The 72,089-nt window shown below is 38.7% G+C and overlaps 4 protein-coding genes across 8 annotated transcripts; 3 read left to right on the forward strand and 1 right to left on the reverse strand.

Moving 5' to 3' along the window:
* The first annotated feature begins 793 nt into the window (after positions 1-793).
* tab3 (TGF-beta activated kinase 1 (MAP3K7) binding protein 3) lies at positions 794-13,581 on the forward strand. Its single transcript, XM_023270173.3, has 7 exons — positions 794-976; positions 1,564-1,733; positions 3,029-4,304; positions 8,718-8,878; positions 9,181-9,274; positions 12,319-12,402; positions 12,791-13,581. Exons 2-7 carry the CDS (start codon positions 1,632-1,634, stop codon positions 12,934-12,936), a joined length of 1,863 nt encoding a protein of 620 aa, XP_023125941.2. The 5' UTR covers positions 794-976; positions 1,564-1,631; the 3' UTR covers positions 12,937-13,581.
* Positions 13,582-14,874: 1,293 nt separating this feature from the next.
* On the reverse strand, positions 14,875-35,252 carry tmem47 (transmembrane protein 47). Its single transcript, XM_055016196.1, has 3 exons — positions 34,837-35,252; positions 18,087-18,230; positions 14,875-16,569 (listed from the first exon to the last, which is right to left on the reverse strand). Exons 1-3 carry the CDS (start codon positions 35,060-35,062, stop codon positions 16,391-16,393), a joined length of 549 nt encoding a protein of 182 aa, XP_054872171.1. The 5' UTR covers positions 35,063-35,252; the 3' UTR covers positions 14,875-16,390.
* On the forward strand, positions 23,981-33,848 carry LOC111569300 (uncharacterized). 5 transcript variants are annotated; one of them, XM_055016184.1, is made up of 8 exons: positions 23,981-24,619; positions 24,969-25,028; positions 25,126-25,191; positions 25,624-25,709; positions 25,816-25,869; positions 27,281-27,426; positions 27,515-27,607; positions 28,855-33,848. In XM_055016184.1, exon 8 carries the CDS (start codon positions 29,152-29,154, stop codon positions 31,132-31,134), a length of 1,983 nt encoding a protein of 660 aa, XP_054872159.1. In that variant the 5' UTR covers positions 23,981-24,619; positions 24,969-25,028; positions 25,126-25,191; positions 25,624-25,709; positions 25,816-25,869; positions 27,281-27,426; positions 27,515-27,607; positions 28,855-29,151; the 3' UTR covers positions 31,135-33,848. The 5 variants fall into 5 exon arrangements, with proteins under 5 accessions (XP_054872159.1, XP_054872156.1, XP_054872166.1 ...); XM_055016181.1 differs by having other exon boundaries at positions 25,639-25,709; XM_055016191.1 differs by having other exon boundaries at positions 25,816-27,426.
* A 14,437-nt stretch (positions 35,253-49,689) lies between the features above and the next one.
* On the forward strand, positions 49,690-63,895 carry LOC111569298 (meiotic recombination protein REC8 homolog). The gene is made up of 14 exons (XM_055005822.1): positions 49,690-49,745; positions 53,756-53,824; positions 53,908-54,050; positions 54,126-54,201; positions 55,539-55,659; positions 56,961-57,039; positions 58,688-58,760; positions 59,498-59,747; positions 60,465-60,633; positions 61,381-61,505; positions 61,588-61,630; positions 61,707-61,791; positions 62,225-62,334; positions 63,300-63,895. The coding sequence occupies exons 1-14, from the start codon at positions 49,690-49,692 to the stop codon at positions 63,386-63,388; spliced, it is 1,488 nt and encodes a 495-aa protein (XP_054861797.1). The 3' UTR covers positions 63,389-63,895.
* Positions 63,896-72,089: the final 8,194 nt, after the last annotated feature.

Genomic DNA, 72,089 nt, shown 5'->3' on the forward strand with positions numbered 1-72,089 from the left:
ATATATATATTAAAGGTTGTGCTTTAACAATTTTTGTCTGGACTAATGTGACATTTACTTAACTAAATAAGGACTAATCCTGACTAATAATTGTTATTTCTCTTTATCAAATAAATATTTTTTACTCCGTTGTTATCTTTCCTTGCTGAATGTGTAGTTTAACATTTTAATTTAGTCGAGGCACCGTTATTTATGCAGCACATTTAAAGAAACAGCAGTTTAGGCTAAATGCTTTTCATTACAAGTGTAAATACTGAGGTTAAGACCCTGCAGTGTTATTTACTGTTTGAATTTACCTGAACAATTTACACATTAGGGACTAAAACTTCCTCTGACTACATTAAATATTAACTCTGAGGCCCTGCAGTAATATTAATTTTGGAGATTAACACGGCATTAATAATTAAGGATTATTTTAGCACTTTGTAACATGGGGTTTGAAACGTGCCCTAGGAATAAAGCCTAATATGTAATGGATGTGCAGTATTTGTATATTTCGTTGCCCTAATCACATTGTTAGTGATATTAAAATTCTAACAGATAATAATGATAATAGTAATTTTTAAGGGGCTGGCATAGGCGGAAAAGTGTTCAAGCATCCTGTTTTTTGATTGACGTAGTATTTATAGAGTATAAGCTTTTTTGGAGAGATATTTGCGAATGTTGAGTTAAAAATGAATAAAATATGAATGAAGTTCTGCTACAGGAGCGCAGCCTGTACGCATGCGCATTACGGACAGTGTCCGTCCATCCCGTCAGTTTGAAGCACTTCCTGGTCCGGGAACATGTCATTATCGCGAGAGTTGCTCTGATGCGGTTCGGCAGCGGCGGCCTGAGGGTTCGGGTTACGCTGGAATGCCAAACTACGACTTACTTATCCGAAACAAGAAGTTGACCGACGTCGGCGCGCTGTTTCACAAACATCGCGGCTCTGTCCGGTACTCAGCTGCGGTCTGAGGGAGACTCCCGACGTGTGGTGAGTTCCGCGGAGGGAGCCGTTTAGCATAGTTAGCTTTAGTTAGCTCCTAATCCATCAACACCCAGCTAGGGTTAGCATTAGCTCAGCTAGCTGGCAGGCAGTAGAGTTAATTTCCTTTAAACACAAAAGGTGACTTGTTTGGGGGTTGCTGAACCGGTCACAGGTGATATCGGACCATCCCACCGGTATGGTGATGTTGTGTTTGTTTGATGTCCGGAGGCTAACTGATGCTAGCCTGCTAGTTAGCCGTGTCGTCGTTGCTCGGTGCAGCAGTAGAGCTAAGCAAACAACAACAGACTGACAGGCACCTGCTGGCCAGCGTTGGGGGTCTAATGTGACTGAATACGACTGACGTGTGTCCTCTGGGTTCCTGTGAGATATCTGGGCTGTTTCACCTTGATGGATAACCAGTTTTCTTCCTGAACTCTCAGACTGACAGTTTACTGACATGCTGAGATTACTGCTGACACATAGGGTGTGTGACAGACATCTGGCAGGCCAGCAGCCTTAATGGGATCAGTCCAAGAGTCCCCTGACGTTTTAGTTTGTCCTCTGTTTGTGTGTGTCATCTTGTGCATCTTCAGGGGATGAGACGAGGTCGATTATTTGGGCATTTGCAGCTTTGGGCTTGTTGACTCTCTGTTGGCTCAGGATGGCGCAGGGAGGCTCTCAGCTCGACTACCACATCCTGCAGGACCTCAAGCAGCGATTCCCAGAGATCCCAGAGGGGGTGGTGTCCCAGTGCCTTCTGCAGGTTAGACCAGCACACACACACTGCGCACATATGTTCGTGCATTTCCTTAGAAAAGCTGTCGGAAAAATCTGTGATATTAACTTGAGAAACGTTTCATTTTAAGATTTTATGATATGTTTGCACTAATTTAATGCCAATCTCCAGTGTTGTCTCCTGTTCTGGATTTTAAGTTGTTGAGATGCTCAGAAGACTTATTCATAAACTGATTTGTATCAGTGTAGATAGATAGATAGATAGATAGATAGATAGATAGATAGATAGATGCTTTATTAATCCCGAGGGAAATTCAAGTCGGTTTTATGTCCAAATGAGCACCATGGTCACTTAAGCAGAAAAGTGAGACCAAGTAACATTTCTGTATCACTTTCAACACCGAACATTTCTAAACTGCATGCAGTTACATTATCAGTACTTAAAGCTGTGTGAAGTAATTTAGGAAAGACTCTATTACACATTTCAACACCAGTATTGCTCCAAAAACATCACAAGGCACAAAATATCACTTTTCCTCATTCAGTTTGTTGTACAGTTTCACATCTGTTGGGTTACAAACTGAAATGTTCCAAAAATACAACTTTACTGTGATTAAAATAGATGCTAACAGCTTAGATTAATGATAATTGCCAACTGTAAATGTAATCAGTTATTCTTCCCACGTCTTTAACAGGAAGTTTAGTTTGTTGCTTTGTGCTCTTTGTAGGACTTTTTCTTGTATTGTATTAAAATCTCTGCAGCAGGATTCATATGAAAGTCTCCAAAGGAAGAGAGTTATGCACATTTATAATAATGGAACAACAGTGCCAGTAACTTCATGAAATACCTACAATGATTGATTATCCTGAGACAGAATGGATCAGGATCTAACTGCGGGCCACACTGGGAACTTTTCTTTACCTCACACAGGTGAGCTGTTACAGAGTTGTAGTTTATCAGCTGCAGTTAAAACCTTTGTTGCAGCTGTTTTTTAAAGCAGTAGTTTGAATATTATCTCAGTTGAACAGAAATTTTAGTGTTCAGGGAATCATAATTACACCAGGCAGTGAGGTATTTGGACAGTTTGTTAAGCTGCTGTTGGTTTAGATTTAGTCTTTAATGCGTTATTGTGTATTTATACACTTGGTTCCTAAGTGAATGACAAATATCACACGTGTACTGTGACTCTGTGTCACTGTGGTGTCTGAATGGAGCTGTGAGGAACATTAACAGAAAAGTGCCCTCTGTCAGAACGTCGTCATTTTAACAGACTGCTGAAGCAGTAATATGCTGTGTCTGATTGTTTTCTGTTGCTCTGGCAGAACAACAATAATCTGGATCTCTGCTGCCACCTGCTGGCTCAGGAGAGCAACCGATACCTGTATGGAGATTTCCATCACAGTCCAGAGGAGGGGCGACTGGGCCGAAACCACATGCTCCACATCAGCCTGGGATACCCGGGCTCAGAGGCCAACAAATCCAACGGCGGAGCGCCAGGAGTCGGTCGCTCCCTCGTGCACAGCACCAGTGACAGTCACATTGAACCCCAGCGGCCCAGTTACCCGGAGCCGCTGTCGGCACCCGCCACCATCGCCCCCTCTCCCGGATACAACCCCTTCTTTATGAACGATCAGAGCCGCTCGGCCAGCACCCCCACCCCCCCACCCACCATGCAGGGCATGTCTCCCACATACTCCCCCATCCAGCGCTACACTATGAACCCTATCACCGTCACTCTGTCGCAGAGCATACCCAGCGTCCCCCAGGCTCTGCAGATCCCCCCAGGGCACTATGTCAACAGCTCCAACACCACCCTGTACATCCGACCATCACCCTCCCAGAGCCCCCAGCCAGCGCCCTGGTCCTCCTCGGGGGCGCCGGTCTATCAGCATCAACAGTCCCCCTACAGCACTCCTACGTATGGCTCGCCTTACAGCTCCCCCCAGCATCAGCCCCAGCATCAGCCCCAGCATCAGCCCCAGCATCAGCCCCAGCATCAGCCCCAGCACCAGCAATACGTCTTCCTGCCCATCAGCTCCCCGACCCTTCCCAGCATGCCCTACCACCACCAGCAGCAACCGCAGCAGCAGCCGGCCGTCTACAGGCCCTACCACACAAAGAGCTCCCTTATGAACCAGATAGAAATCACCCTGGAGGGTCCGCGGCCTCGCAGCAACTCGCCTGTGCACACTGCCCACCCCCAGGGGCCGCTCTACATGGCCACCAGCCCGTCGCCCAGCTCCCCGTCCAGGGGCGTCACGATGACCGGACCTCAGGGGCCGGCAGCATTCCACCCGGGGATGTACCTGCAGCACCAGGGCCCCGCCAGGCCTCGACCCGCCTCCTCCCCGCAGCCCGGCCAGTCAGCCTACACCTTCAAAATCAAAGTGTCCCCAGGAGGCCAGGCTCAGAGGCCGCCCAGCTCGCCTCCCGTGGCTGAAGCGGAGTCTCTCCTCAACATAGTGGACCAAGGGGAGCGTCACTCGGCCCCTGCGCCCATCCTGCCCATCTCTGCTCTGCCAGGAAATGTCGCCAGTCAGTTCCAGCAAATGCCCCGGCGTTCCAGCTCAGGCTCTGATGACTATGCCTACACACAAGGTAAGATTTTTATATTTTCTGCATGTGCATGACTAGTAAAAGCTGACATTTAAAGCATGTTTCAGGCTGTGCTTTCTAAAATAAGGACAGAAAGACATTTGACTCCTTGCTCTTTTTCATGGAACAGCTGTTGAGATGCTCATTATCTTAGAATTTAATGATAATTGTGTGTCTTGCTGGTTCAGTGCTTTATAACCACAACATCCTGAGCTGGATTTCAGCTGCAACACCCCCCACTTTCTATTTGTTTACTGTGTGCACCTTCAGACTGATTATCAACCTTGCATTTCTCTCATTTTCTGTGATTTTTATTGACTGATTATTAGTGGTGGGACATGATTTAAAAATTAATCTAATTAATTACAGGCTTTGTAATTAATTAATTGCAATTAATTGCATTTTTGTCAAACGGCAATATTTGACACAATAGGTAATTATTTTCAATTAAAATAAATTTTGGTTGACAGTTGAATCAATGAACAGACATATACGTGTTCATAATTTAAAATTTATAAAATTAATACAATTTTAAAATGGGACATATAGAAAAAAGTGATGTTGATGATTTAAAGCCTGGATTTAGTTTGTTTTTGTCCACTGTATGACACATAACATCAGAATAAGTAGTTCAAGGAGCTTCAGAAAGTAGAAAATCCACAGATTCATTCTGTTTTTATAGTTTCTGGGTCTGATAAATGGCATTATTTTGATGGTTCTTTTTTTAGGGATATACATTTTTATTTATACACAAAAATATTTTTTCATAAACTAAAAGTTTAGAATTAAGTTATTAAAAGACAGACATTTTTGTTGTTTAACCTATTCCTCTGCTGAGGTTCTGCCTCTTTGGCAGTGTAAAAACTTAAACCACAAAAATGTCTGTTTCATTTCTAATTATCTGCATTTTTCATCTGTCTGCTACATTCACAGATTACTGCAAACTCAAAGTGCAGTAAGAGCGATTTTATTCAACATTAAGACTTTTTGTAAACTAAAGCACTGTCTTCTAAAGTGGTCTATTATGGGATGGCTACACCGTTAGCCGGACTGTCATAGCTAATGTTAGCTCTGGTGCTAACAGCGACATGTTTTACATTCAGGTGATGAGAAAACAACCAGGCTTTTATCCAAGCTGCCATCAGGAAGAAAACTTTACTCCCGACAAGCTCAATGAGTCTCATCTTCCTTTCCTGTTCACCAAACCTCCTGACGTCACTCCTGTGTATCTTCTTCACTGCAGACCATAGACTGTATGCTGCAGACAGGCTTTAGGTTCATTAATAATAATAATAATAATAATAATAATAATAATAATAATAAATTTTATTTATAAAGCGCTTTTCCAAAAACTCAAAGACGCTGTACATAAAATACAATAAGATAAAACAAAACTGTTAATTAAAATCAATAGATAGTAAAACAAGTTCAAGATAAAATACAGAATCACTTAAGGAAAGCAGATCTAAAAAGGTGAGTCTTTAAAAGGGATTTAAATGTGGTGAGGTTGGTGCAGTCACGGAGGGCATGGGGGAGTGAGTTCCAGAGTGTGGGGGCGGCAATGGCGAAGGCTCTGTCCCCCCAATGTCACCGGCTGGTCCTGTGCGGGATGGAAAGGAGGTTTGTGTGGGATGAACGGAGATTCCTGGGGGGGCTGTAGGGGAGAAGCAAATCGGTAAGGTAAGAGGGGGCAAGATTATGGATGGACTTGAAGGTGAGGAGAAGCAGTTTGTACTGGATGCGGTGTGAAATGGGGAGCCAATGGAGGTTCCGCAGGACGGGGGTGATATGGTCGTGAGAACAGGTTCGGGTGAGGAGTCGGGCAGCGGAGTTTTGAATGAGTTGAAGTTTATTAGCGCCACCTACTGGGCTGGAGTGTTCATCAGTGTTACTGGTGTGCCACAAATTAAGGAACTGAGAAAGGTGCGATTAAATGCGTTAATTTATTTAATCCGTTATTTCTTCCGTAATTAATTAATTTAAATTAACGCGTTAAAGTCCCAGCCGTACTGATTATCGATAAATGCGCAGCTTCAGGTGTGATCAGTCTCTTCTCTGTCTGTCATCACTCTGTGGTCTCAGACACGTCTCTCAATCAGCAGAAACTCAACAAGAAACACAAACCAGGAAATTAGCTTCTCTCAAACCAGCTAATGCCACGCTAACGGCTAGCGGCTAAGTTATAAGGCAGCCATAGATAAAACTGAAACAGAATCTGGAAAACAATCATTAATAACGCTCTAAGATCTGGACCTTAGACAACAGTAAAAGTGATAGAGCAGTGAAAGATTCATAAAATAGAGAAGAACAGCAGGACACAGACTGATCAGTCTCAGTGGATCCACCATAAACAGAGGAGATAATTTAATCTCTCCTATTTCTGTTTTACATAATCAGTTCTATTCACCTTTATTAATGAAGAAGCCTCGTTATGAATGACAGGTTCACTGCTATCACATGCTGTTAAAACATATTTAATATATATTGATGTCAGATATCGGTTATCAGGCTTTCTTGATTAGCATAATAATAAGTATTTGTCCAAAAAAAGAAAAAAAAACCCATATTGTTTGATTTATACTGCAGAGTTGCAAATAAAATGTCATAAAATAGACAAACTTGACATTATTGATGTTAGTGGGTTGGATTGAAACCATATTCTTGCATTTTACTTTTCAGACGTGTATATATCCTCAGCAAAAATACAAACAGCATGCAAATGGTGTTATTTTTTGGCTTTAGGTAAAAGCCTCCTTTCTGTTTTCAAGGTAAATAAAAGGCTACATTTCACCAAAGGCGCACCAGAACTTGTCGAGCGGTTAAACTGGTGACAGATTCTCACCGGCTGAGGAACTCCACATCCTGGCCAGGTGTATCTTTAAGGACAACAATCGGAGAGCGTGATCAGACACTCCTTTCACCAGTGACCATAAAACTTTGATAAGCAGCTTTATTCAAATAACACTGCAGCTTAGTTGGAGCTGCCAGACAAATTCACAGTTTCTCATGTCTCAGGAATCGATCCAGACAGAATATATATATATATATATATATATATATATATATATATATATATATATATATATATATATATATATATATATATATATATATATATATATATATATATATATATATGTTTGTAAGGTTACAAGCTGCATCGACAACCTCATTAACTCACTAACACAGACTTGGTGCTGACTTTGTTGTTTCATGTCGTCCATTATGTTGTAGAGACATTGTGTTATGGAGCAGCTAAACCTTACTCCCAGATGTAAATATTAATTTTAAATGTTAATATAAATATTAATATTAAATGTTAGATGTAAATATTAATATTAATATTAAATGTTAGATTTAAATATTAATATTAAACGTTAGATGTAAACATTAATGGAATAAACAGAACATGCTCAGGGCTCCAGACTACCTACCTACAATAACAATACAATACAATAATACTACTATATAATAACTACTAACTAACGACCATTTAGTCGCATTCTGGAGCCCTGATGCTCTGTGGACATTTTTGTTTTCAGATTTTAGAGGTTTTTGCATCCTGTTTGTTTTCTTTGTGCATTTAAATGCAAAGTGACATTGTCAAATACTAAACATCTCACATGATAGATTTTTAATATAATCCGTCTATATGCTGCATGCTTTAGGTGTTTAAAGCTGGCAGTCATCTTCAAATGCCAACTTTTTAGCTTTTAAAACTGACATTTGAAACTGTGACAGATACGTGAAAATCAGATGTTAAATAACCATAATTTTATGGTGTTTATCTTCTGACTCCTGTTTCACTACCAGTGCAGTATCCAAAGCATGTGCAATATTGTCATTTTAAATTGTTTTATAATTTGTCACCCTGATTTAGACAAATGTGTGTCTTTTTTTACACAATACTTCTTATACTTCTCTTTTTACATATAGCATTTTTATTTGGAGTTTCTCAGATTTAGATTTCTACATTTATTCTTTTATTGTCTTGTTCTTGTTGCTGAGTACAGGAACTCTTTTCACCACGTCAATTCCTTGTGTGTGAACTCACTTTGCAATCAAGGCTTTTCTGATTCTGATCTTTTTGCCATGTTTGTTCCTTTTTCCCTCGCCAGAATTCTGTCGTTTATCTGACATCTTTGTGCTTGTTTGTCCTCGTTAAGTATTCTCATTTCTAACCTATTTTAAAGCTGGTAATGTGTGCTTTATTTTTTGGAAGTAGTCCTTTTGAAAGGGTAGTTTGTCAGTTTTTCATGTGTTTGATCGTTTGTCCAGCTCCTGTACCTTTACGTTAGTTTTGGCCTTGTGTATTAGAATGCTGCAGCAGCAGAGCAGATAAAGTGAGAAACATCTTCATATTAAATTTAGTTTTTTATAAATCTTAAAAATCAAACTCTGGGTGTTTTCCTGCAGCTCTCTTGCTCCACCAGCGGGCGAGGATGGAGCGACTAATGAAGGAGCTGCTGATGGAGAAGCAGAAACTGGAGCAGCTGAAGGCCGATGTCAACAACATGGAATACGACGCTCTGCAGAGACGCTTTCGACGAGTCAACTCCACCAGTCTTATTCCCCGAGTAAGGACTGAACATGCTGAGACTCACATCTGAAACCTTCATGCCCTTTCCCACTCGCTGACAAAATGTTGATTAATATTTCAGACTTCACGTTGCAAATATTACTCTGAGATTGAATGAGGCTTTGGATTAAAACTAGTGAACTTAAAAGCAGAAATGCTGAACGTAGTTCAGTTAAAACTCAGCAGTGTGATGCAAACCAGACCGTTCACTCATTAAAAAGGAGTTTAATTTCACTGAGGGGAAGTTTCAGAGGCAGGTGTTTGTTTTGCTGTAATCTAACTGAGTTGTGTGTTTTTCAGCCTGAAGAGATGACCAGACTGCGGAGTCTGAACAGACAGCTGCAGATTGATATCGACTGTACGCTGAAGGAGACGGATCTGCTGCAGTCTCGAGGTGCGTGCACACATGAACGCATGTTCCCACACAAACCTTTGAAGTGCGCCTCTGATTTATTTGAAAGCACTGATCTCCGAAGAGCCGAGCCCCGAAGCGGACGGGTCCAGAATGATGGATGTGGATCCACCACTTCGCATACAGATGTTCTAAAATGACCCGCCGGTCCGATGGCTCGGCCCTCGCCGTGGTTTCGTGCGTGCTGTTTTTGCTGCTGGTTGATTGTGTAATCGATAAAAACATTAATCCTGAGCGCAGCGCATGGAAATTAGTCGCAATCCGTTATCTGTTTACCAGGAGTGGCCTATCTGGCAGCAGAGTGTGACCGATTTACTTAGAATCAGCCACTAAACATCGGCCTTCCTGGAAAATAAACCCGCTCTGAAGGCACAGTCAGAAAATCCCCACAGTTTCACGCTGCCACAACACACTGCATGGTACTTTTGGTTTGCCTTTGTTTCTTTATTTGTCACTTTTCTGTGCATCTGTGTCCACAAAGCAAACTGCATATCATCCCCCAGGCCGTGTCAGTGCCACAGAACACAGCAATCAACAGTAGGTTAAAAAAGTCATTAAACAGAACTGACATAGAAAAACATTCAAACACAAGACTGGAGCAGCAGCTGAAGCACAGCATGTTATAATGTGGATTTTACTGCTGTAATTAGTCTCTCTAAATACGTCAATATTTTTATTTATTTCACGTCATTATAACAAATGTGTTCTCTATTTTTACCTTCAAATTCTCAGAACTAAAAGGTGGTTTGCAAACTGTCTTTACAGAGTTTTAATGTCCGACCACAACAGCACAGAAAAATGCATTAACAGTTCAATAATGCAACAGAAAACATACAGGAAGCTCTTTACAGCTGCTTCTCTCCTGCTCTCTGTGCTCACATACTGTATTTTAATGAAGCTCTTCTCATTGACATGTTTTTCTGTTTCTGCTGTCAGACAACAGAACAAGTGAGAAACTGTGACTGAAATGCATTTAAACTACCAGGAATCACATCCAATCTGCTGCTTTGTGTTGCTAAAATCCTGATTTTATAACATTGGCAACAAATACAATAGACGTCGGCTGACTTTAGGTGTATTTTCATAGAATTCGAAGCTGTTAAAGTTAATAATAATTGCACAAAAACAAGAAAAGAAGTAGGCTTAGCTGCTCTATGCTTTTTCCACTTTGTTAAAGGAGTATAGTAGAGACTTGGATTTGTTCATAATGTTGGAGTTTTCAGTTTAAATCGACATTTTTACACTTTTAATCTCTAAACTTTTTGTTTTGTTCCACAAAATGGCCAAAAAGCTGAAGTTTAGTGTTGTTCTTCTCTGATTGGACAACAGTAGATGTGTTTTTTCTGAGATGTCGAACGCCATTTGTGCTCACCGCAGTTAGTTTTCGATGGCATCCGTCGAGAAGTAAATTTGTTTTTGCAGTTCGGGGCGTCATGATACCAGAAATTCAGTCTTCGGTACCAGTTCTAGGCAAAAATATCAATCCTGATGTTGTATTTCACCTTCAAAGTTACCTTCAAATATGCATAGATATATTTTGAAAGACAAAACATGATGACAGCAGCTTCTAAATGTTATGAGAAATCACGTTATGAGCTTTTTATTTTCATTTTCCAGATGCAAGATTCAAGATTTTTGTCATTTGTGCGCAGACAGTCTAAACAGCCAATCAAAATAAGAAGTATAAAAACTTTTAAAAACAAAACACTCTACTAGAGTAATAAAAGATGAAATACAAAAATATGATAACTAAATCTGAATGCTACATGGAATTAGAAATGTATTAATAACAATTCTCCAGGAATATGTAGAGGATACACCACATAATTTTAGTACAAGTTGTGTCATATTTTGACTACATTTTGTTAATATAAGAACTGGAAAGCTTTGTGATACTGTTTGCGCTGTTCCTAATCATCCTATTGGAGCATAAAATATGTCCTTGTCCAGAATCTCCAGAGCAGAAAGCGTCTATAAGATGAATAAAAACTACCATCATGTTTACAGAATTTTACCATTATCTTGGCGCCAAAGTATTATTTTTGTTAAATTGCCTCTTGCAACTAAAAAAGTGTAAAAGTTTAAAGCTACTTGCATTTTATTCTCTGTTAGTTTCAAAATATTCATGTTGACAGACTGTAAAATGCATTGGAAAATCAAATGGAAATAATATGTTAACTAGTATAACTATTTATTAACCCTCCGTCTTTTAACTTGATCTGCTTTATCATTTTTTTTTCTGAATCTGTTTTTCATGAATTGAAATGCTTGGATTCTGTACGAGGAAAACTGGTGTTAATTGTGGTCTTTGGTGACAAACAGCCCGTGTAATTGCATAATTTGCGTGAAAGGTTTTTGTGTGCCGCTTCTAGGGAACTTTACTTGGATGAAATTCCCTCCAGTTGTAAAAAAAATCTGTCAATGAAATAAACATCTGAGCAGCCAAATCCCGAAGCTGTTTGGAATATTTTTCCCTGTGAAAGTCCTCTGAGCAGACGGTCAAATCCCCGCGTTGACGCGTCATAAATCTGAACTGGAGGCAGCATCTCTGCGGCTGACTGCTTTGTGTTTACTTAGAAATGTGTTCCTGGTGTCCGTGTGGGGAAACGCCGGATTAACAAGGTGCTGAAAATCTGTGAATGTGTGGAAAAATAAAGCATTTAAAAAAACAAGAGGAGTTTGAACATGAAATACAACCCATGTTCAAAGATGTCAAAACACTGCAGGGCAAGGTGTGATTTTATGAGACGAGGTTTTACAGAAAATGAATCCAGCAGCAGTTTTTTAAAACTCCCTCCTGTTGGACTCACAAGCTGAAAGCTCTCGCGTGGTCAGCCAACGTTCATTAATTTTCTGCAGAAATTGAGCAGGATTCAACTTATTTGACAGCTGATGGTGTTTTCTTTTTGCCCGTGGACCCTGAAAGCAGCATCAGGAGCCCGGAGAGCGTCTGGAAGCAGGACTGAGCTGGTACTAATTAACAAAGTAATTAAAGTCGTGTGTCTGGTTCCTTCTCTCCTCCTCAGGGAAGTTCGACCCCAAAGCCATGAACAACTTCTACGACAACATCCAGCCTGGTCCGGTGGTGCCGCCCAAAACCGGGAGGAAAGGTGAGAGCCAATGCAGGTCGTGTAAATAGTAGAAGAATCTATTTTCCTCTGCAGGGCCGAATCTCACATTAATCCCGTTGCCAAGATACAGATTTGAGTTTCGGTGAAAGAACGTTCAGATCCTCCTCGCTCATATTTTTCTTATTTGGCTTCCAGCACACTGAAGATTTGGGACGTTTTGCTTTGAAAACCGAAAGCTTAAATGACTCCAGTGTGTGTTGGCATGGAAACAGGAGGCGATACCTTGCTATTTACTGAATGTCTATCAACATTTATGCTTGAATACTTGAAACCTGAATGCACGTCTGCCGACGGACAGCCGTGGTTAATTCCTGCCCTGAGCCCATGTGTGTGAATGAACAGTTCTTTTTGTTTGTGTTTCCGTCAGAAGGCGACCAGGTCTCCAAGCCGGCGCCGGCCCCCCAGAGGGACGAGGACTTCGAAGGAGCTCAATGGAACTGTGAAAGCTGCACCTTCCTCAACCACCCTGCACTCAACCGATGTGAACAGTGCGAGATGCCACGCTACACCTAAACTCAGCACTGCGCTGTATTGCCTTCCTGCCCCATAGGATACTATAAACCCCCCTCCCCAACCCTTTACAGAATCTGTCAATCAATATATAAGCCCCTCCTACCTGCTGAGGAAGAGCCACTACCCCTCTCTGCCAACCGCTCCCGTCCTCTACTCCTGAGCACTTTCTGTTTTTCTTTGGCGGATGATGAATCTTTCTTCGGGACAGTTGGATAAAAAGACGTTCGCGGCTTCGGGAAGGCCGAAGCGACGCGAGGATTGGAGGAGGAGCTACGGTTAACCTAGTGAACATTCCACGCAGAACAAGTGACTGCTCTGTTTACATTGTGCCCATTCCTGAACTCAATAAAAACGGAGGCACTTCCTCTTTAATCCAGGACCTGTAACTTCCCTCTCGAGACGGCGGAACAATGAAACAAATGGTAAAGGAGTTCTGACTAATGCGAAAACGTAGACTGTACACTGTATGTGGCTCTGTATTAGAGCTTGTTTCACTGAAAGAACACTAAAGACACTTGCATATGAGTATAGGCCTGGTACTTTTATGCACAGTATGCCACCCTGTATTATGTGGTCAGAAGATGTTGATTTCCTGTGCAAATGCCTCAACTTGCTGTACTTAATAAAGGAGCTGATTCTATGTGACTTGACCCTCACAAAGCTGCAACTTACAATTCATGGATGTTCCTTTGTTTCCCCTGCAAATCAAACAAACGCACAGGTTTTTTTCCCCCCAGTACATGTTTATTGTGTTGAAGAGCAGAAAACAGTAGCGGCATGCAAACACTCCTAAGAAGAGGAAGGTGGAGGCGGATTACCTACCGGGGTGAACTACAAAGCAAGTTTGACAAATCCAGTAGGGCTGGACCCGAATATCTGAATATTCAGTCGCTACGTGGGATCCGAATATTTATTTTGAGAATATCTGAATATTGGGACCCCCCACCTTGTCGGATGATGTCGCACGATCGGTATTCTACTCATCCCTTCGTTCGTTACGATCCGAATATTTGGATATTCGTCATTAACCGGGGCCGAATATCTGGAGCCCAGAAATCCAGACTTTATAGGAGGTCCTCGGTTTACAACGTCCTTCACCTACGTAGTTACGTCGTTAGGAACTGGTTACGTGGAACTAGTAGACGAGCGAAACGGATGAATATGTCGTCACGTGGCGCTATAAGATGGCTTTGTTCACATTTGCTGGTTGTACGCCACGTACGGTATTTATGACTTTTCTGAAGAATTGATCGATACCGTGATGCACATCATGTGAGTTCTGACTTATGGTGAAAATCGACATCGTGCCGTAGGAACGGAACTCCAACGTAAAGGCTGGATTATGCTTTCTGCACGAACGAGCTGTGTGGAAATGAGACATTTGGAAATCTGCTGGAGAGAACGTGTGTGACTTTATCCTCCATGCAGCATCTGCTCCCAACCTGCAGGGGGCAGTGTATCCAAACACGTCTACCTCAGTACTAAACTAGAGTAGAAGAAGTTTGCCATCATTTACGCTGCTTACAACACGGTGTTTTACCCAATAGCTGGATTTCTGAACTTCTGCTGCTGGTCTTCCGCCAGCTTTCCACGTGTCTCCGTCCACGTAGTTGGAAACATTTGGAGGTGCATGACGCGGAAATTTTCTGCTTGAGAAGGGCGGCGTGAGGGGGTGTGGCTAAAATGACGTAATTCAACCACACGGACCTCATGATGGATGCAGCAAACACAAAACAAGCTTTAGTCAGGGATCCCGTGTTTGTGTTAGCTGGATCAACAAAACCTAAAACCCTTAATCAGAAATAATGTTCATCATGACTGTGGTTATTCATTTCTTGATTTTTTTGCACATAAAAGGGATGTTTAACCTTTAATGTGACTCATCATTACATGTCGACCACCTACTTCAGTCAAAAACAGGTTGTTTTAATGGAGAGCTGTGAGGAAAATACACATTTATTATGGGAAAAAAAGCAATGTTACTGCAAATGATGTGAGAATTGCCTATAGAAAACTGTTTACTGTTATTTCCAACAGCTGCATGTCAGAGCTCTAAAACCTGAAAAATGATATTTTAGAAGTGATTTTTAGTCCAATAATGAAGAAGACATTGAAAGTACTTTCATTTTTGGCCAAATTAAAGTTAAATTATCGTATTATTTATTGATAAATACCAATAAACTCATTCATTTTTTAATCTTTGTTCTGTTAGCTGCAGCAAAACAGATTTGGCAGCAAATCACAGCCAAATATCACAACATATGTATGCATTTCCTGGATGATTAACTGTAGATTCTTGTTGCAATACGATACAGAAAGTTGGTGCTACTGTAGCTGCACGGCTTATTTCAGCAGAATTCAGAATGGGAAGCTTGCAGATAAAACCTCAGCTGACAATCTGTGTCATGAGGAAAAGAATGAGCACTTTTTATGGCTAATTTAAATCCCAAATTCTAACCAGAAACTCCTCCAAAGCGAGCTAGCTGTATAGCATCAGGATAAAAGAAACTTCATGACACTGAAAACTCTGATTTTCGTCTCGACATACCTAATTTTTCCTGCTTCGTAGGTCGTCCCTCTGGTTTTCTATCCCACGGTCCTTGTCACGCAACTCTTGATACTCTCACTATTGACCTCAGATGTGAACAAAAAGCTGCATTTTTTTCAACTACAGTCTATTCTACCAAGAGGACGACGAGGAGGCATCACATGCGGCCTGAGCACGTGATCTGTGCGGCCGACATGGTCATTTGCCACCTTTCTTCCCATTAATCTGCCTTAAAATGACTTCATACCGCACATAATTACATATAATACAGCCATTTTATCAAAAAGGGAAGCAGGTGAGGATGACTTGAAGGTCGTCCTGATGATTAACCGGCTCCTCTCACCAACGTGATTCATTTAGAAGGTGTCTGTGGAATGTTTTTACCGCCTCAGATTGGTTATTGAGAGAATAAAGTCGAGTTTCCAGCCGTCTATCGGAGGAAAAAGGCTCTAGATGTATGTCGAGCATCTCTGGGGAAATGTGGCATGCTGCATTCCTTAGGTGTGCCCCGTCATCCTCAGGATATCACTTCAGTGGGATGTTTTCCTCTCAGTCCTCTTCCTTCTCTGCTCTGATTGGTTAATTAGCCCGGCAATCCGTCTGGGTATGGGGTCGGCGAATCCATCTGTTCCCTCCAGATTCTCTGCCCAAATCTAAGACCTACTGGAGTTACACTTAAAGGGAACGCAGCATTATCTGTCTCCCGGATGAAAAACTGCCCCGGAGGTTTTGGGCTTCTTTTCTTCTGCCAAATCTCCGAAGAGAGCTCAGGGCTTCGGTCCAATGAGGCGAGAAGTTCACAGTCCTCAAACTATCAATCAGCGTTTGTTTTTCCTGTTCAGCACCAGACAGAGTTCCTATTTCTACGTGGACAGAAACGAGAGTCCTGGTTCCCTCCTCTGGTTTTTAGTAGTCGTCTTCGTAGTTCTTGGGGTTGAGGCAGTAGAGGATGGCACCTCCGAAAGAGAAGATGGTGGATCCCCAGGCGAGTCCGTAGCCCCAGTTGAACTCATGGTAGACCCTCAGGCTGACAGATTCTATGAACTTGATGGGAAACAGAACCAAGCTGCAAATTTGGAGCACCACTGAAAGACAAATGAGAAAATCAGTCACAGATTTCCATAGAACTCCTTAAAATCAGCTGATTATTTATCTATAGTCACCTCAGTATCTTCTTTTTTTTCCTTCAGTGAAGCCATGCAAAGTTTTACCTTCATGCTAAGAATATTTTCAGTTACAGACAATTGAAGTACATAGAGGTGGGTTGAAATGTGTCTCAAACCTTCATCAGTGCAGCAGATAAACATACTAACTGTTCAGGCTGAAAAACTGTTAAAAACTGCAACCAGATCAGTTTTACATCCGTCCAAGTGTCACAATCTGAAGTCAAAATCTGTAAATTGTAAAAACTTTTGATAACCAACTTTGCGCATCCATGTTATGGGAGGTATCATGGTTTCATGCCATGTCACGAAGAGACAAAACTGTCACAAAGACACATACAACGATCAAAAGGTCACAAAAAAATGACAAAAACGAGACACAAAGTTGCACAAGACAAGAAAAAAATTTAATTTTACATCCACTCCAGGTCTCACAATCTAAAGCCAAATCTAATCTTCATTAAACACTATTTTCTCTATAACCAACTGTGTGAATTATCAGAAACACATCCAGGGAACCAATGATTGTTTCTGGGACTCTGTCATTAAACTGCTGCAGTTTTACTGTTCAACCTACGATACATCCCATAATACTGATGCTAGAAAAAACAAACAAACAAAATACAGATTTAGTCTTTTGATTGTGACAGTTGGATCTGGATTAATGTAAAACTGATCTGGTTGCAGTTTTTAACACAACACTAATTAAAATTACGCTTTTTTTCACTATACAAATCAACAATAAATATGATTGTTTTAAAGATAATTGCTATTTTCATTGTGTTTTTTGTTTTTTTATACAGTTTTTTGAACATTACAGCATTGTTTTGTCACCTATATTTGCTGCCAGGTTTTCACGGTTTGTTTTTTTTTTTGTTTTGGTTTTTTTTTGTTTATTTTTTGTTTACATTTTTTTTCTTGTTTGCATGATTTTATATCATACTATAAAATTCATCCCATGATACTGATTCTCAAAGTTGGTTACAGAAAAAAATCATGCTTTAAAAAAAATTAAATTTAGTCTTTAGACTATGACACCTGGAGGGATGTAAAACTGATCTGGTGTCAGTTTTTAACAGAACTTAAATGTGTTTCTCAGCCCTGAAAGTTTCATGTTTCTATCTGCTGTACTGGTGAAGGTATGAGGCTCAGAAATGATTTTAAAAGTAAATTAAAAGGCCTGTAACTGAAAATATTCATAGTATGAAGGTCAAACTTTGAAGATACTGAAGTTATTGTACAACAGCAATCAGCTGATTCTCAGGAGGTCAGGGGAACTTTTTTAAGAAATGTGGGAATAAAAAGTGAAAATAAATCAGGTGAACACTGATAGAAATACAGATTTAATAATAACCAAGCACTGAAATCTTGCATTAAAGCTTGATATCGCAAAAAGACACATTTTTTGGACATTATTTAGCATTTTTCAGTGTGTTCACCTGCAGAGAAGAGCATGATGGCCACCAGTTTGTAGCAGTGACTCCAGGAGCTGAAGCAGCATAAGACCACCAGAGCCATGAGGAAGGCCAGCAGGGTGAGGCCAGCTCCTCCCAGCAGCAGGGCCAGCGTGGCCATCTGCCAGTCTGGGAAACAAACACACGGAGGACAGGCATGAAATCACAGCGAGACACTAAAAAAGAGAAGCTGCTGCTGCTGACAGGAATCAGGTTGAAAGCAGCAGGACATAAAAACCTTCCCTCCCACCGCAGCGTAAACACAAACTGTCTGCATGTACTGAGAAGCTGGCGGTGTGTTTTGATGCAAAGAAGAATTCGAAGCATGCAGCAGCACTTTCTGGCTGACGAGACGCAAACACACATTTCCACACTTCGATAGCAGATCCCAGAGCAGCAGAAAATGAATGTGAGGTGACTCAGATAAAGAGCATCCCTCCTTCTCCTTGACCAGCTCAGCAGCATTCTTAGCATTTCATTCAGATTTACTCCAAAAACACTGCTGCTCAATCTTCCCCCTTTTTTTTCTCTCCGGATGCCTGAGTGTTTGTCAGAAAAAGGGAAAACAGGAACAGTCTGGGCACAAAAAGACAGCATGTTTGAGAAAACAGCTTTAATCAGCCACCGGACCCCAACCGAGGACTATTGAGAGACAATAAATGTTATTGTTTAGAGATTAAGGATCTCTTCTACTGAGGAAACAGGAGGTCTAGATGTAAACAGGCAGAGGACATTATGATGAGGCATTAGATTACACAGCAGGAAATCATTTTAAGTGCACTGGGTGGGGAAAAAAAGAACAATTAAAGCTGCAAACAGCGTTGGTCGGGTCCTCGCATCCTTGCTGGTCAGCAAATCCAAGAATATCCACCAGGTGGCGCTGCGACTGAGATTGTATTTCAGCCTATGGGCTTTTTGATGGTGACCTATCAAAATTGTCCACCAGGTAGGGCTATCACTGTGACTGTATATCAGCCTAGGTATGTTATAGAGCCGGACTCTGATCATACATGTAAAGTTTCAGGCAGATTGGAACATGATCAGTTAGACATCACTTCCTGTTTCATGGTGGATTGTCGAAATCCCGCCAGCCGCCATTTCCACGCCCTCAGACTTTTGTGGAGCATTTTGATAACTTTTGATCACCCATGACTGACTCTGTCAGGGTTAGCCTGTTTGAGTTTACAGCTTTTGAAAATGTGCAAAAATTTGTCCAAAGTCGTCCAAAATGTGACACATAATTCAAAATGGCCGACTTCCTGTTGTGTTTTAGGTTTGGGTGTTAATTACATGTTTGTGTGTCTAGACGAGTTACATATGTGTCCCAAAGTTCATAGCTGTAGGTGACACATCCTGGTCGTTGAACTTGTTTGAAATTTTCCAGGTTGTGCTATCAAGCCATTTTAGCTCACACCAATGCAAGTTCCATAAAATATCACATTTTTCGCTGGTCCTGGTGTGTCTGCCAATATTCACTCATTTTCCAGCACCTTTAGGCCTTCAAATTTGCAATTCAAAAAGCGAGAGAAAAAAGAAAAAGAAGCCATTGGTGCTCGGACCGTAAATATTAGAGTGAGTGGAAAAGTTCACTGACAGACTTCAGCTTTGACATATTTTGTCTTTTTTTTAGCAAGTAATCAAGTTTTGTCACAGAATGAAGCATTGCCAAGAATCCTGCTTCTCCCCCGAGAAAAAATGAATCATTAAAACCTTCACCAGCGGGGAGAAAGTGACTGAACATAAGCTGCTTGAAATAGTTCCCACTTTCGTTGGAGGGAAACTTTATTCCAGAGGCCAGCAGCTCAAATCTAAACAAACAGCAGCTACTTCTGACCAAATATGGTTCAGGATTTGGAGTTTAAATTGGGTCCTGTCACCACAGGATGTTGGAAGGAGCCCACAGAAAGCAGAAACCCTCCAGAGCAGCAGACCCCTTCGAAGAGCAGAGCAGCAGATCTGTTCTCTGGTTTATCAGCAACAGGACGCCGGAGAAAAAGTCCTCTCGTCTCAGATCTGGAACAGACTCTGAGCTAGCAGCCAGAGTCGCTTTAAGGCTTCGGCAGTCGAGAGGCGCCAGAGTATTAATCTAAGCCCTGCACGATGACAGATGGAAGAGGAGATACAGTGACGAGATCCAATCTGAGAATTAATTATGCTCCCGGTGTGCATGTCGGGGTGCTAATCAAAAAAATCCTGCAGCTTCTTTGTCTGAGAGAATAGTGAAGATCTGTGTCAGAGGACAGCCTGGAGGTTCAGAGTCGCTGTCAAACTCTCAGAGGAAGCAGGAAGATGTGTAAAGACATTTAACTTTGTGGAATATGATCAGCAGCTTCAGCACAACAGAGTTTGGTTTGTCTGTTGATGCACTGAGATAGCCTTTATGTATTTTTTATGTGTAGGTTTTCTACATTTACAAGGCAGGGGGACAACTTAACCTTTAGTTTGTATGATGTGGTCCTACAATTCTACATTTTCATTCATCAGACCAAAGTTTATCCAAAGTGACGTACATCTGAGAGCAGATACAAGCGTTACTGCATTACCTAAAGCATTTGGAGTTGCAAAAAAAGTGACAGAAATGAATTTGATTTGTATTTCTTCCTACAGAGGTCTCTAGACAGTAAAAATTAGAGGTAATGACTGGTCAACATCAGTCAACTATCGAGTTGACGTGAGTGCAGCATGTCTACAGTTCCACAGTTTTATTTTGGTTATGTCAGTTCAGGTGGTCAGGATTAATACGCAGATGTGGAAATGGATGTAAAATTAAAATAATCTTGAGATCTTGGTGTGTTGTTTTGATCATAAAGTTAAAAACTATGGTTCAGGTCCAGATGTACTATGATCTGTAATGTGTAAATTATAAATAATGTTGAAATTCCATTTGTTTTTCATCGTGTTTTGTAAAAAGATAGTTCACTAAATGTGAACACTTTCAGAATGTAACAACAGAGGGATAAATGAGTAATTTTTAGGCTATTATGGTGTGATTTTACAACATTAAACCTCAGTGACCTCCTTCAACAGAAGACAGGAACCCAAACACCGGATGGATGAGGAGCTGCATTATTAATAGTTTCCCATCAGTGACTGAGCTGCTCACACTCCAACTCCACATCGCACCATCCTGACATCTCAGCTGTATCATCACTGCTCCACATTCCTGAAGCTTCACCTTCTACTCCTGACTGCTCTCTGAATTAAAGGGACCAGTTGAACAACTCTAACGCACTGATTGAGATCAAACTTTAAGGACACAAACATAAATCTGGCAGGTTGACTTGACATAATACAATCTAGACATAATGTTGCATCAGTTTAAAATTCTGTATACTTCACATTTAAATGTCTGTGTTTAACTGCAGAACACTGGAGCAACTTAAGTCTTTATATTTTGAAAGCTAAATAAATGGTCATTAAAAAGCTAATTCCTCTGATTCAATATGGTTTGTTGGTTGAATATAAATTCATCAGAAGTTGTCAAAACTTTAAAAGATTTTTCTGTTGAGCTCAAACATTCTTTTTTTAGAGTGTTTGAGAAAAAATAGAAAGAAAAAGAAGAATGTCATCTGTATAATTGCAAAAGAAGAATCTAATTTACTGATTTAGATAAACTATTTAATTTGCAAACCATTTTTACAGGTGGAGTGGATATAATAACGTTGCATTAGCTTAATATCCTGTGTAATTTAAACTCAAAATTCTGCATTAGTTGATTTAAAACTAAATTTAAGTTGATGTAACTTAATGAAATTAGCTTGAAAACTACAATTCTCAGGGTTTCTACTCTTATACTTAATGAACACGAGAGCAACTTAATTTTTTTAATTTGGCAACTTAAAAACTTGTATTCATGATTATAATACTTAAGCGCAATGCACTAAAAAATCATTTCAAGTAATATGGAAATACTTGTTGGAGAAACTTAATTTGTACAAATTATCAGCTTCAAAACTTATTTTCTATGTATGTGTGCGAGACCGGTATTTGAGCACACTGAAAGAATTACTTTTCAAATAATGTCGAAATACTAGTTGGAATAACTTTTTTTTAATGAGAATCAATTTAAAAACCAATTATTGAATAAGTTGTAATTACAAATGCATTTATAGGAGAGGAAAATTTAATTCCTTTAACTCAGTTTGGCTTGTTGCTTGAACATAATTTCATCAGAAGTTGTCAGAACTCAAAAAGATTGATGCAAAGTGTTCAGTTTAGGGTTTTGGTGGAGTACAAACCTTATTTTTTTGAGTCTAAGTGTGTGAGAGCGGCAAAGCTATATTTCTGAAACCCTGAACAGCCAGTCCTTCGTGTCGGTTTCGGAACTCTCACTGTGTTTTTTTTTGAGGTTTCCAGGACAAGCTCAGGCCTGCAGAACAACCTGAAAACATGTGAGCGGCCAGCTGCTGTTTCAAACTAACAGGATTTATTTAATGCCCAGAGCACGACACCGAGGAAATATTGGGCGGCCAAGGGTAGAGAGAGCAGGAAGGGAGGAGGGCACAAACTGATTACTGGGATTCAAATCAATAAGCCGAGCCAAGCGGCAGCCCGAGGAAACGGGAAGTCCGTTGTGTGCATTTACTGTGGTGCTGCTGCTGCTGCTGGATCCTCACGTCTTGATGTGGAACCACAGACAGAGCAGCAACGAGGCCACGGCGACCCTCCTTACTCATCTCAGACAGAAAGGAAACAGTTTGTCAGACTAACAAAAACACAATTCACCTCTCGGCTTGCAGGAGGAGGCCTGAGGCTGCAAAATATGAAGCATTCAGGAGCTCACATGGACAGAGAATCTAAGAAAATCACCACTGGGACAAAAATATAAGAGCCTTACCATCATTTCCATCTGCAAAATCTGCTTTTAGACTTCTAATAATGATAATTAAACATCATATTAACTAAAGATTTCAGCATATTTACCAAAAAAACCTTAGAATAAGACTATACACTGTATAAAAAATCAAAAAAAGGAAATTATATGGTAAAATTCTGGCAGCTATGGTCACCAGAACGCTATTAGTAGAACATTTTCTTCACTTGTGGTAAAGAAATGTATCGATACTGTTGATTTTACAGTTTTCATTCCATATTTTAATGTAAAACAATGCCGTTTCACTTGAAAATTTACATGAAAATACCATATAAAGTAAAGTTTGTGTGACTTATTTTAAATATTACAGGATTGTTCCATTATCAGCACAACATTTAGTGTATTTAACATTTAATATGTGTAATAGAAATTGAATTATTGCAATAAAAAGTCATATTATACAAACATGTAGCATTGCTAGGTTAGATTTTATGCAACCTAGCTTTTAAAAATAGGATTATTATCATGCTATTTTATTTTTATTTATTCATTTAGTGATCAGGGACCATGCAGTTACCACATAACACATCTGATGTCTTACATATAGAGTGCATGCACTGAAAAAAATTACTTTTGGGTGTACTAAGTTTTATTGTACAAAACCACATAATTCCTACTCTGTAAAATTAGGTCTCAATGTTTACTAACGTTTGTCATTTAAAATTGTGTGCTAATATGTAATTTAATTATGTAAAATAATGAACTGCTTAACAACTGTAACAATTACTGTAAATATAGCATTAATCTGTTTGTTCCTTCTTGTAACCACAAGTAAAATTTACTTCAAAAAATCAAGTATCAAATTTGAACTGGCACATGCGCAGTGGGACCAATTCAACCCGTGATCCAAGCTAATAGACCGTTAAGGCTTTTGACCAGACAAAAGCCAATTCAGCCGAAGCGGCTGTGGCTGTGTCAAGGTGCAATTTGAAAACCAAGGCAAGTAACTACTTTTCATTTATGTTTATCATATGACAGTAGTGAGTTGTATATTATTGCAGACTTGAATTTGGTCAGCGGGACTGTACACAAGTGACGCTAGGCCTAACGCTAGCTATTGCAAAAGGTTCTATGTAATATGTATGTTTTTCTTCTATTATTCTTCTTTTGTGGAGATCTGCGAACATACGTGAACCACAAATATGCACTCTTTGACGAATTACACGGCTAGTGAAGTGCACGCCTTGAATATTGTGTGGTATTGTTTAAAATTATCCACATTGGCCTGTTTTGTATGTTACGTGTTTGCTAGCGTTAGCTAAACTGCTAAACCTAACGCTAATGCCATATTCACAAGCCTCTCTAGCAAAGCACAAAACACTCAGGTGCTTTAACTTTGTAACGTTACTCTCTTTTGTGCTATTAGCAACAGGCCAGAACCGAATGCCAACAATTGACAACAATTAACGCGAAGTCCAAATCCATACACTTTTAGCAAGTGTCGCAACTGTTGCGGTAAATACTACAGTTCCCATCATGCTTTGCCGTGTCACGTGTCCTTAACCATAACAACGATGGCGGGTGTGTTGAGACTGCACGAGAATGACTTTATTTTGGTCTGTAACGAGCTTGCTCTCTTTTCTAAAACTTATCTTTGGGCGGTGAACAGAAGACCGCGCGCTCCCGTTAAGCCCTTCGTGCCCCGGTTTGTTTGACTTTCTGCATTAACACAACGCTCGTTTTTTATGCCTTTCAATACGACTGTCTCACTTTCTCGTAACTATTCTAAACAAAAAAAGCTCTTCCGTAATTGCAACTGATGCATATGACTATTGTTTAATAACAATAACACATTAATGCTACGTCTGTCTTATGTTTTTTGTAAACTCTAAATTTGGCTTTTTGAAGCAGTGAATCCTGTCTCTGTTCATCAGCACTAATAAATTCCAAAACCTTTATGTCGACTCATATTAATTATTGTTTATCAGTTATTTCGTACAATCACAATAATGTAATTTCAGTAATTTTGAAATGGTCTAAAACCTGTCTTTCAGGAAAGGGGAGAGCAGAAAAGTCGTGGGACTGACATCACTAAAATACTTCTGATACTTTCAGTCAGTCAAGCATTTAATTATAAGCATTATTTATTGTTTGCCAACTAAATACATTGCTAAATTTTGTTTTTTTTTTCTGTAATTTTTTTTTGTACAGGGGAAGCCATACTTGAAGTCTGAATGAGACGTCACAAAAGAGAAACAGCAGGCAGTATAAACCCAGGTACATAATCATGAAGGTGTTGAAATAGGGCGGATCGATGTTTGCAAACAAAGCCGCACCATTTCCGCACATGCGCACTGCATGTGGTGGGCAAAAGTCTGTATTCGTCCCATTCACGCGTGCTTGTTTCCACCATAACATTGTATGAAAACGTCTAATGAAGGGTCTAAACCACTTCATTGTATCAACAAAGTGTCACACGCTAAGGTGAGCATACGCTCGCTTACTCTCCAGTGCAGAGTTTCAGTTTATTTTATGATGCAAGTACACACTTACTGGACACAAGCTGCTTGTGACAGGTTTGTGATAGTAACACAAAACCAAACTGTTGTTGTTTAATGAGAATTAAACTTGCGTTATCAAGAAATTAATAATTATGTTGTTGCAATCACAACAACGATACTGTCATTAGTTATTTTGAAATTGTCTAAGGCTTGTGTCTTTCAGAAATGGGGAGAGCAAAAAAAAATCCTGACTGACCGAGACTACTAAAAGACTAAGTGCACTTTTTAAGTCAGGTAAGCATTAAACTGTATTAAACTGTAAACATTTTTTTTTTGTTTGCTTACTAAATTGATTGATTAATTCCATTTTTTTTTCTTCTTTTTGTAATTTTGTCTTTAGGGGGAGCCATACATTGATGTCTAGTGAGAACATAGATGTCACAAAGGAGAAACAGTAGGCTTTTAAGATGACATGGATATGCAAACTTTGCAATTTCAGAGTAGCAACACGTTTAGCACTCCTAAAACATTACAGACTGACACATATATTCTCTGGCCATGGTCGGTCTTTACCCTGCTTGTATTCAGACTGCCCCAGTGCATTCAAAAGTTTAAATTCGCTGCATGCCCATTTGTCAAGAGATCATTTCCAAACTAAAAAGCCAGGGGAAAATGTTTCATTCCTATGCCTTATTTGTAATATATCTGCTTTTCACACAGAGAGGCAATATTTTAAACACATTGGAGCTCACCTGAAGAGGCACGAAACTCTTCATTGTGTTTTTAAAAATTGTGACTACAGTACCAACATCTATTCAACTTTTGCATCTCATAAAAGTAGAAAACATAGTCCTCACTGTCTTCAAGATTTTGAAAGTACATTATTGCAGACAGTTTTAACTAACACAGAGCAAGCTGATGAAGCAGAAGTAACTGTCAGATGAAGATGAAGTGGTTTGTTCTGAAACTGTTGTGGAAGTGGAAGATTCGGTTAAAACCATTATTGATCATCTTAGTGCCTTGTTTTTGAAACTTGACTGCATCCATAATATCCCTAGTAGGTGCATAGATGATATTGTTGAGGAGCTTCAGTTCATTAGTTCATCAGCTTCACTACCTGTAATCAAAAATATTATCTTGGACACATTCAAAAATCACAACTGCAGTCCAGATTCAAAGTTGGTTACAGATTTGATGAACATTATCTGACAACTAAATCCTGTAAGTGTAGCTTTCTGTAATGGTGGTCCGCTTGCTTCAGCATACCACAGAAAAGAGTACATAAAGAAGCATTTCTCAGTTGTTGAGTCGGTTGAATATATACTTGATTCAAAAGATGGAAAAACCTATCAGTATGTACCAGTGTTGCAGTCATTGTCACATATTTTATAAAATAATGACATAGTTCAGAATATCTTAAAGAATGCAATATGTTCCACCTTGGGACAATATTGTACATTTTCTGATGGTTCCCACTTTAAGGAAAATGCATTTTTTGCTGAAAAGGAGTTAAGACTTTCACTTCTGCTGTACTGTGATGATTTTGAAATATGCAATCCTCTAGGGACCTCCAGAAAGAAACATAAAGTAACTGCTATATACTGGGTGCTGGCTGACATTCCTCCCGTCTTAAGATCTACGTACTTTGTCTTCTATTTATTTGGCAGCGTTATGCAAAGCAAATGATGTAAAGAAATATGGCTACTCTCAAGTTCTTGAGCCGTTGTTGAACGATCTGAAAAAGTTTGAAGAAACTGAAGTCTTTGTCCCCAGTTTAGGGAAAACAGTTAATTACAATTGTTAAAATAATTTTAACATTTGTGTATAATATTTAATTTCTTGTTCTGCTGTTTTTGTCTTGACAGATAAAAGAAGAGTTTCGGAGAATAACCACCATTCCCCTTGAGCAGACCTTCATGTTCATTCTGGACAGTTACTCTCCAAAACTGCTTTCTGTACTTGAGAAGAAGGGTGGGTAAAACTGAGACCTACTTTGGACAAGCAGAGACAGGTTTGTTTACTTGGTCACAACTGAACATGTTTTAAATTTACATTAAGTATTTTTTCTTCATTATTTAATAATCCCAGTCTATTTACAGGACCAAACAGCTGAGATGAAACGTGGAGAAGTGATTCGTGGATTAATGCTCTACCTTGGTGAAAAAGAGGAAGAACTCTTTCTAGATTGCCAGGTAAAATACTTGAAATTTCAACGACTGTCTTTATGGTTATTAAAAAGACATTGTGTCACAGACAAATTTACTTATGTTTGTTATTTTTAATTTATTGTATTATAGGGAGAGAATATAATGTCTTACTTTGAGCTTGTAAACTGATGAGTAGAGGTGCTGGTCATATAACATTGTGGAAAAGGTGCATTTTCTCTCAAAATGAGAATTCCAAACTTGAAACAATAGTAAATGTAAAAAAGACACACAGTAGTAAAACATCCCAAGCAATGTTTTGGTCATAAAACATTAAACATGTTTTGGTCACAATAATAAATAATAGTTTAGGTACAAGCCTAGGTCTATTTTGAGTACTTTTTCAGTAATGAGGGAAAAGTGAATATTGTGAGCTGTATGTGCTCAGCCGAATTCTAAATGGAGAAAACATTTGATTTCTCTGGTGTTTGTCGTTCCTTTGTGGTTTGGACAAAGTCATTCCGTTTAAACAAATGAAAGTGCTCATATGGACTTTTACACAATTTCTCCTCTTCTGAGTTTCAGCTCTACAGCGCCACCACAGGGCAGCAACATAAATACAGGAGAAACTCCAAAAATTTAATTCAATTCAATTCAATTTTATTTATATAGTGCCAATTACAGTCAAATTGTCTCAAGACGCTTTACAGAACCCATATGCCTGAACCCCCAGAGCAGCCCTAAGGAGACAGTGGCAGGAAAACACCCTTTTAAATAGCTCTAATGTGGGGGGACCCATCTGCTGCTGGCCGGGCGGGTTGAGAGGGACAGAAGAGGTAGAAAGGTGGAGATAGAGGGGTAGAGGTAGAGGGGTAGAGGGATAGAGGTAGAGGGATAAAGATAGAGGGGTAGAGGGATAGAGGTAGAGGGGTAGAGGTAGAGGGATAGAGGTAGGATAGTAGGATATTGTGTCCATTTGAGCACTTTCAACTGTTCAAACTGAATTACCTTGTCCTAACCACAAAGAAACAACAAACATTGGAGAAATCAAATGTTTTCTTTATTTAGAGTTGCCTTGAACACAAACAGCTCTCAATATTTACTTTTTTCTTATTATTGGAAAAATGCTCAAAATGGACCTTGGCTTGTACCTAAACTATTGTCGTCATTATGACAAACTCAGTTTTGGAATTCAAAATTTTTACAGAATATGCACTTTTTCACGATAGTCTAATTTTATGACCAGTACTTGGTATGTGTGAAAGTAATTCTTCCTCTCTATTGTTTTTTTCTAGGTGGACAACTTTGAGGACATTTGGCAGCACAATATGAAGCTTGCTGTTGTTCGTGCTTCCTACGCTGAAGATCCTGTAGATGTCTCTCTTATTCTTGACGGCAAGGAGGTTGTGACTGGATGTGGAAATACTGCAAAGGCATGTACACTGCTAATGGGTCTGATATATTCCCTCAATCTTGCTTATGGCGCCATGACAGCGGCAGCTAGTTACAGCAGCTCCGGTTAACTTTAGGTCTGTTTAGTTATTTTTGTAGTTTTCTTCTATTTTTTAAGTTTTTTTCACCAAGTAGGTGTGATGCCTTTGTACGGGACAAACATGGATGTGCAAATGGCGCTTCCCCTACTTTGTTTACTACTGCTTTCGGAACTTTTTAAATCCGCATCTGGTGACCCGTTCAGCCATGGCTCCATTGTTTACAGTCGGGAACAGCTGTTGGCGCTGAGCCAGGCCAGGCCGCCGTCGTGGGAGAGACCAGACATCCCAGCTGAGCTCCGCAGAAGGAGGAGAGGATGCCGGGCAGGACTGAAGCGTCGGGAGAAGAGGAGACGCTACAAGCCGTCCGTTCCATCTGTGATTATGGGGAATGTGAGGTCTCTCCCGAATAAGATGGAAGAACTGACGGCGCTGACCAGGCTGCAGTGGGAGTATCGGGAGAGCAGCCTCATGATGTTCATGGAGTCATGGCTGAACGAACTCACTCCGGACTCACTTTTAACTCTGGACGGATTCCATCTGGTCAGAGCGGACCGGAACGCGAGGGAGAGTGGTAAGAGAAAGGGTGGGGGCCTCGCAATGTATGTGAATGAGAGATGGTGTAATGCTGGACACATTAGCGTTAAAGAGCAGCTCTGCACTAAGGATGTAGAATTACTGGTGGTCAGTCTGCGTCCGTTCTATCTGCCCCGGGAGTATTCACATGTAATAGCCATTACTGTGTACATCCCTCCCTCGGCTGATGCGGCTGCAGCCTGTGAACTCATCCACAGTGTAGTGTCCCAGCTGCAAACATCTCACCCTCAGTCTCTTATCATCATCTCAGGAGACTTTAATCATGCATCGCTCTCTGCCACTCTCCCCACGTTCACCCAGTACGTGACCTGCCATACCAGAGACAATAAAACCCTGGACCTGCTGTATGCAAACATCAAGGATGCATACAGCTCCTCACCCCTCCCCCCACTGGGCCACTCAGATCACAACCTGGTGAGACTGCAGCCCATTTACATACCTATGGTGAAGAAACAACCCCCCACCACCAGGTATGTGAAGAAGTGGTCTGACGAGGCCACTGAGGCGCTGCAGGACTGCTTTGAGACCACAGACTGGGATGTGCTGTGTGGTCCACACGAGGAGGACATTGATTCACTGACGGACACTATCACGGACTACATTAACTTCTGTGCAGAGAACATCGTACCGACCAGGAAAGTACGGTGTTTCTCTAACAACAAACCCTGGGTGTCCCTGGAACTGAAGGCCCTGCTGAAGGAGAAGAGGAGGGTTTTTGGATCTGGGGACAAAGAGGAGCTGAGGAGGGTGCAGAAGGAGATAAAGAAGAAGATCAAGGTGGACAAGGCCAGCTACAGGACCAAGATGGAATCTTACCTGCAGGAAAATAACACAAGGGAGGTCTGGAGAGACCTGAGAGCCATCTCTGTTGACTGGTGTGAGCGAAACCATCTGCAGCTCAACGCCAGTAAGACGAAGGAGATGATCGTGGACTTCAGCAGCAGGAGGACACCCCAGACTGCACCGGTGAACATCCAGGGTTTGGACATTGACATGGTGGACACATACAAATACCTGGGTGTTCACCTCAACAATAAAATGGACTGGACACATAACACAGAGATCCTCTACAAGAAGGACCAAAGTGGTCTCCACCTGCTGAGGAGACTGAGGTCCTTTGGGGTGTGCAGGACTCTGCTCAGGACATTCTACGACTCTGTGGTAGCGTCTGCTATCTTCTATGCAGTGGTCTGCTGGGGAGCAGGGAGCACTGAAAGGGACAGAAAGAGACTAAACAGACTGGTCAGGAGGGCTGGTTCTGTCCTGGACTGTTCCCTGGACTCCATAGAGGAGGTGGGTGAGAGGAGGATGTTGGCAAAGCTCACATCCATCATGGACAATCCCTCTCACCCACTGCATGACACTGTGGGGTCTTTAAGCAGCTCCTTCAGCAGCAGACTGAGACATCCACCCTGCAAGAAGGAACGCTATCGCAGGTCCTTCATCCCATCTGCTATAAGACTTTACAACATCAGCATCACTGGCTGATGTTAACATAAACTGGACTATATCATTACCACCCCAAACCATAAAATTTGCACAGCAATTCTTGCACTGCACATCTTTGCACTTTTTAACTTTATTTTTTTCTTTTAAGCCACTTTATCCTCATCTCTCACCCTTGTATATATTGTAAATATTATTACTACTGTTCTATTACTATTTTATTCATATCACTATGTCTACTGTTGCACAAGCTGCTGTAACAATGTAAATTTCCCCTGGCGTGGGGAGAAATAAAGGACTTATCTTATCTTATCTTATCTTCCAACACTGCGTTACACTTTTGAAGTGTTCCAGAAGCTTTTCTTAGATTTAGACACAATAAAGCTATCCCCCAAAGTACAAACTCTGAAAATGAAGTTGCTGTCCAAAACTTAAAAAATGACATTTTATTCAGCTTTGTTCAGCTTGGTATGCCATTGCCATTATAGCAGTTTATGCTATAAAGTTGTATTGTTATTGTGTAACTCTTGCACATGCTTCAAAGTCGTTAATTGTTCATGAATGGTAATACAGTTGCAAAACCTATGCATCCATTTCTCACAGCTGTGCCTTCAGAAAGGACTTTAAGTTTATAATAGTATGACAGCAAGAATTGCTGATTTGTTGTTTTTTTTTTCCAAGTGTAAAACTTGGACAAAAAAGGCTGTCAATAAAACAAAGTTGTTAAATATTGTCATTTTTATATTATTGATTTTTCATATTTTCTGTATACACTTTAACAAAAGTAGTAGTTATTACTCAAATGTAGTGCTTAAAAATTATTTTGTAATAAGAATAAATATAGTGATACAACAAATAAGATATAAATAACATTTACTAAATTAATTCATTATTGTAAGTGATCAGCACATAAAATTTACTTAGTATTTCTATGACACATACATAGAAATACTAAAAAAAAATCACATAAACCTTACTTCATTATTTCATATAACCAAATATATAAAAATCCATTATGCTGAGTAAGATTTACTTACAAATCGCTTTTAGATTTTACTTGATAAAGGCAAGAGAGTTGTACTTGATTTAGAGTAGTAAAATTTAATAAGAATCTGTTCGTGCAAAAACTTACGAGGATTTTTCTAAGTAAATGTTATTAGTTATTTTTTTCAGTGTAGCATTGAGCTAATTTTCAACTCCCATCCCTGGTTGGCTTTTCAGTAAAAAGAACCAACACATTTTGTACATTTGAAGCTGTTTGCATGACATATTATGTAAATTTGCATGTTCTCATGTGAAATATTTGCACATTACTGCACATATTTTACTGAGAAACAAAAGTTTTAACTTAAAAAAATGCAGTTTTACTGGAAATTTTACATGAAAATACCCCTAAAATAAAGTTTGTGTGACCCAATAATCAATATTACAGTATTATCAGCACAACAGTTAGTATATATATCATTAATATGTGTATTTTTTACATAAATATTAATCATGAATATGAAAGCATATATCTGCTATTAACACATCAGTTTGACCAGTACAAACTGAATTTTTACATGAAATAAATACAAAAACCTCCTTGTTACTTGTTCTAAATATTACAGCATGTTTCTGTTATCAGTATGTACATTTAAGTGGGAAAACTGGTATTGTTTTTGAGAAATTAATGCAAAACTGACAGTATTACAATGTTTTTCCATTAAAAAACTGCAAGAGAAAGGAAATGTTTTGGGGTTTTTTTTGTTTTTTTTCTCTTGAACAAAATACATTTCCCTATTCTTGCACTTTTTTTAATGGAAAAAACATAAATAAGTGTTTTACTTTTTGTCCTGATTAACTTATTTACAGTGATTCAGTGTTATATAAACCGGATCAAACTGTTCTACAGTTTATATATTTTTACTGTCATCGTTTGGTAGCTTTTCACTGTAAAATTTAACTTTTTTTTTTACAGTGTATCTTGCGTTTTGACTGTATAAAGATTCTGGTATTTCATGCATTTTACCATCCTGAGCAACCAAATACAGAAATGAACACTGTATTATTGCAATAAAAATTCTAATTATACAAGCATGTTGCATTTTTATGTTAGATTTTATGCAACGCAGCTTTTTAAAATAGGATTATTTTTATGCTTTTGCGCATTTTAAGCTGTTTGCATGACATATTGTGTAAATTTGCACATTTTAGAGTGAATAATTTGCACTTTTGACACATTGGATTGACACAGTTGCTGTTTATTTGACATTTTAACCATTATTGCACTGTTGTATCTCCATTATGAACAGAAAAATACATCAATTTGACCGCTAACAAACTGTATTTTTAACATGAAATGAAGGCTTTTTTACTCTCCATGTTACTTGTTCTAAATATTACAGCATGTTTCTTTTATCAGCACGTACATTGAACTGGGGAAATTTGTATTCTTTTTGAAAAATGAATGCAAAAATTACAATAATTAATATTTTTCCATTAAAAAATGGTGCAAGAGAAAGGAAATGTATTTCTTCAAGAGGAAAAAACAAAACAAACACAGATTTTTCCAAAGGTTTTTCTCTTAGAAAAATACATTTCCCTACTCTTGCACAGTTTTTAATGGAAAAACATTTTTTTGGATTAATTTATTATATAAACTGGATCAAACTTATTTTTTACATTTTGACTGTATAAAGATTGTTATTTCATGCATTTTACCATCCTGTGCAACCAAATACAGAAATAAACACTGCAGTGCAGTAAAAATTCTATGTCGCATTTTTACGTTAGATTTTATGCAACCGAGCTTTTTAAAAATAGAATTATGTTTTTGCACATTTCAAGCTGTTTGCATGACATATTGTGTAAATTTGCACGTTTTCAAGTGAATAATTAGCATATTACTGCACATTTAAGCCTTTCTGTTACTTTTACTGCCTTGATAACACTTTAGATTTGCTACACCTGCTGTTTAATAGATTTTTTTTATTTTTTTTTTTCACCATTATTGCACCTGAAAGTGTTCACTCTTGTGCACCAAAACATCAATTCCTCTTATGTGAAACCAACTGATTCTGATTCTGGTCAACAAATTGTTTCTGTGCTTTTCTGCAACAGATTATCTTACAGTTCAACCAGCTGCTTTTGTTTTAATGAGTGAGTTTAAATATGAAATGCTTCCAGAAGAAAAAGTTCAATGAGGAGACTCCAGACTGAAGTTTCCTTAATGGAGAAAATCAGCATTTGGAGTGCTTCTCCTGTTTCCCTGGTTACTAATCTGCAGGCATCTGGATCTCTGGGGAGTTCTCTGCTTCTTGGCCGCTGAAGGAACTCACACAAAGGCTCATATTGTCGCCAACAAAAGGCCAAATGAAACTCCAGCTGGACCGCTCACAGATTCCCACATCACTCTGCTGCGCATTGGGCCAAAGTTTCAGGAGAAAGTTAACCAGAAGAATAAAGATTACTCATCAGAAATAAACTTTTTACATTGTTCCCTTCATCTATATATATCGAGAGAGAGAGTTTCGCAGTTTAAATTAAACAGGCAATCAAAGTAATTAACATTTCGCTCTGTCCCGGGTGGGTTTTATAATTCCTCAGCCACAGAACTGATCAGAGGGATCCCTGAGCGTCTCACTTTCATCAGAATATGGCTGTGGATGCTTTTTCTGTTTGTCTGCTCACAGAAATCCACAGAAGTACAACTGGATATTAACTTTCCAATAACATTTACGCGCGTCTCAGCGTCTTTCTCACCGGCGGCCAACGTGCTGCTGCAGGACCAATCCACGGAGCTGACGGGCTTCCAGCAGGACACCCACAGGGACAGGTAGTACTGGTCGTCCGCCGTGACCCACGCGGGGCTCAGCACGGCCCCCACGTCCAGGCACAGCGCCAGGAACACGCACACCAGACCCACCAGCTTGAGGGGCGTCAGCGCGGACACCCGGTTCTCCTCTGCGCCGCCGACCGATGAGGCCATGTTAAAGTGTGTGAGGCATGAAAACACGAGCAGCTGGAGAGGAGAAGAGCACGACGAGAGGCTGAGAGGCTCCCGGAGTCCTCACAGTTGGTTAAAGTCCGTGTCCGAGCCGGAGGATGGGGGATGCGGAGCGCCGCTCGGTGCGCGTTCTGCTGCCGCCGCGGATTACCGGAGATCTGCCGGAGGCTCCCGGTCCCCCTGAAATACCAGCAGCTGCACCGGCTGGGTCCTAGTGCCTGTGTGAGGCAAAACGGAATGCAGATATATTGTCACTGCTTTTTGTTTTACTTGTGACCTTAATTACAACGAATCCAGTTGTTTTTGCAGAAATAACTTAAAAAGATTTGCACTTTAGAAATGCACCTTATCTATCTATCTATCTATCTATCTATCTATCTATCTATCTATCTATCTATCTATCTATCTATCTATCTATCTATCTATCTATCTATCTACCTACCTACCTACCTACCTACCTACCTACCTACCTACCTACCTACCTACCTACCTACCTACCTACCTACCTATCTATCTATCTATCTATCTATCTATCTATCTATCTATCTATCTATCTATCTATCTATATTGCCAAAAGTATTGGTTCACCCATCCAAATAATCAGAATCAGGTGTTCCAATCACTTCCATGGCCACAGGTGTATAAAATCCAGCACCTAGGCTGCAGACTGCTTTTACAAACATTTGTGAAAGAATGGCTTGCTCTCAGGAGCTCAGTGAATTCCAGCGTGGAACTGTGATAGGATGCCACCTGTGCAACAAATCCAGTCGTGACATTTCCTGGCTCCTAAATATTCCACAGTCAACTGTCAGCTGTATTATAAGAAAGTGGAAGTGTGTGGGAACGAAAGCAACTCAGCCACCAAGTGGTAGGACACGTAAACTGACGGAGCGGGATCAGCGGATGCTGAGGAGCATAGTGCCAAGAGGTGGCCAACTTTCTGCAGTCAATCACTACAGACCTTCAAACTTCATGTGGCCTTCAGATTAGCTCCAGAACAGTGCTTCAGCAGAGAGCTTCATGGAATGGGTTTCCATGGCCGAGCAGCTGCATCCAAGCCATACATCACCAAGTGCAATGCAAAGCGTGGGATGCAGTGGTGTAAAGCAGCCACCACTGGACTCTAGAGCAATGGAGACGCCTTCTCTGGAGTGACCAATCACGCTTCTCCATCTGGCAATCTGATGGACCAGTCTGGGTTTGGTGGTTGTCAGGAGAACGATACTTGTGGGACTACATTGTGCCAAGTGTAAAGTTTGGTGGAGGGGGGATTATGGTGTGGGCTTGTTTTTCAGGAGCTGGGCTTGGACCCTTAGTTCCAGTGAAAGGAACTCTGAATGCTTCAGCATACCAAGACATTTTGGACAATTCCATGCTCCAACTTTGTGGGAACAGTTTGGAGCTGGTCCCTTCCTCTTCCAACATGACTGTGCACCAGTGCACAAAGCAAGGTCCATAAAGACATGGATGACAGAGTCTGGTGTGGATGAACTTGACTGGCCTGCACAGAGTCCTGACCTCAACCCCATAGAACACCTTTGGGATGAATTAGAGCAGAGACTGAGAGCCAGACCTTCTGGTCCAACATCAGTGTGTGACCTCACAAATGTGCTTCTGGAAGAATGGTCAGAAATTCCCATAAACACACTCCTAAACCTTGTGGACAGCCTTCCCAGAAGAGTTGAAGCTGTTCTAGCTGCAAAGGGTGGACCCACGTCATATTGAACCCTATGGATTAGGAATGGGATGTCACTTATGTTCATATGCGGGTCAAGGCAGGTGAGTGAATACTTTTGGCAACATAGTTGTTGGGTTTAAACCTGAAAATACCCACGCTCAGCACAGGAAGGAAAGACAGTACTCACGAGCTCAGATCTTTTACTTGCAGCAAGGGGAGATAGAGACTTCACGCACCACTGCTGCAGCCTTCCTTCTCCGAAGAGTGTATCTCCTCTGCGTCTTTTATTTAGTTTCAATCAGTCATGTAACATGGGGCGGCATCATACGTCAGCATAAGATATGTTTAACAGAGAAAGTGTCAGAGAAAGTGTCACTTGCATTATCTTATCATATGGAACACGTTAACCCTGTTCTCATGTTTCTACTGTGAGTACATACAGATTACAGTTAAAATGTACATGTACTTCTTCAACAAGAAGTGCTTACATATGCATAGAGATACCTTTACAGTCATTCAGTGATAACCACAATGAACCTAAGTATAATTCTTCTAACATTTCCCTCCTGTTTATCATTGATGAATGTCAACTTCTCATAATCACATCATTACCACTTTTTCTTTTTACTTTTTTTTCTGTAACATGTTCATGTTTATAACAACTTCATCAACTTACACTCAGAGGCTGTTTTCAAATCAACAATTATTTACACTTTATCGTCTTCTTCAAAAGGATTTTCTGCCATGAATGCTCTGAATTCATCACTCAACATTACCTCGGACACAGTCCCGCCTATCACTTTATTCATGAGTGTTTTAAAGCATGGGCTGATGCAACAAATAAACATGAAAAATAATAGCATTGTTATGAGAATCGGTGTGGAAATCTTGAGTAGAATGTTAGACCAACTACCAGACACTGATGTCATTCATCCCATTTCCTAAATATGCTGTTCCTGTACATGGGAAAAAGTGTCATAAAGATACCTCTTACATTTGATACTAGTGGTGGAGATCTAGTGGTGGAGGGGACAGAACATCTCCTTCCTCTTAGTGTTGTATTAAAAATGGCGGTAACATTTGACTTGGGAATCACAAGAGCTGCAGTTCGTAATTTCACTAAATTGCACACCCCACACCATCCCTGGGGGAGGTACAGATAGACCTTATGACCGCAAACCCAAACGAGGTCAGTCGGGCAGGAGAATCCCCCCCGCGTGTGGAACCATTGTATTCATAACAGGTTCAGATACCCATCCCTTCACATTGCTATGGATTCCAACTGTGGTAAAGTTAATCGGTCTTACCCAATTATCCTTACACCGGGAAGCGCTGCACAGGGGATGGCTCAAAGTACCTTCCACAGGAAAGTAACTCATGCAGTTTGCCACGCCTAGGTCCACATCTCCCCCAGCACAGTCTCTCCTAAAACATAGTGATGGTGTGTTTGGATAGCGTGCCATTTTGATTCCCTGTAGATTAGTCTTGTTAGTCTTTATACAAAAATTATGAGGTGTTCTCCAGTGTATTAAGTTATAATCAGTGACAGTGGTGCAGTTTGGCAAATACTGAGTCAATTGCGTAAAGTTAGTGACTGGGGTTGTAGTCAGTGCTGTGTACATGGCTAAAACACACATGGCATCATCTAATGAAGTAGTCTATCTATCTATCTATCTATCTATCTATCTATCTATCTATCTATCTATCTATCTATCTATCTATCTATCTATCTATCTATCTATCTATCTATCTATCTATCTATCTATCTATCTATCTATCTATCTATCTGTCTATCTATCTATCTATCTATCTATGTAGTGTATATGTGTCTAGATAGAGAGCAAAGACAGAAAAAGAGTACAAAAAAGTAACACACAAAAGTGCACAGATATAACTAGATGCTTTCTCCTTTAAGAGAAGACATACAAATGTTTACACTATAATATAGATGAAAAAATAAGAATATGGTCATGTTATTGCACTCTATGGAGGTATTGTCTGTGATATTTACTCTACTGTTCAAAAGTTTTGGGTCACTTACAAATGTCCTTATTTTAGTAAGAAAAGCTTTTTTTTTCCAATGCAGATCACATTAAATGTATGATAAATCCAGTGTAGACATTGTTAATGTGGTAAATGACTATTGTAGCTGGAAACGGCTGATTTTTAATGGAATATCTCCATAGAGGTACAGAGGAACATTTCCAGCAACCATCACTCCTGTGTTCTAATGCTACATTGTGTTAGCTAATGGTGTTGAAAGGCTCAGTGATGATTAGAAAACCCTTGTGCAGTTATGTTAGCACATGGAGAAAAGTTGGAGTTTTCAAGGAAAACATGGAATTATCTGGGTGATCCCAGACTGTTGAACTGTAGTGTAAATATATATCCATATACAAAACCCAAAACCAGTGAAGTTGGCACGTTGTGTAAATTGTAAATAAAAACAAAATACAATGATTTGCAAATCCCTTTCAACCTATAATCAGCGAGGGTCACCACTTTGTAAACAAATGCGTGAGCAAATTGTCGAACAGTTTAAGAACAACATTTCTCAATGAGCTATTGCAAGGAATTTAGGGATTTCATCATCTACGGTCCGTAATATCATCAAAAGGTTCAGAGAATCAGGAGAAATCACTGCACGTAAGCGGGAAGGCCGAAAACTAACATTGAATGCCCGTGACCTTCGATCCCTCAGGCGGTACTGCATCAAAAACCGACATCAGTGTATAAAGGATATCACCACATGGGCTCAGGAACACTTCAAAAAACCACTGTCAGTAACTACAGTTCGTCGCTACATCTGTAAGTGCAAGTTAAAACTCTACTATGCCAAGAAAAAGCCATTTATCAACACCCAGAAACGCCGCCGGGTTCGCTGGGCCCGAGCTCATCTAAGATGGACTGATGCAAAGTGGAAAAGTGTTTTGTGGTCTGACGAGTCCACATTTCAAATTGTTTTTGGAAACTGTGGACGTCGTGTCCTCCGGACCAAAGAGGAAAAGAACCACCCGAACTGTTATAGGCGCAAAGTTCAAAAGCCAGCATCTGTCATGGTATGGGGGTGTATTAGTGCCCAAGGCATGGGTAACTTACACATCTGTGAAGGCACCATTGATGCTGAAAGGTACATACAGGTTTTGGAGCAACATATGCTGCCATCCAAGCAACATCTTTTTCATGGACGCCCCTGCTTATTTCAGCAAGACAATGCCAAGCCACATTCTGCACGTTACAACAGTGTGGCTTCGTAGTAAAAGAGTGCGGGTACTAGACTGGCCTGCCTGTAGTCCAGACCTGTCTCCCATTGAAAACGTGTGGCGCATTATGAAGCATAAAATACGACAACGGAGACCCCGGACTGTTGACCAACTTAAGCTGTACATCAAGCAAGAATGGGAAAGAATTCCACCTGAAAAGCTTCAAAAATTGGTCTCCTCAGTTCTCAAACGTTTACTGAGTGTTATTAAAAGGAAAGGTGATGTAACACAGTGGTAATAATGCCCCTGTGCCAACTTTTTTGCCATGTGTTGCTGCCATTAAATTCTAAGTTAATGATTATTTGCAAAAAAAAAAAAGTTTCTCAGTTTGAACATTAAATATCTTGTCTTTGCAGTGTATTCAGTTGAATATAAATTGAAAAGGATTTGCAAATCATTGTATTCTGTTTTTATTTACGATTTACACAACGTGCCAACTTCACTGGTTTTGGGTTTTGTATATCCTATATTGTGATTGCCAGTTACACTACAACTCATGCTACTACAGTAATCGGGGGCAGTGGTGGTGCAACAGTTAAGTCTCTGGCCTACTGATTAGAAGCTCAGAGGTTCAAACCCTTATGTGGCCACTGTTGGGCCCCTGAGCGAGGCCCTTAACCCTTCCTGCTCTGTACTGCAGCTGACCCTGCGTTCTGACTCCCCCAATTGGGAAGATATGCGAAAATCAGAATTTCCCCTCGTGGGATTAATAAGAGATTGCCAACTACATTTTGCTGTATTTTAATGTACATTAATAATGGAAGCATCTTATCTTATAAGAACCTATTCAACTCAAATAAAGCAGTTTTACATTTTCCAACTTGTGAGTTGAGCCCCAACATTGTGACTGAAATGATTGATTTCATTCCTGAGGTTACGTTTCAAAGACTAGAAAAGCACTCAGCGAGTGCAGTCCTCCTCCAAGGCTGCTCAGTTGACATATCATTTCCAACTAATGAAGTCTTTAATAAAAAATGACCTTGTGCTGAGCACAGGCATGTGTTATGCATGTGCATGTTATGTATGGATACCGAATTGCGTGTAAATTACTCTTAAAAAGGTCTGTTGATCAGTTCAACACTTTTGGCAAGCCTTTGCTTTGCTAGTGTTAAAATAACCCTTCCCTCTTTTTAATGGTACTGGAAAATCCACTACAGCATTGCTGGAAATGCATCTTAAATGTAAGGCGTGATTAGACTATAAACTGAGAAAAGAAGTTGCACAAAAGACACACTTTTGCTTTGCTAAAATTATGCGTATTTCAACATTTTGACTGCTTGATTCAGATAAAAGTAGCTGTATACTTACCTAAAACTTCACAAAACTGCTTTAATATGAAGCAAATCAGTTTTTGGCACAGTTTTACAGGTCCTTGAAGTACATGCTTGTTAATTTATTTATTCCATCATTTCTGAGCCTCATAACTTTCTGATAATTACAGGAGAAAACTTTAATAAATGCATTCTGGGTAAACTTTACAGCTGGTTTCATGTTTATTCTGACCAGTAGCACCACAGTGAATGCATCGTCCTGACACTGAAGCACAGATGTGGGGAAGTGTCACAATCTAAAGTCAAAATGCTGTTTTTCTTCAACAGACTTTGAGCATCAGTATATTGGGATGTATCATAGAACAGTAGAACTGCATCAGTTTAATATCTGTACCAATAACGAGCATTACAATGTAAAAGAAAAAAAAAACAAGGGCTACCATCTGTATGGATGCAAGACAAAAAATATTGATTTAAATGAACTTTTTCAGATGTTAACATTATTATTGATGAGTTATGTTGACATAAATGTTGCATCAATTTAATATTATGTGAAATATGAACTCAAGTTCTCAATTAGGTGATATAAAACTAAATTCAATTTGAGCTAACTTAAAGACTGGCTTGAAAGTTTGCACTGCACAAAAAAAAAAAAAAAATCTGGAAAAACACTGAAAGTTTGTCAGCAAAAATAGGTAAATAAAACAATAGAATGCTGCGATGTTCAGAAAATATAAAACAAGGAAAATAACAGCAAATATCTGTAAAATATTGATATTTTTAAGTTGATTTAAATACACTAAAAATCGGGTTAATGTAATAATCACATATAGTTCGAGAACTAATCAGAGGTGGGTAGAGTATCCAAAAATTATACTCAAGTAAGAGTAACGTTACTTCAAAATAGTATCTCTCAAGTAGAAGTAAAAAGTAGTCATCCAAAAAATTACTCAAGTAAGAGTAAAAAAGTATTTGGTGAAAAAAACTATTCAAGTACTGAGTAACTGTTTGATTGTAATGTCTGATTTATTTTTTTTTAGAAATGATGTGATCAGACAGGCAAAAATGTAGAGTAATGTGCAAATTCTGGTATTTCCAAATAATATAATAAAAAATGGGAAAAATAAACTTTACAAAATGACAAGTTAAGGCACAAGAAACACAGATTTCCAAATCTCAGTTTTTCACAACATAAAGCTTTTGAAACAAATACCTGTAGTAAGGTAACGTTTGTATGTTTGAACAGTGCAAACTACTTCCAGTGACTGGATCTACTGCATGCTGTATTAAACCCCGCCCCCACCGCTGTATCACGCTGGGCTACCAGCCTGACGTCACGCTTCACTTCGCCCATGTAAACAGAAGACAAAAGACGGAGATATTCGTGCTAATGCTATGCTAATGCTATGCTAATGTTGTCAGACTCCGAAGCAACATCAAACTTCTCGAAAATACCCCCGTTTTTTTCATTTCCTGTCTGCTACGTGTGTAGAGTTTGTGCCGCCACAGTTCGTATGAGGTCATGTGACCACAGGGCGACATCTGGTGAAACGGAGTCACGTGATTTTTTGTTGCTTCGTCTGATTGGTGAAACACAGTCATGTGGTAGATCCACTGGGGGCATCTGATAAATAAAGCATAACTAATGTGGTAAATAAAAAAGTAATGAGTCGAGTGTAGACCAGTGTAACGGAGTAAGGGCAGCGTTTCTTTTTCACAGATCTACTCAAGTAAAAGTATGGCAGAGTAAAACTACTGTCAGAAGTACTTTTTTTTTTTTCGAAAAGTTACTCGAGTAAATGTAACAGAGTAAATGTAACTCGTTACTATCCACCTCTGGAACTAATCAAGATTTGTAAGAAAAAAAGTACAGATTTTCGTGAATATTATGCAGTTTTAAGAGTTATAGCCTCGTTTTGTTTGTTTTTTACAGTTCAGTTTTTACAGTTAAAGTGTAAAAAAAAAACACTATATAACCCTAACATATGTAAGCTGACAAAATGGAAAAATCTACAAAATTACATTTTTTTAAAAAAGAAAAGAAAAAATCTAGCATTTTTTATCCAAATTATGCACATTTTTCTTTCAAATAACAACAAATATCTGTAAAATAATTAGATGTTTTTCTGATTTAAATACACTAAAAAGTAGTGTGATTTTATGGTCACACAGAGAAATAATTATTATTTGTAAAAAAAAAAAAAAAGTATGGATTTTAATGTGGATGTGATATAGTTTTAACAGTTCTGGCCTTGTTTATTTAGTTTGTTTTTTTAGAGTAAACATGTTAAAAAATTACCCCTTTCCCTCAATGATTTTACTGGATATTATATGTAATTTAACAAAATGAAAAAATCTGTCAGAATGACTGTTAATAATAATATAATAATTATTAAAAATAATATTTTTTTCTGATTTAAAAACAGTGAAAAGTAGTCTAATTTTATGGTCACACATAGTTAAAGAGATAATTAGTATTTGTATAAAAAAGTACAGATTTTAATGTGGATACTTTGTAGTTTTAACAGTTTTAGCTTTTTTTACAGCTAACATGTAAAAATAATACATTTTTGCAATGATATTACTGGATATTATGTGTAATTTAACAAATTGGACAAATCTTCAAAATGACAGATTTTTTTTAAAAAGAAGAAAATATTTAGCTTTTTAAAAAATCCATATTAAAAAAATTTTCTTTAAAAAGACAAAAATTATCTGTAAAATAATTTATAATAATGATAAGTCTAAATAATAATTTAAATACAGTACAAAAGTAGTGTTCTTTTACAGTAAAATGTTGTAATAATGATAATAATAACAATTACCATTAATAGTAGATAATAGATATTTTTTATTTTATTTTATTTTACAGTTTTGGCCTATTCCTTTCCTTTATTTATCTTGTAAATGTATGCTTTTCTGTTTTAAACATTACATAGAAAAACAGAAATAAAAAAACAATTAACAAAAGTGTTTTAAAAAATATATTTAATAGATGTTTACAGATTAATACCCTGGATGTGTTGTGAGACACATCTACTGTACTTTTATAAGAAATAAAAAGCATCTAGCAGCAGATTCCTCAACTCTTAACAGAACTCTATGAATAGTGTAAATTATATACAATTATTATGCTTAGAATATGATGCGGAAGATGCAAATTTTGAGATATGGGAAGCTTTTTAGTATAATATAGTATATTTGACTTCATGTGGTCACATTCTTTAACTCATAGTTATAAAAAGGTCAGACTAGGTTTACCAAGAAAGTGCTGATGTCTCTATCTATAATTTTCATTCTACACACTATTAGTAAAATAATTTGCATGTATGAAAAGGTATGTTTTCCTTTAAATATTCTGTTACCTGCAGTCTCGTGTTGCTGAAATGGAGAATTGAGCATGTTTATTGACTTTTTCCTACATTACCTTAAAGCTTTAATGTGAAACAAGAGTCTCTGTCGGGACATGGCGGACTGAGGACGGTGTTAATGGAAGTGTCTTTAAAATAGAAGCTGAAAAACATGATGTGGAAAAGCTGCTGGAGGGAAAAGTCCAATACATGCAGAATATCAATAAACATGCAGTAAACACACCCAGAAATCCATTTTCAGACAAGAAATCTATCAGTTTTTTTCTGTTTTCTGCTTTTTTCTGTTACCTCTTCCTTTCTGTGTTTTCCTGCTGCACTTTTCTTTTTCCCCCTCAAACACTCTGAATGAAGCTGCTCATTTCTCCCCCTAATTGAACTCGGCTAATTCTCCGTCCTCAGGGAAGAATCTCAGGATTAATCTGTATTGATTAACGCACACACACCCAACATGTTTTAAGCAAATTAGCTTCACCGCTGCATTTAATAAGAAACGCAGCATCAGAGGGAGAATCCTGGGAGGAGGAGGACGATGCAGTGAAGTGCAGTGTGTCTATGTGTGTATCTATATATGTGTATCTGTGTGTGTATCTGTGTGTGTGTGTGTGTGTCTATGTGTGTGTGTATCTGTGTGTGTATCTGTGTGTGTGTGTCTATGTGTGTGTGTGTATCTATGTGTGTATCTGTGTGTGTGTGTGTGTGTGTGTGTGTGTGTGTGTGTGTGTGTGTGTGTGTGTGTGTGTGTGTGTGTGTGTGTGTGTGTGTGTGTGTGTGTGAGACACTAAACCACAGAAACATAACCTGTAGTTACTGTGCGTAGAACACAGCTGTGTTTACTCGCACTAAGCTCCACTCTCCTTACTGAGCATTTAAAGGTTTGGAAGATCCTCCATGATGGCGGAGGGGACTGATTTCCAGGTCACAGTAGCAAAGAGCACTCAAGGAGTAAGTATAAGTTGGATGTTTAGAAGCGCTATTGTTAAATATAGCAACTTTTATTATTTTCGAGCAGCTGTTTGCCACATGCAGCCCTAAACTATAACAGCTCTCCAATAGAAACACTTCTTGGTGAACAGTTTTATGACCAGGAAAACAATCTGGACTACAATGTACTCTTCATATATGTTTATATTCATGGAAACAAAACCATTGCTCACTTGTTGAACATTGAATGCAGTGGACACACACCATCAGAGTCAAATGGTTTGGACAAAAAGGAAGTCTCTTACTACTAAATCAAGACATTTCAGGGGAGCACTTGGTTCAAGGCCAGAGTAGGAGTTCTACAAGTAGCAGTTTTAATAAGTCTTTATGAACTTAATAGCTCAGCATCCTCTGAAGTGGACAGACAGCTGTGTGTGTCTTGTCTGTGTTTTCTGATGCGTGGCTGTCCCGGCGGCTCTCCTCCCTGTGGATTCTGAAACATGTCCATGAAGATGGGCTCAAACTTGCGGAAGATCACGGTGGAGTTTCGCTCCAGCCATCCGTTTGTAGCCTGAAGTCCTGCGAGAGGTTGGACATGTCGGCCCACTTCCTCATCTTAGAGAAGAACTGGATCAGACTGAGACAAGGACATGTTAGGATTTATTTTTTTAAGGCACTGCTAGCTGAACACTGAACTTGATGTCACATATGAGTAATACAATATTGATATTTGTAATGTATAAAACAGTGTTATGGTCACTTTAAGAAGTACCTGCGCAAGGTATTATGGGATGCCTGTTACCCCATGTTTGGCAGTCTGGTCTGGCAGTTCAGAAGTAAACACATTGAAAGACACCACTCTCGTTTCGCCTCATTATATTTTATGTCTATATAAGATATACAGACATTACAATATTAATAACCATTTGTTGTGTAATTAATGTATGAGTTGTGTTGACCTGAATAGAGAGAGAGCATTAACCCCAGGCTCTGAAGGGTTAAATACATGATGGATACACACAGGTCAGGCTGGAAAGCTACAGCTGCGCGCACACACACACACACACACACACACACACACACACACACACACACACACACACACACCAGTACAAAGAGTGTTTTCACACACACAGCACATTCCTATGTCCTTATAATAAAACAACTAATTTTACTGAAACCGCTAAACTCAAGGTTGTTTAAGAGTGGAAACCATAATAATCCTCCCTATGAGACACCACCAGCAGCTGCATCACATCTCAGTTAACAGAGGAATAAGACTGACAGGTAGAGAGAGGGAAGAGGGTTCTAGGAGGTTCTTTTACAGGATGGTTCCTGGAGATTGGATGAATCGTGTGCCAGAGATATGGACGTATCTGTGCACCAACCAATGGGAGAGCTAAGTCTACACCACGGTTATCCCCACCTTTAGCCAATCACTGTTCAATATTTGAATGATATGTTTGTGTTCAATAACCAATCACATTTCACAATACGGTATAAAATGTTCTGTTCATATCAGACTTTGTCATTTTCTGGGAGGCTGTTCCAGACAGAAAAGGTCCTTGATCAAGATTCTTTTGAGACACTGATGGCAGAAAATAAACAGCTTAACTGGAAAGTAGTAGTTTGTTTTCTATCTCAAAAAATGAACCTGCTCAACAGACACAAGTGTCAAAAAGCATTCACACAAAGCAAATAACTTTCCACTGTAAAATAATAAAAACAAGGATTTTCTTGCAGTGAGAATTGTTTTACACCATCCAGAGGTTTGAGCAGGCACCAAAGGAAAATAATAACAGAACTTAGTATGAAATCCGTTTTCACATTTTGGGTTCCAAGTACTCAAGCATTATTGATGTGTCTGTTACTGAATAGTGAGAAAAAACAGAAAAATACTCAGATTTTTGTCAGATAAATTCACTCTACAGCATTTTATCAGTCATGCTCACTGATGTGTGTGGTCAAACATCCATTTTAAGATAAGAAAAACTCAGCAGTAGGTTTAAGAATGAAACTAGCCCAGATGTTAAAGAACGACAAGTCTAAAAAAGAACAGGAAAACATTTTCAGTTCAGTGGCTGAACTAAATAGTCTGATACCAAGTCGAAGAAGTCATCTTGATGGTGTGGTTGCATTTTTGTTAAAATCGAAGATAAACTTTGCAAAAAACTTTTTAATATCACAACTCAACAACCACCTTGGCAGAGCATCTAAAGACAGCAGGTTAAACGCATTCGTTTTCTAATCCTGGATCATTCTTGTGTTGGAATCACCAGTTCACATATTTCTGTTTTCAGAAATCATATGAATAAGGGGCTGCTCTGTTGTTATCATCATATCACAATATCTCATTCAGAGTGCAGTTATTTCTTCTGTTACTGATCTACATCACCATGTAACACAGAACGCCTGCCTGGTGGCTAGTTTGGCCTCAAACAAAGAATGAGCAGCTTCTTCTGATGCTGCTACATCCCAATACTCATGTTAAAATAATGTGTTTTTTGAAAATGAATACTTGTAAACATTCTACTCGACCCACAAAATCAATTCGGAACCTCTAAATGTGTACACTATGGGCTCTCTGAGAAATGTTTATAACCTGAGGTAGCTCTGTGACACAGACAAAGAGGAGATATAAAAACAGGTCTACTGTGCTTGTTCACTGGCTCCTGTTTAAAATAACTCACTGAACAACTGCTGACATTTTTCAACTCACTTTGGCAAAGCCTGAGTTTGCAAACACATAGTTCATGATCCAGTAGTTTGAAGGATTACACAGCTTTAAAAGAATAAAAGACATTTAACCAGAATCCATTAGTTATTTAAAATAGTTGAGTGTTTTTATGCATTGGGCCGTATTCAGAGGCAGGTTTTACTGGATTATTGTCCTGCAGAGGCGCCAGCGTCTGACCTGAGTTTGGACGAGTGAAGGATCCTCCCTCCATCAGTCCTTTACCCACTGTGGGAGTGGAGCCCTTCCTGCAGGCTGCATCCAGCCAACAGGCCAGCCAGTGCACCACCTCCCCCTGCAGAGACACACAAAGTGAACCATGTTAGCAAACAGCGGCGGCACCATCGTTCTGCTGATATAGAAAGCTTGATGACCGCTGGTCCGCTTCAAGCAATTTAAACAGAAGCATGAAAGGTTATGCACCACAATTACACATGTACACACACTTAGCTAAAACCTCTGCAAAACTTTAACAGCAGAAATCACAAGTGGTTGTTTTGACGGTGAGTCTGTTGAATGCCCCAGTGAGACATAATTGCACAGCATTTTAGCTGAGGTACTGAGAATTACATTTTTAGAAATAAAAGTCAATTAAAAAAAAGCACAAAAGACAACTGCATTTGGTCTTCTAACTCATTTTCAAACATAATACATAACATAAAACATAAAACAGCTGACAGCAACAGCAAATTGGGTTTGAATTATTCTGACAATTATTTCATCTAATGCATCACTTTTTAAGAAAAAAGTCAAATGTGTGTATTTTCAGTTTTTTTATGTCACTGTAAGAAAGCATTTATGTCCACTTTATGATTTTAGATCCTGCATTTAAGTTTTCAATCTCATTTTCTCCTTCCTCTGTATGTTTTTGACATCATAGTAATTCTAATTATATTTCCCACCTAAAACATTTTGTTACGTTGTACAGAGGTTAGGGTTAGGGAGATAACTTTCACAAAAGTGCCTTTTGTAGCTCAGCAGCACAGAATTGAGAGTGACTTTATTTTTATTTTTTTAAATCAATAAATGCCATTTTTGTCCCAATAAATCCCGTTATGTTGCTGCTGGAAGTGAAGTCTTATTTTTCCGTAATTTTTCTCCAACAATCCAGAAATTATGCTTCCAAGAACGACCAACAAAATAAAGTTAAAAACTACATTTTAATCTGTTTTTCTTATTTTCAAACGCTTTTATTTTGTCATCCTGAATTTCCAGCCAATGAAACGATCAGATTTTATTGTTGCTTTCTGACCAATCAACTCGTCAGAAACAGAAGTAAACAAAGTGAATAAATAAATTGCTTCAGTGCTTCAGAAACGGATCAGTCAGACTTTTTCAGCTCATTTCTTCTTTTTCTGGAGCTTTCTAAGGATGTTTTATTACCCCACGGTGTTGAGGCATCACTCAGGATGTTTGTCTACCATCTGGTGAGTAAAAATCTGCTTTATTTCTCAGTAAACTTCTTATTTTACAGCATTATTATTCATGAAAAATCTTCAAAATGGCTCTCTGGGCTTCACTTGAGACTTTTCTTTGATTTTAGAGACTTCAAGCCTGCTTTGCTTTTAAAGAAAACTTTTAAATTCCTCCTAAAAGTTTCTGTTCTGGTTATTTTCTGCTCCAGTAAAACTTTAAACTGAATTTTTTGCTTTTAAACGTGTTAATAATGAATATATAGAAAGCTCCGTGCTGCAGGATGTTTAAGATGTTTTCTTTTCTTTGAGAATCTGTCATAATTTAGCATTTTCCAGCATTTTATGCACATTTTTGTGCCGTTTAAATGTGTTGTTCAGTGGACTGGTAGAGAAATGAAATGAACAAGAAGCTGCAGGTGCAGAAGAAATGCAGTCTGGAGACTAAATAAGACGTTTGATGTTTTGAAGTTTGGTTTGAAAAGGGAACAGCTTTGAAGATCAAACGTTTCAGCTGACGACCGACTGGATTTATTAGAGGCTTAAAAACCGTCAGATAGTAAAATACTGACAAACGCGGTTAAAGTTATGAATTATCTGATAACTGATACGTATTAAAATCACCACGGTTCAAATTTCAGCTCATTTTGGGCCATTTTTAACAAATTTTGGACAATATGATTTTTTTAAAAAATCATTTTAAACTTGTGTAGGGCACATTTTGAATCAGCAACGACAAATTTCAAGACACTGAAAAACTTTGAACACGTTTTTAATAATTTTGGACTAATTAGGTCATTAGGACAGGTTTGAAGTAATTTTTTGGGACAATTTTAACTCATTTTTGACCTTCATTGAGTCATATTAGACAAATTTGGTAATTGGGGGAAAGTTTGGAGTAATTATGGACAACCTCTAAGTTTCTCAGTAGATTTCAAAACATTCTAACTTTTGAAAGTTTCAAGGCATTGTTTTGAAGTTTCTAGTTATTTTGAATAGTTATTAGCTAATTTTAGACTGCTATTAGCTCATGTTAGACAGTTATTAGTAGAGATGTCCGATAATATCAGCCCACCAATACTATCGCCGGATATTGGCAGGAAAATGCATTATCTGTCAATATCGTTATCGTTTTTTGCTGATCATGAAAACGGATAAAATAATGCCTGGATTTCGTCAGCATTTACCAGCTCTCAAATGATCACGTCATCAAACTGCATCAGCAGCGTGTAAACAAGGGAGTTTGGCTCAAAAAATAAATAAAAGGCCTACATTCGTCTACCAATGGAATGAGGGGAACGCAGCTTTTGCTCTCAACCTAATAATCAACTAATATCACTAGCCAATGGGAAGTAGAATGGGGGCGGGGCTTAGAAAGGCGTTGAGATCCAGCTGCAGGTGAGTTCACTGTTACAGGATAGCCTTACTTTTTACACCGACAAATCAGTAAAGAAAGGATGGTTTTATGTTGTTGACATGTTTCGACTGCATCTGCAGTCTTCTTCAGAGCGTCATCTGACGTGTGCTGACGTGTCCTTTTTTATCACGTGACCGGTCTGACAGATCTGTCAGAATCTGTCAGACCGGCCACGCCCCCCGCCGTGCGGTGGTCTCTGGAGGATGGAATCCAGGCGTTAGAGGGTGGAGGTCATGGTTACAGTGACGCAATGATGCAGAAATCTTGAACCAATCCGTGGATCCAGACTATAAACCGCATCACTGCCAAAATCTAATCACCTGGTCCTTGTGTCATTTCTGACCTTCCCTGGAAATTTCATCCAAATCCGTTATTCCGCTTTTTTGAGTAATGTTGTGCACAGACAAATAGACGGAAAGACAAACGTTTGCTGATTGTCACAAAACTCCGCCGCGTTCCTTGGTGAAGTAATAAAAGGCGCTTCCCGCGGTTGGAAGAGTTAAACAGACGGAAAGCCCTTTGGTTGCTGGAGCAAATAAACTAGAGTCTGGTGCTTCTGTACCCTGTGTTTAAAAAAACTCATGAACGCAACTAGCGGCAGAAAGTGCTGCCACGCCACGAGTCAGACCCACAGAGCTGCTGTCCTCTGAAACTCACAGCTGGTTTACCGGGACCATCATCCACCGCAGAGGAACCGACATCAGTGACTGAATTAATTTAAAAACGCGTGCTTGTTAATTGCAGAACACGGCTTGTTGTTCACCAGATCCCAGCCACTCGTTAATCTGTGCTGAAGATTAAAATGCTTTGTCCAAACTGTCCGTGCCAGATCAGCATGTTGCTTCCATAAATACACACGACATAGCACCAGCATTTAAGAAAAGTCTTCCTGAATAGCTCAAAAAAACGTGTTTTCATTGGATATTGACGAAGCCACTAGCCAGAGAATGGACACAATTCTTCATGTGTGTTCGTTTTTTTATGATGATGAGGCCAGAGGAACTCAACATCTGGCAAACAGAAAAGTGAACACTGCCTCACACTTATGGAAGACGTAAAAGATGTCAGAAAGACAGAAGAAATAGATATGAAACAATAAAGATTCAGCTGACCAGTTCTTGTAGCACAGTAAATGTTTGTATTTGTTTATTTTCTATTTTCTTATGTCTGATTATTTAAATTACCAGTTCTTAGAACACTTTAATGGTTTTTGGTTGTTATTTTTTGAACAGAAATATAATTTGCTGTTATAAACTATATTTTTATTTATTTATTTGCACTGTAGCAGTTTACATAGTTGTATTTCATACTAAATGGTGCACATATTGCTGAAAGGTGAATCAATGTCCTTTTCCCATGTCCTTTACTGATTGGTTGCTCAACAACATATGGGCACCATGTTGTAGTGAGATGGAGAACCTACCACCACCTACTGACCTTTTTAGTGTTGCTATATTCTGCATTCTGAGTTTGTGGAGGCAATACACTATATCACCAAAAGTATTGGTTCACCCATCCAAATAATCAGAATCAGGTGTTCCAATCACTTCCATGTCCACAGGTGTATAAAATCCAGCACCTAGGCTGCAGACTGCTTTTACAAACATTTGTGAAAGAATGGCTCGCTCTCAGAAGCTCAGTGAATTCCAGCGTGGAACTGTGATAGGATGCCACCTGTGCAACAAATCCAGTCGTGACATTTCCTCACTCCTAAATATTCCACAGTCAACTGTCAGCTGTATTATAAGAAAGTGGAAGTGTGTGGGAACGACAGCAACTCTGCCACCAAGTGGTAGGACACGTAAACTGATGGAGCGGGGTCAGTGGATGCTGAGGAGCATAGTGCCAAGAGGTGGCCAACTTTCTGCAGAGTCAATCGCTACAGACCTTCAAACTTCATGTGGACAGTTGTCATTGTAGACAGTTATTAGCTCATGTTAGACCGTTATTAGCTCATTTTAAACAGTTATTAGCTAATTTTAAACAGTTACTGGCTCATTTTAGACTCTTATTAGCTTATTTTAACCAGTTATTTACTCATTTGAAAGTGTTATTAACTCATTTTAGACCATAATTGCCTCATATTAGACTCCTATTAGCTCATTTTGGACAGTTATTAGCTCATTTTGGACAGTTATTAGCTCATTTTAGACAGGTTGTCTTCAAGTACTAAAGTCCTTTTGGACCATTTTTAACAAACTTCGGACAATTTGAGTAATTTCAGATAACAAATCATTTGTGACACGTTTTTAGGTAATTCTGGACAAATTTGAATTCATTTTGAATCATTTTTTGACTCATTTTGGACAAATTTTAAGTTCTTTTGCTGAAGTCTGAAGACATTTTGGACCATTTCTAACTATTACTTATTAGTAAAAGAGCTTGAGCCGAATCCACACCTGAACCTGAATCATTCAGTCTTTAATAACAGTCTTTATTTCCAACATTTTTATACTTTTTAGTGACAATCTTTGTTTTGCTAAAAAGAAAGCGGAAAGAGTGATGTTTTCTATTTTTTGCTTGTCTGCGGCTGAATGGAGGCTTTTTGTGATGTTAAAATGCTTCTTTCTTCTCATTTTTCTCCTCATTAAATCGATGTGTCTTTCAGGCTGGTGGCCACAAAAGCCATCAAACCTTCTCGCAGAGAATATCTGACGGTCAACGTTGTGAGCACCTGGTGAGAACCCTCTCAGTGATCTGTCATTATTATTATTATTCTGTGGTTCAGCTGTTATCTGAAGGAACCTGATGTTCCACCAGCAACGACATCATGGACTACATTCTGGAGAGGGTTCCTCCTCCTCAGCCCGGCCTGCCTCGGCCTCGTTTCTCCCTCTACCTGTCCTCCCAGCTGCAGTACGGAGTCGTCCTGGTCTTCCACCGGCAGTGTGACCTCCTGCTCAGTAAGAAGCACCTCTCGGTTACTCACCAAGAACCTCAGAGTTCTGGTCCTGATTCTGAACGTTCTGTCCTTTCAGAGGAGGTTCAGACCGTCGTAACTCAGCTGGCCAAGCAGAAGACGCGTCAGAAGCTGGATCTGGACGACCACGGCAGGTCAGACAGGATGTTTGATGTTCTACAGCAGAAAATAGGAAGATTTAGAAAGAAGATTTAGCTTCAGATAGTAAATTATTTCTGAGATTTGGTTTAAAAATCAGCCGACAATTCCATCAGGTTTCTTCTCTCATTAAAACGACAACATGTGAGGAACTATTAGAGATAAAAACCTGAAAGTTTCTCTTTTATTTCTCATCATGTCATTGATCCAGAATCTGGAATATTGGACAGTAGATCAATAATCTCTGATTATGGAGGAGATTAAATATGAAAAACCAGGTTTCATGTCATTTTAGATGGTTCCTGGGTAGTTCCTAGATGGTTCCTGGGTGGTTCCTAGATGGCTTCTTGAGAATTCATTTAAAATTCTTGAAATGTTCTGGACTGACTGACCTTCAGTTCTTAAAGTAATGATGGACGAGTTCTGAGTCATTTCAGGTCCGTTTTGTGCCATTTTATTCGTTAATTTAGTGTCATTTTGGACATTTTTTTCTGTAATTATGGACAGTTGTTTTATTCATTTAATACTATTTACACCTAATTTTAGATTATTTGGCTCATTTTGGTCAATTTCAAGTCACTTTGGATCATTTTTGGTCTACTTTTGGACACTTCTTTAGTCACTGCAGACCATTTTTAATCCAATTTTGGACTATTTAACAAGACTATGTAAGAGTAGTTTTGGAAAATTTGATCCAATATTCTTTATTACATTTCAGTCAATGTGAACAATTTCTATTTAATTTTAGATAAACTGAGACATTTTGGACAATTTTTAGGTAAATGAAGTAAAAACAAGGAAGGAGTGAAATTCTTACAGCATAAAATCTGGATATTTATAAAAATACTTCTGAAGTTCAAGCTGAATAAATCAAATACTTTCAGAGATTTATTTTAAAACACTTCCATCAGGTTTCTCCTCTCATTAAAATGACAGCATGTGAGGAACTATTAAAGATAAAAACCTGAAAATTTCTCTCTTATTTCTCATCATGTCACTGATCCAGAACTTGTCCACAAGGACTCAGTTTCTAAAATGATGTGAAACCTGTTTTTTCATATTTCTATTCCTCCATAATCAGAGATTATTGATCTACTGTCCAATATTCCAGATTCTGGATCAATGACGATGAGAATTAAGAGAGAAACTTTCAGGTTTTTATCTCCAATAGTTCCTCACGTTGCTGAGATGAACAAACCTTCTGAAAACGGGTCGACGGCTGATTTTTAACAGAAAATATCTCAGAAAGTGTTTGATCTCTGAGCTCAGGAGAAGTCTGAGGGACCTTCCAGCAGCAGAACAAACCTGACGATTCTGTTCCATCTCCGTCCAGGAAGCGTCTGGTTCTTCCTGACGCCTTGTCGCTGCTGCAGGAGGCTGAAGGAGCTCCGGATCCTCTGTTTGGAGTCATGGAGCAGCAGGAGACGCTGCCGAGTCTGGAGTCGCTCATACAGGTCATAAAATTACAGAAAACTATAGGAAAATCAGCAGAAAACTAGAGGAAAATCAGCAGAAATAGAGCTGGAAATCATCTAACATCTCTTCTCGTTCTCAGGCAGCTGAAGAGTTTCAGAGGGAATCTTCTCCTGAACATCCAGAAGACAGAAGTCCTCCTGCTGCTGCTGCTGCTGCTGCTGCTGCTGCTGCTGCTGCTGCTGCTGCTGCTGCTGCTGCTGCTGCTGCTGCTGCTGCTGCTGCTGCTGCTGCTGCTGCTGCTGCTGCTGCTGCTGCTGCTGCTGCTGCTGCTGCTCAGGACGGTAGGTTATCAATCAATTCACCTATCAATCAATCATACTTTGTTCAGAAATAAAACAGTCCAGGTATCAATACAAATAAATAATACGTTTACATGAAATAAAACAAGCTCCATAAATAACTGAAGTAAAATAAATTAAAATATCTATTATTAAAGTACAGATGAGATAGAAATTAAATAAGTTAATTAAAAATAATAAATTAAAATAAGCTAGATGAATAATTATAAGAAAATAAAATGAAGTAAAATATCTATTTTAAAATACAGATGAGATTGAAAATAAATAAAATGAAATAAAAATGTATTATTTAAAATAACCTACATGAATAGCTAAAATAAAATAAATATTTATTGTTAAAATACAGATGAGAATAGAAAATAAATAAATGAAATTAAAGGAATGGTTTAAAATAAGCTCAATAAATTATTACAAGAAAATAAAATGAAGTAAAATATCTATTATTAAAATGCAGATTAGATGGAAAATGAATAAAATAAAAAAGAATGATTTAAAATAAGCCAGATAAATAACTAAAATAGAATGAATATTTATTCTTAAAATACAGATGAGATAGAAAATAAATAACATAATATATATAAACAGATAATAATTAATTAACTGTACATTAAATAGACTAAGATATGGAAATCAATAAATAAGATTGGTCTGAAGAAGAGTAATCGGATCGATCCCATTGATGGTATCTGGCCTCTAAAAACCTCCAGAAATGATGAATTAACGGCCACAGCAGAATTCATGGGGGATGAATGATTTCTAATCCAGGACAAACTCAGAATAAAACTCTGAATTCTGCTGAGTTTTTCCAGTTTTTTTTTTTTTTTAAATCTCTGCAGGAATCACAGCGCGTCCAGAGTCCATCACTCTGAAGGAATATCCGCTGGTTTTCATCCCGACTGCAGAGGTGAAGAAACTCTTTAACAGTCCAACGAGTTGATTAAACTCGTCTGAGCTCTATGTTTGTTCTTCTTCTTCTGCAGTTTGATGGTGTGGATTTTATCGGAGATGAGGAGATAACCGTTGCCCTCCTCATGGAGCAGCCAGATGACTTCCTAGAAGGTTTGTTAGAAAACCGAGAGATGATTTCTGGACTAACAGTAGAAGAAGAAACGCTGGTTTAGTTCAACATCTGAACTCCCAAAACCAAAGAAAAAAAAAATCACCAAAATGACACCGACAATCAGTCGGAAACGGGGAGAAAGAGAGAAAAAACATCATGTTTCCAACTTTCTGATGGTCCTTGAACTACTCACATGTGATCTGTGGTTGGACCAACAAAATTAAGCGAATATTCAATCAAAATCATTTTATTCTGCATGTCTCATTTTTAAAAAGGTCAAATCAATCAATCAATAAGTCAATAAAAGTTCTTCAAACAAGAGTAATAAACACTCAGAGTTTCAGGTTGAACTGCAGGCAGTGTTTCCTCAGAGAGACTGAGAGGAAAATGAATCAAATGAATGCAACAGAAACAGAGAACAGAGGAGCAGGTTGTTGGAGATCCATCCAGCATGGAGAAACATCTTTCTACTGATGATGAGCAGAGTAGTGTTTTTAGAGGCTGGAAAAGTGAAAAAGTGATTTGAAAGTTGTCCAAAATTACCAAAACGGGTCCAAAACAACTTTAAAAAGTGTCCAGAATGACTCCATTTGTCCAAAATGACACACACTTGCCCAAATGTATAAAAAATGTGTCGAAAATGACCTAAAACCTGTTCAAACTGACTTATTATTTAGCCAAAATGATGACAAATAAAATCGACTGAATCAATAAAAAGTTAGTAGAGGCTGTAAAAATGTGAATGCTCAGAATCAAAGGAACTCAAAATTGGTCAAAAATGAGAAAAACTATTGAAGAAAAGTGTCCAGAATGACATGAACCTACACAAAATTTTTGAAAATCTGTTCAAAACGACATATTCTTTATCCAAAATGATCCTGAGAGGAAAACTAAAGCTACTGGATGAATAAATAAAGTCAGCATGGCTCAGAAACACGTTGGAGATCCATCCAGCATGGAGAAGCATCTACTGACGAGCAGAGACTTAAAAATGAATAAAATACATCCAAAATGATTCAAAAATGTCATTTTCAACTAGTTTAAAGTAATTTTGGACAGTTTCTTGACACATTTCGAGTCAGTTTGGAAAATTTTCTGTTACTTTGGATGAGATTAAAATCATTTTTAGACCAACAGGAATGATAAAATCCACTGGATGAATAAAATAACTGTAGTGTGGCTCAAAAACAGTAAGCAGAGGAGCATTTGACCCTGTAAAACCCAAATCTAGAAAAAATAGCAAAAATAATCTGTATTTATTTAGATATAAATGATAAAAACTAAAACTGGCGTATTTTTGCATGAGTGGTTTTTACATGGTTACAATGAGAAGAGTAGAAAGAAGTGAGTTTGATGAAATATAATGGACTGTTAAAGGACTGTTGGAGCTGGAAATCAGTGATTCTCAGTTTTTAAAGATATTTGTCTGATATATGGAGTCACGTCAGTGGATTAAAGCCGTCCAGACCTGCTGCTGAGGTTCTTCATAGGTTAAACATCTCCAGGATGTGGAGTCTCCATGTTCTCTAGTGTCGGTAGCAGCTCTGGACTCGTATCTGGGTTCTCTAAAAAGATCTAATCCAGGAAATATATTCTATTATATTACTTAATTATAATTGCAGTAAAAATGGTTTATTTTTCTTCCAGCAGCAAATCTGGAAGCAGACCTGAAGAGAGGAGACAAGGAGAAACCAGAGGAGCCGAGGGGATTCATCTCAGAGTAATAAAATAATCCTCCATTGATAAATAAAGCCGTCCACGCACTGCTGCTCAACTCCTAAAGATGTAGAAAACTGTGACAGATGAACCTGCAGGGAAACATTGATGAATAATAAACTCTCACAGTTCAAACACTGAAATAATCATCAGATTTATCTCTGCTGGAAATAAATGAAATGCAGCATTTTAGCATCAAACTGTAAAGTCCTCCAACTTGAACCCTGTAAAACGTGTATATATATATATATATATATATATATATATATATATATATATATATATATATATATATATATATATATATATATATATATATATATATATATATATATATATATATATATATATATATATATACACACACACACATACATACATATATATATATATATATATATTCTCCAAAAGAAATTTACATTTTCAGCTAAACTTAACTAAATTTATTCTCATTTTCCGCGTAAATTGCAGCAGTTTCTATGTTCATTAATAGAATAATAGAACTAATAGAACATCTGAATAATGATTATTAATAACAGAACATCTGACATTAATAATCATTATTCAGATGTTCCGTTATTAATAATCATTTTTCAGATGATCTGTTATTAATAATCATTATTCAGATGTTCTATTATTAATAATCATTATTCAGATGGGTTTTTACTTTCTGCTTCTACTTCTGGCTTCTGCTGAGGTTCAGGACTTCATGTTGCATTAACAATGACCTGATTCTGTCAGATTCCAGCCGACCACTGCTAAAGACCAGCTGCTGCTGGAGGCCACAGACCAACCTGCTGAGAAACCTGCTGAGGAACCAGGTCCATCCACTGAGGAACCAGTCCTGCCCACTAAGGAGCCTGCAGAGGAACCAGTCCCATCCACAGAGGAACCTGGACCTCCATCAGACCAGCTGACTCCGGTCTCGGTGCCCGCCATCCCACCTCCTCCGTCTGCAGCAGAAGCTGGTCGAGGACGACCTGACTCAGAGGTACTGAACATGAACATCTCAAAAACTGAAGAACTCTTAGATCATCATCATCATTATTATTATTATTATTATTGATATTATTGTTCTTAGATCTGTTGTGTAGGACTAGATGGATGTTGATCTCTCTTCTTGCATACATGAGACCTTCAGACTCTGTGAATGGTCCAGTGGGTGAGGACATCCTCTGGGTTATCTAGTGGGCGTCCTCCTTCATGGGTGTTTCACTGTGTCTGAGTGGAGCTGGAGTCAGTGAGATGTACCATTGGCTGAGGTTCTTGGGTGATATAGGACATCATAGGCCGCCCTGATGGTGAAGCTTCCTCTAAACATCTCCGTAGCCCACAGCTCTGGACCAGAGATTTTCCTCTTTTCCACTCCTTCCCATGTCATCCACTGCCCTTGCTTCACCTGCACAAGTGTAATAATCATGAATATTAATCTAATGAAGTTCCTCTGACCTTCTCCTTGATCATGTCTCCTCATGAAACTCTGATGATCCATTAATTAGATTCTATTCATCCATTAATTAGAGTCTATTGATCCATTAATTACAGTTTATTGATCCATTAATTAGAGTTTATTGATCCATTAATGAGAGTTTACTGATCCATTAATCAGTTTATTGATCCAGTAATTAGAGTCTCTGATCCATAACTGCGATCCAACCTTCAGGAGGAGGTGAGGACCAGGAGGAGGAGGAGGAGGAGGAGGAGGAGGAGGAGGAGGAGGCAGCTGACCTTCTTCGATGCAGAGACTCAGCTTCCTGAAGAGGAGCTGCAGCAGCAGATCAGCAACCCTCTGGTCCACACCAGACCTCCAGTCCTGGTCCCTGGTCCAGACCAGAGGATCAGAGGGGCAGCTGACCTGCTGGGGAGGCCCTGTAGCTGTTAGTGACACACAACTACACAACTACACTACACAATTACACAACTACACAACATATGAATGTGTATATCTCTATCTATCTATCTATCTATCTGTCTGTCTGTCTGTCTGTCTGTCTGTCTGTCTGTCTGTCTGTCTGTCTGTCTGTCTGTCTGTCTGTCTGTCTGTCTATCTATCTATCTATCTATCTATCTATCTATCTATCTATACATATATATACATATATACGACAATACAGAAAATATGCACAGGCCTTCAGAAAAAAATAAAAATAAAATGCCCAAAATACATAATAAATAAGATAAAATAAAAATTGAATAATATGAAATCACATGAAATGCCTTTAAAAATAGCTGCACCATATATAACTATAAATGAATAAATAAATGCTTTGGAAAAAATGCATAAAATGTTAAATATAAAAATTTAAATGGTAAGATATAAAAAAAGATATATATCAATATCAATAAATATATTGATATAAAAATACACTAAAGGCCTTAGGAAAATAATTAAAATTACAGTATAAACAGCAATCAGTGTAACTGAATATCCACAGATATCTCCATGAATTACATGCCTTTCTATTATATTTCCTCTATTCTAATGGATCCATTAGAGGTTTGTAGAGTTCCAGTGATTCTGTTTCTCTATGTTCAATTAAAACTGAATTAACTGAACATCTGGAAGCTTCTCTCTGATTTCTCTGGAGCTGCAGCTGAACTAAACCCAGTCCTTTTTCCTGCAGTCCTGCCTCCACAGATCCAGCTACTATGGCAACAGGCTGCCGTTATCACGGCATCACGCTCGGACCTGCCGGCCAGAAAGCAAGGACCCGATTTAGAGACGGAAGGAGACACTGGAGCGATTGGGGTGAGGATGAGGAAACATCTGTGAAGGAGGAGGAAGATCTGAAACATCTCCAGATGATTTATTCATGTGTTTTTGATGGCAGGTCCCCATAGAGGTGGAGCAACCAGAGCCGATGGATATCTCAGGTAAAGTCTGGTGTGTTTGTTCAGAACCTCCAGGGAATAAAAAGAGGAACATCCTGGAACATGTTTCTGCTTTCAGCTCCAGGTACTCTGCCGCTGCAGGCCTCCGACCAACGAGAAGCTTCCAGAGAGATCTCACCCATCCAGATGTCTGAGAGAGAAGGGTGAGGAAAACAAACACTCACCTCTGAGAGCCTCACATCCATGGTCTGTAGAGTCCTGAACTAAAGGTTCCATCCAGCAGAGAAGACCATGGAGATTATGGAGGTCCACAGAGAGTCGGAATTTTCTGTCATGGAACCACTGAAACACAAAAACCAATCATGGACTTTGGTTCCTTCATAGATTTATTAAAGGTTTTCTGGAAATATGACAGAATCTGCTGGATCATAAATATACAAATACAACAAAAACAAGACAGAAAACAATAAAAACACGACACAAAATGACAAAAACAAGACACAAAATGACAAAAACAAGACAGAAAATGACAAAAACAAGACACAAAACCACCAAAATGGGTAACGTGGGTAACGTACAAACTTCACAGATCTTTCATTCTTTGTAGTTTCTGTATTTATCTTTATCTCTGTTCAGGTTGTTTCCAGAGTTTCCTGAACACGACGTGGAGCCCGTCTTCTTCAGCTCCCTTCTGCCACCAAACGTCCGCCGCAAAACCGTCAGCGGCGCCTTCTACCGGCTGCTGGGTGAGAAACAAACCATGTTCATGTTTCGGCATCGACACCACAGGAAGCTCTTTAACCAGAGCCCAGAGTCAGTCCCTGAAAATCCCAAACGGTGTCGCTGCTGGAGGCCAAAATCAGCAGAAAATACACCGACAGAAACACAAAAACCAATCATGAACTTTGGTTCATTCATAGATTTATTAAAGGTTTTCTGGAAATATGACAGAATCTGCTGGATCATAAATATACAAACACAACAAAAACAGAAACTGAAAATGAGAAAAAGACAGAAAATGACAGAAAAGAGACACAAAATGACAGAAATGAGACACAAAATGACAAAAACGAGACACAAAATGACAATAACGAGACACAAAATGACAAAAACAAGACACAAAATGATAGAAATGAGACACAAAAAGACAAAAACGAGACACAAAATGACAGAAATAAGACACAAAACGACAGAAATGAGACACAAATGACAGAAATGAGACACAAGACAGAATCAGAATCAAGACACAAAATGACAAAAACGAGACACAAAATGACAATAACGAGACCCAAAATGACAAAAACGAGACACAAAATGATAGAAATGAGACACAAAATGACAAAAACGAGACCGAAAACGACAAAAATGAGACACAAAATGACAAGAACGAGACACAAAAGGACAATAACGAGACACAAAATGACAAAAACGAGACACAAAATGATAGAAATGAGACACAAAATGACAAAAACGAGACCGAAAACGACAAAAATGAGACACAAAATGACAAGAACGAGACACAAAAGGACACAAATGAGACACGACATGACAGAAACAAGACACAAAATGACAAAAATGTGACACAGAACGACAAAAACGAGAAACAAGACGACAAACGTAAAATGTCCTCCAGTCCTGGAATGACCCAGAAGTCCATATTTTGTATTTTACTTTGTGTTACTGATTTTGTTGTGTGTCTGTTGTGTTGCAGGGACTTTGTCTGCTGAGAGACTCCGAGCTGAGCAGGACGAGGCCTACGGAGACATCCTGATTCTACCTGGATCCCAACAGAACACCTGAGTTTGTAACGAGGACATTAGAGCCTCCAGTTATGTCTTCAGTTCAGTCCTGTCAACCAGAAAAGTTCCAGATGTTCCCAGGTTTGTTTGGGATGATTTCAACTACTTTATGTGCAGTTTTTGGTTAAACTTTTTGAGATTTTGACTGTTTTTCCTGTTATTGTCTTCCTAAACTGAGAGAAACTCAGTAACCTCTGTTGGTGTTTGAAGCAGAACAAAAGCATTTTTACGTTGTTCTGGGTCAGTTTTGATCTCATTTCGGGCCACTTTCAAGACATCCTGGATGGTTTTTAACTCATTTTGGACTCATTTTGAATCAATCTGGACCAGTTTGAGTAATTTTGCCAGATTTGTTGACCAGTTTGGGATGATTTAAATCATTTTATGTTCAGTTTTTATATCAACTTTTTGAGATTTTGACTGTTTTTCCTGTTATTGTTTTCCTAAACTGAGAGAAACTCAGTAACCTCTGTTGGTGTTTGAAGCAGAATAAAAGAATTTTTACGTTGTTCTGGGTCAGTTTTTATCTCATTTAGGGACAGTTTCAAGACATCCCGGACTGTTTTTAACTAATTTTGGACTCATTTTGAATCAATCTTCACCAGTTTTGTGTCATTTTGCACGTTTTGTTCTTCATTTTGAACAGTTTTGACTCGAACAACTGTTCTTTATTTAGGAAACTTTTCCAGACATTTTGGGTCAGTTTGGAAAATGAAGTGTTACTTTGGAAAGTTCAAAACCATTAGGGGGCAGTTTTTCACTTATTTTTGGCAATTTTTGGGGCATTTTGGTAAATTTGACTCTATTTTGACAGTTTTTTACTTTACCTACTTCATGATTCTGGAACCCTGTAACGTTGTGCTCAACCATTTGGTAGAGCACATTTTGATTCATTATATCTTATTGAAAAATATGTTTTACTTAATTCAACCTGTTCCAGCGATCTCTAACACTCATTAGGTACCACTCTGAGGTACATTATACTAAAAAGTCCAGTAGATGTCACTGTGTTTTGAAATAGCATGCACAGCAAGTTAGCCTGCTCACAGGAAGTTAGCACGAGCAAAATCACTCCTCACATGACTACGGTGGCCGAGAGGTGCAAACCAAATTTACATAATGCTTGTAAAAGTGTTTTTGGACTTGTAAAAGTGTTTTGTCGCTTGTAAATTTGTCTTGGAGGTTGTAAAAGTGTTTTGCATTATGTAAATTTGGTTTGCACCTCTCGGCCACTGTAGAGTCACGTCCAAACAGGAAATGAATCCACAATGTAGCTAATGACAATCTATAGCTACATCTGTGATGGCAGCGTTAGCGAGCTAGCAGCTAATCAGAAGCTAGTGACAAGCTAACTCCAGCGCTACCAGCAGCGTCTCTTTAAAAGGTGCTGATCACGATAGCAGGCTGAAACATTAGACCCGGGACAGGAAACGGAGCTAGAGCTCTGTGTCTTGGAGAGAATTGATTTTAGAACTACGCATGTTAAGGTATTAGTCCGTGTCATAGCAAACCAGTGTTAGCACTTCCGCTAGCTCGGCTAACACTTCCGGTCACGAATGCATTTGTACATTAGCTATAACGTGTTTATTTTTGAACGTATAGTGACAACAAACACAATTTGAGGGAGTCGATAAGCTAGTGGTCCTTAAATAGATTTTGGTTCATACTGCAGATTCTTCTGAGTCTCACAAAACCACGTTTTAGCATAAGAGCATTACGATAGTTTTACGTTGAAACAGGAAGTGCTGCTCATCTGTAATGTCGCCAGCTTTGCCTCAAATCATAATAATAGTGTCGTTACCGCCTGTGTCCGCCAGAGAGCAGTAATGTGTACAGTAAAGATAATTTCACAAGACTTGAAGCCTAAATATGCTTAATTTTCTCCGATGGAAAGAAAACTAATGAATTCTTTCTGTTTTTAACGTTTCTGGCTGATAATTGAGTCCTTCTGGTGATAATTCTGGTCGTTATAAGTGTGTATGTGTGTGAAATGAGGGCTTTTTATCACTTCTTTAAAATTATTTCTATTTTATATTTCCCACTTTTCTGTGTTTCCTTTATAAATGGACAATATCCGACCTAAACGTGAGATTTATGTTTAAAATACTATGATTTTAGTTTCTGAGCTCAGATGTGAAAATGTGTTTTGTTTTTTACTTATTTAAAAAAAATTTCTACTGTATGTTTTCCTTTTTTTTAAATATTTTTCAAATATATCAGTAAAAATGTATAAATTTATAAAGAATAATTGGAGATTGGAGGTTTTTGCATGGATGATTTATATGAAATGTTCTTATCAGTGTTTGGAGTATTTGTGAAATGTTTTAGTAAAATATTGGACTGAAACAGATTTTTATTTTCTATTTTCATTTTGATTCTAAACAGCACAGAATCTGAAAGAAAGTTTTTTTGTGTGTGTTTTTGTCTTTGTTAGCCCATAAAACAAGTTTACTCTTGTTGTCGTGGTGTTTTGGGCACTAAAAATGTTTGTTTTTCCACTGACAATAAAGAATCTAATCTAATGGAACCTGTTCTCTCTGACTGGAGTTCAGGTTTCGTTGAGTCAGTTTACACTCAGAAAGTCCGATTTTGTCAAACCTTGTTCCCACAACAACAACAGGAAGCTGCAGAATTTATGCAACAAAAGCCTTTTTTAAAAAAAATCCTCTTCCAGCTTCTGTTGGTTTTAATAAAATGATCTTTTAGTATTTCTCTGTGTTTTCCAGCGTTTTGATTTATAAACCAGGAGCTGCTTCACTGAGGAGAGTCTTTTAGTTTTCAGGTAATATGATGGTGAAGAAAATGTGTTACTGCAGTAAAGATTCCACTGAATTATTATTTGATCCATGAACTTGTCATCAGAATCCCTCAGTTCTTCTCCAGTTTTTGTTGCTGCTGTCGGGTGAACAGGTGAGCTCCAGGTGAACAGGTGATGTCAGCAGCAGGTCAGTCTGTGATTGGAGCAGTAAAACTCATCTACATTAAATTAAATGTTATGCTAATGTAGATGCACTCATGTGACATAAACTGTGAAGTCCACTCTAAACTGTATTAAGGCTTAGAGCCAGGATTTTTAACTTTTGTATCTCTGTGTTCCCCCCGCTGACCTGAGCAGGTGGTACGTTCCACTCAGACACACCTGACGGGATCAAACCACCAACACACAGCCACCGCTGCACTTTATTTAACCTTCCTAGTTTTATGATCTTTTCATGGTTTCTTCATCTTTGAATGAATATTTTTGGCACTAAGTGTGAACTTTTTGAACGGACTCTGCTCGTCAGATGGAGGAACGTCGGGGAGTTTGTTGGAAGATTCAGGTGAGAGGAAACAGAAGTAGGATGTTAGACAGGACTGATCTGCTGTCCTATCTTCATCAGACACTGATGCTGTGGCTGAACGTCAGGTCAGATCAGATCAGCAGCACCTGATGTGCATCAAGAACATCATGTTTCTTGATGCACATCAAGCTCCAGGTGGTTAGAATATACTTGACCTTGTTCATCTTAAAGTGTTTTCCTCAAAACTCGACCAGCTTCATTAGAGTAAAATCGTCATGATGTCGTGGTCAGATAATACCAAAGAGGAGGTTGTGCTTTCTCTGCTTGAGGCTTAGAGCAGTTAAAAATAACAAATTTGAAGTTTCTTACAAATGAATAATTAAAGAACAATCTCATCTGTTGTCAATCATGTTGCCCGTCTGCAAAGATGAAGGCAGATAGAAAGCACAAAATGGGTGGTAATCAAGGAAACATATTACCTCAAAAACGATCACTAGAATAAAGCACAGGTTATTTTTTGATGATGTTGAAATCACATTGTGAAAAAAAACATCAATTAAATTTTGATGATGCTATGAAAACAATGGTAAAGTTAAGAACAAATAGGGAGAAGTACATCTAATGAATCACTGTAACCAAGAACAGAGTTGAGGAGCTTGCTATTTTGAGAATTTGTAAGTTTGTGTGTCAATAATTCATGTATGTTAAGTATATTGTCCAAAAAAGGAATTAAAACGTCACTGTTTGGTATGTCGCCTTAACCCATTCATGCATGAATTATGATAACCTCAGTCAGGATTTTGTTTTTCCCCCAATTGTTTCTTATTCATCTTTAGGCATGAAAAACAAGGTTTGAACTTTATTTTATTTCAACCCATTTTTCCTAAAAAAATATATATTACATGTCCACTGAGATGGCCACCATGCATTTTGCTCTAGAAATATGGATTTAACAAACAAATGGATAAAAATGATATACAGTGTATTGAACTGTGAAATGTGATGTGAACTATATAAAATAAGAAATAATTGATGCATAATAATTCAAACAGCATTGAGGGATTCACTCTCCTGTATAGGATTCCCAAAATCTATCAGATGACTATATTTTCAAGAACAGCAGCAAGTAATAGCCCTAATTGTGGTCAATGAATTGTAGCTGAATTATAGCTGGTGATGCACTGATGTGCACTGTTAGTGGACTTGAGATTAATCATAATTGCCTCCCAATATAACATCAATACTTGGAAAATTTTGCAATTGATAACTCCTTAGATGTTCCTCGATGTACACATATTTTTCTTTCCTGCAAAGGTCTCTTTTTTATAGAAGGCTTGAACAAAAGAAAATGAGTACTTGGTGTTTCTGGCTGCCTGCCGGCCAATCTTGTTTGACTCTTTTTTTTTTTTTTTTAAAGAATTTGCAATGGCTAGCCAATCACTGGCAGTGGAAGAAATGATTGCAATAGGATCCACTGTAGTGGCTGAGTGTCCAACTATGCCATCAAAAACTCATGCACATACAAGAAAACAGCTTTAGAAGAGCTGCACACTGTCATGACCTCTATGCATGGAAGGGTTAAAGGCATCAATAATGAACACAACACAAATAAATTGCTATCATATTACAATTCTGCATAATACACAGTGGAGAATCACAGTGATATTGTAATAATTGAAGGTAATTTTTCTGCTGTTGTATCAAAAAGTTGTCAGGAGAGGCAAAGAATTCTAAGCTAAATAGTGTACAGAGAAGAGGGGGAGAAATAAACTGATTTCAGAATGACAGAATGAGATCTATAACGAATGAAACACAGGTTTCAGGTAGTTTAGCTCCGCCCACTAAAGACTGTCTCCGCCTGTCTTCTCTAACGTCCGCAGTTGAGACATAAACTCTCGACTTGGTGACACTCAGACTCCCACTGACTTTCCAGTTCAATTTACACATTTCTTCATATATGTATAAACACACACACACACACACACACACACCACACACCACACACACACACACACACCACACACACACACCACACACACACACACGACACTACACACACAGATAAAACTTACCAGAAATACATATATTATATAATCATGACCAACATATGACAAAAAACTACCGAAATAATGAATAAAATGACCAAACTATGAGATGAAACTACCAGAAATAATGTTCAAAATGACCAAAATACTGACTGATGAAACTACCATATAAATATGAACAAAATGACCAAAATATGAGCTAAAACTACCAGAAATATGTAGAAAATGAGCCAAATATGATTGGTTGATAATGTATCAGTGTTATTATTGATTATCTATGGGTTGCAGGGACACGAGATTTGTGTCTGAGTCTCTGCTGCCATCTATTGGTCCATCAACAACATGACTCTTTCCCAGATTTAATCCCAGAGTCCTGACTTGTTAGTAGAATGATGAAGAGGTCAGAGGTCACAGCATGCAGTGTAAAAGTTTCCAGAGAAGAATTAACCTGCAGACTTGTAAATTTGTAATAGTTTTCTACATCATGACAAGTTGCTTTTGATCATAGAGTTAAATACCAGATTGTTCAGTTACTAAATGACTGAATTGTTGTGTTCCTTTGTAGACACTCTGGAAGTTGTCATGTGGAAATGATGAACCTGAGGCATAAAGACTGTTGAAATTTAAATTATTTTCTCTGAAAACATTTCTGGTGTTCATAATGTTTTCTGTCAAAGATAATTCCTCAATGTGAACATTTTCAAAATGTGCTTTTTGCACTAAAACAGAATGGAACTAATTAGCGAGTTTGTGCGTTATTTATAGGGTCTATTATGCTGTGCTTTTACTCGGAGATCAGACTGGGCTGAATGTGGAACCTGGACTAGAATCAGTTTGACGTCCTGCTGCAGGGCTTTGAGGTAAAGATTCACTATAGTTGGATGATGAAAAGATGTTGAAAATATTAGGTCCACATGACAACCAACTGTTCTCTCTCCCCTGCTCAGATTTTAGTTGCATGTTCTAGTTGGAGAAAGGTCAAAACTTCTACAAGCTTTGACAAAGTAAATGAGTACAAAAGTGAATCAATCAGTAACCTGCAGCTCTAACTTCCTACACGCTAAATGAGACTCCTAATATGTAGACAGACGACTCATCTGCATTCCAGGTAATCCTCACTACCAAACTGTCCAGCAGCAGAGAAAGATGAGCCAGTAGATGAATGTCAAAGAATACCTGGATGTCCCTCTGTTTGGATTGAGGAAGTATCCCAGCATGCTTTTTCTGGCCATCCAGACCCACAATCCTTTGCAGTTACTTTGAGCATGAGTATAGACAAGCTGGATCTGCTGACAGATGACGGGGTCATTTTCCACCACAGGAAGTTTTAAAATGCATTATTCTGATGAAGCAGCATGTCCCAGCTGTACTCATCGCTGAATAAAACACAACGGACCATGGGCTGTACTGAAAGTAAAAAGGATGAAGAACTGCATCAAACCTGCTTTCTGTGATTCTGTTTTATTTTATCACCAGTAGGTTCCACTTCCAGGGTAAACAGATGACATTTGTATGTGTAGATAAGATATTATATATATTATAATAGATATCTATATATATATATATATATAAAATATTATATATATATATATATATATATATATCAGTTTATGAGATTATGTAATGCAGTGGACTTATATTTTCTGCATTTGGCTTCAGGTGTGTCTGATAAAACCCTCCCATCACGGTAGATGACTCTAGATATCAGGTGACTCCGTGCACGCCTCATTCATGCTTGAGGGTTAGTGAATAGAAGTCCAACATGGACTCAATAAATTATCACTCTTATTGTTGCCTAAAGGTACTGCATAGGTGTAAACATATTTATTTAGCAAGAGATAGTACTTCTGTATCCTAAGAAGTACCAGAAAATGTGCAGAAAGTAGCTTTAAAGGCATTTTTGAAGAGAAACAACAGTGCTATACTGTACAATGGAATGGTAAAACTAAACACTTCCCTGGTCCTCTAAGGCCTCCCTTAATCCATGGTTTGGTGTTTGTTGGTCTCTGATGTTAAATCCTCCCCCCTGTCCAGTCCATGATGTGCTTGTTTCTTTTACAGTGGTCTCCCGATGGCTGATTTTTTTGTTTTCTTCATCTGCCTTTTTCTTTTTATCTTCTGTGAGTCGTCCAGCTGTTTCCCTTTATTCTGTCTGCTGTTCCTTTCTTCTTGTGTTGAATGATCTTCCAGTTTCTCAGTGTATGTTTTATCGCATGATTTCCGCGGAGTTTCATATTTGATGCTGCATTTTTTGTACTTTTGGATGGACTAATAGCAGGCTGCAGTTTTCTCTGTGGTTCTACAATGACTCGTTCTACTGTGTTGATGTTGTGTTTTTCATTATGGGATGTATGGGTTCTGTTGTCCCTCAGATATATGGAATGCTGTTTATGCCTTTATTTTTATTGTCTGGTTTTTGTGTATGTTTTGTTTTTGTTTGTTTTAGTTTTTTCTCTTTGTATTTGGCTCTTGTTGTTTTCCTTTGTTTATGGCCCTATGGGATATTGGTAGTGTGTGAGTGAGTTCTGATGTTTTTTCCTCCTCCTGTCTGTCTTTATCATCGGTTATGATGCTGGTCTGTTCTAATAGTGTTCTAACTGGTAGTTTGTGTTCTGTGGATGTTCTGATGTCCAGAGGAGGTTCTGGTCCGTTCTAATAGTGTTCTAACTGGTAGTTTGGTTCTGTGGATGTTCTGATGTCCAGAGGAGGTTCTGGTCCGTTCTAATAGTGTTCTAACTGGTAGTTTGTGTTCTGTGGATGTTCTGATGTCCAGAGGAGGTTCTGGTCCGTTCTAATAGTGTTCTAACTGGTAGTTTGTGTTCTGTGGATGTTCTGATGTCCAGAGGAGGTTCTGGTCCGTTCTAATAGTGTTCTAACTGGTAGTTTGTGTTCTGTGGATGTTCTGATGTCCAGAGGAGGTTCTGGTCCGTTCTAATAGTGTTCTAACTGGTAGTTTGTGTTCTGTGGTGTTCTGATGTCCAGAGGAGGTTCTGGTCCGTGTGTTTGGGTTTCCTGTAAACTGTTATTTTGATGACTGCTGTCTTCTCTGTGGTGAATGTTCATGTCCAGGAATGAAATGGTCCGGTTTATTTCCTCTTCGTGTGTGGATTGTATGTTTCCCGTGTCGTCCATGTTGTTCAGATGATCAGTGAGTTCTTGTGTGTGTCCAGATTTTATTATTTCCAGGATGTCGTGGACGATCTTCTCCAGCAGTGTGGGTCTGCAGAGCGGGGATGGCTTTGGTTTCCAGGTCCTCCATGAAAAAGTTACTCATTATGGCTTGAAAGTGGATCTTTTTTTCAACTTTATTTTACCAGGTAAGATCAGATGAGAACAGTTTCTCCTTTACAATGATGACCTGGCCAGCATGTGTCAT

This window comes from Amphiprion ocellaris, chromosome 2 (assembly GCF_022539595.1).
Source record: "Amphiprion ocellaris isolate individual 3 ecotype Okinawa chromosome 2, ASM2253959v1, whole genome shotgun sequence".
Classification (NCBI taxonomy): Eukaryota; Metazoa; Chordata; class Actinopteri; family Pomacentridae; genus Amphiprion; species Amphiprion ocellaris.

What these genes read in the sequence shown, in the direction of transcription:
- LOC111569300 (XM_055016191.1), top strand. Translation starts at nt 29,152, where the DNA reads ATGCCTTTGTACGGGACAAACATGGATGTGCAAATGGCGCTTCCCCTA.
- tmem47 (XM_055016196.1), bottom strand. Translation starts at nt 35,062, where the DNA reads ATGGCCTCATCGGTCGGCGGCGCAGAGGAGAACCGGGTGTCCGCGCTG. An exon ending in CAGCAGCACGTTGGCCGCCG is followed by an intron (nt 18,231 to 34,836) that starts GTGAGAAAGACG and finishes TTTGTTTCCCAG; the next exon opens with ACTGGCAGATGGCCACGCTG. An exon ending in CATCATGCTCTTCTCTGCAG is followed by an intron (nt 16,570 to 18,086) that starts GTGAACACACTG and finishes TTTGTCTTTCAG; the next exon opens with TGGTGCTCCAAATTTGCAGC.
- tab3 (XM_023270173.3), top strand. Translation starts at nt 1,632, where the DNA reads ATGGCGCAGGGAGGCTCTCAGCTCGACTACCACATCCTGCAGGACCTC. An exon ending in TGACTATGCCTACACACAAG is followed by an intron (nt 4,305 to 8,717) that starts GTAAGATTTTTA and finishes GTTTTCCTGCAG; the next exon opens with CTCTCTTGCTCCACCAGCGG. An exon ending in GGATCTGCTGCAGTCTCGAG is followed by an intron (nt 9,275 to 12,318) that starts GTGCGTGCACAC and finishes TCTCCTCCTCAG; the next exon opens with GGAAGTTCGACCCCAAAGCC.
- LOC111569298 (XM_055005822.1), top strand. Translation starts at nt 49,690, where the DNA reads ATGTTTTATTACCCCACGGTGTTGAGGCATCACTCAGGATGTTTGTCT. An exon ending in GGATGTTTGTCTACCATCTG is followed by an intron (nt 49,746 to 53,755) that starts GTGAGTAAAAAT and finishes TGTGTCTTTCAG; the next exon opens with GCTGGTGGCCACAAAAGCCA. An exon ending in GTCAACGTTGTGAGCACCTG is followed by an intron (nt 53,825 to 53,907) that starts GTGAGAACCCTC and finishes ATGTTCCACCAG; the next exon opens with CAACGACATCATGGACTACA.